This window comes from Oncorhynchus mykiss, chromosome 29, assembly GCF_057628025.1.
Source record: "Oncorhynchus mykiss isolate SJ-2025 chromosome 29, ASM5762802v1, whole genome shotgun sequence".
Taxonomy (NCBI): domain Eukaryota; kingdom Metazoa; phylum Chordata; class Actinopteri; order Salmoniformes; family Salmonidae; genus Oncorhynchus; species Oncorhynchus mykiss.
This window is the reverse complement of record NC_143050.1, coordinates 23,615,174-23,687,262: the sequence shown is the minus strand read 5'-3', so window position 1 is coordinate 23,687,262 and position 72,089 is coordinate 23,615,174. Positions and strand designations below refer to the sequence as shown.

Here is a 72,089-nt window from a genome sequence, read left to right as displayed (position 1 = left end):
TCAAAGCGACTCTGATTTGTAAAAGTGGGCCAACAATGAAAACAGTATCTTGCCTTAAGTTGTTGAAGCGTCATTTTGTTTACTTTTTCATTTGAGTTGAATTCATTACAAATTTTTGTCCAGGCATTCTTCTTCTTGTTTTCTGTTGATCAATCACGCTGTTTGTTCTCGATAATTGGGTGGTTTGACACAATTCACATCAAAAGGGCTAGCTTCAAGAAGTCACTGAAATTCTTTGAACATTTAGTTTTTACCTCCGTCCATTGTTTGGTTTAGGTGACTTGTTCCAATTCCACACAATGCTTATGTATTAGTGTCCCATCTCTGGTTTTGAATGCATCCTCAGGTCAGCACATCGTTAATCTAATCAGGCTTCACACTCTCTAGTCTAGAACCGTGTTTCCCAACCCTGGTCCTCCAGTACCCCCACCCTGGTCCTCCAGTACCCCAACCCTGGTCCTCCAGTACCCCAACCCTGGTCCTCCAGTACCCCAACCCTGGTCCTCCAGTACCCCAACCCTGGTCCTCCAGTACCCCAACCCTGGTCCTCCAGTACCCCAACCCTGGTCCTCCAGTACCCCCAACCCTGGTCCTCCAGTACCCCAACCCTGGTCCTCCAGTACCCCAACCCTGGTCCTCCAGTACCCCAACCCTGGTCCTCCAATACCCCAACCCTGGTCCTCCAGTACCCCAACCCTGGTCCTCCAGTACCCCCAACCCTGGACCTCCAGTACCCCAACCCTGGTCCTCCAGTACCCCAACCCTGGTCCCCCAGTACCCCCACCAGTACACATTTTCATTGTAGCCCTGGTCAAACACACCTCATTCAACTCATTGAGGGCTTGATGATTAGTTGACAAGTTGAATCAGGTGTGATTGTCCAGGGTTACAATACAATGTGTAATGTTGGGGGTACTGGAGGACCGGAGTTGGGAAACACTGGTCTAGAACAAATGAATCTGAAACTAAGATACGTCTCAGAAAGACAAATCTGGATAAATTTGAGTAGAATTAGCCTAGTCCTGATTTAAATTAAACTCTACCTGTGAAACCGCCCCTCAGTGTAAATTGTATGTCAAGGATTATTTAAACTTTTTTGTACACTAGAGGGCACTATATGCTGGGGTCATGGGTCACTGGTCACATGTGTATATAAGTAATACAGGTGACCAGGAAGGGGTAGTTCAGGTGACCGGGAAGGGGTAGTACAGGTAACCAGGAAGGGTTAGTACAGGTGACCAGGAAGGTTTAGCACAGGTGACCAGGAAGGGGTAGTACAGGTGACCAGGAAGGGTTAGTACAGGTGACCAGGAAGGGGTAGTACAGGTGACCAGGAAGGGTTAGCACAGGTGACCAGGAAGGGTTAGTACAGGTGACCAGGAAGGGGTAGTACAGGTGACCAGGAAGGGTTAGCACAGGTGACCAGGAAGGGGTAGTACAGGTGACCAGGAAGGGGTAGTACAGGTGACCAGGAAAGGTTAGGACAGGTGACCAGGAAGGGGTAGTACAGGTGACCAGGAAGAGGTAGTACAGGTGACCAGGAAGAGGTAGTACAGGTGACCAGGAAGGGTTAGCACAGGTGACCAGGAAGAGGTAGTACAGGTGACCAGGAAGGGGTAGTACAGGGGACCAGGAAGGGGTACTACAGGTGACCAGGAAGGGTTAGCACAGGTGACCAGGAAGAGGTAGTACAGGTGACCAGGAAGAGGTAGTACAGGTGACCAGGAAGGGTTAGCACAGGTGACCAGGAAGAGGTAGTACAGGTGACCAGGAAGAGGTAGTACAGGTGACCAGGAAGGGTTAGCACAGGTGACCAGGAAGAGGTAGTACAGGTGACCAGGAAGGGGGTAGTACAGGTGACCAGGAAGGGGGTAGTACAGGTGACCAGGAAGAGGTAGTAAAGGTGACCAGGAAGGGTTAGCACAGGTGACCAGGAAGGGTTAGCACAGGTGACCAGGAAGGGTTAGCACAGATGACCAGGAAGAGGTAGTACAGGTGACCAGGAAAGGTTAGCACAGGTGACCAGGAAGAGGTAGTACAGGTGACCAGGAAGAGGTAGTACAGGTGACCAGGAAGGGGTAGTACAGGTGACCAGGAAGGGGTAGTACAGGTGACCAGGAAAGGTTAGGACAGGTGACCAGGAAGGGGTAGTACAGGTGACCAGGAAGGGTTAGCACAGGTGACCAGGAAAGGTTAGAACAGGTGACCAGGAAGGGGTAGTACAGGTGACAATGAAGGGTTAGCACAGGTGACCAGGAAAGGTTAGGACAGGTGACCAGGAAGGGTTAGCACAGGTGACCAGGAAGGGGTAGTACAGGTGACCAGGAAGGGGTAGTACAGGTGACCAGGAAGGGTTAGCACAGGTGACCAGGAAGGGGTAGTACAGGTGACCAGGAAGGGTTAGCACAGGTGACCAGGAAGGGGTAGTACAGGTGACCAGGAAAGGTTAGGACAGGTGACCAGGAAGGGGTGGTACAGGTGACCAGGAAGGGTTAGCACAGGTGACCAGGAAGGGGTAGTACAGGTGACCAGGAAAGGTTAGGACAGGTGACCAGGAAGGGGTGGTACAGGTGACCAGGAAAGGGCATACAGTTCTTACCGTAATCTCATAGATTTGACCTCTACACCTTTTATATGCTAATATTTGTATTGGAATTAAACTAGTTATCTTTTGTATGCGCAATATATTCGAACTTCACCCGAAAATAGTTACATCTGGAAAGCAATTTCTGTGGATGTGTTATGGACGTCTCTCTCCTGTGCCAGAGGCTTTTTATAGGCAATCGCTTTTTATATAAAAATCGCCTACCTGCACTGAGCAGGTACATGTATGCCATGCGTGTTCGTATGTGTGCACACATGTACCTGTGTGCTTGTGTTGGGGGTGTAATAAGACCCCAGAAAATGCCCATTAGGATTGACCTTGGCACTTCTGGTCGGTGTTTGATGGATGGGGTACAGGGCCAAACAAGCCCCTGGGGAGACATGATCTTATCTTTTATTGTACAAACACCTCCCTCCTTCTGACCCCTTCCCCCTGTCCCCACTCACTCACACTGCATTGCTCTACACGCATCACAGGCAGAATAAATCTGTATCTGACACACCGAGCAGAGAGAGCGAGAAAGAGGAAGGTGGAAAGGTGGGAGGCCGGAGGGAATACGGTGAGATTGGAGGGAGGTGTATTGGCGAGAGATGGAGGATGGGAGGGAGAGAGAGAGAGAGAGAGAGGAAGAGGGAGGGAGCAAGAGAGAGAGAGAGGAAGAGGGGGGAGCAAGAGAGAGAGAGAGAGGAAGAGGGAGGGAGCGAGAGAGAGAGAGAGAGGAAGGAAGAGGGAGGGAGGGAGGGAGAGAGAGGAAGGCGGAAAGGAGGGAGGCCGGAGGGAATACGGTGAGATTGGAGGGAGGGGTTTTGGAGAGAGATGGAGGATGGGAGGGAGAGAGAGAGTAAGAGGCAGGGCGGGAGAGAGAGAGAGAGAAAGGAGGAGGGAGGGAGAGAGAGAGAGGAAGAGGGAGGGAGAGAGAGAGAGAGAGAAAGGAGGAGGGAGGGAGAGAGAGAGAGAGAGGAAGAGGGAGGGAGAGAGAGAGAGAGAAAAGAGGAGGGAGGGAGGGAGAGAGTAAGAGGGAGGGAGAGAGAGAGAGAGGAAGAGGGAGGGAGAGAGAGAGGAAGAGCGAGGGAGAGAGAGAGTAAGAGGGAGGGAGGGAGAGAGAGAGAGAAAGAGGGAGGGAGGGAGAGAGCAAGAGGGAGGGAGAGAGAGAGAGAGGAAGAGGGAGGGAGAGAGAGAGGAAGAGCGAGGGAGAGAGAGAGTAAGAGGGAGGGAGGGAGAGAGAGAAAGAGCGAGGGAGGGAGGGAGGGAGAGAGAGAGAGAGAGAAAGAGCGTGGGAGGGAGGTTAGAGAAGAAGACAGAAGGAGAAAAAACACACATAGGGCTATGAAAACCCAATATCTCACTGAGGTGTCATTAGCTACATAAGTCAGCTGTGGTTTTCCAGTGTAAATGTCTGCAAGGCACAATGAGTGTAAAAGGGAAACTGAGGAAATTGGCTGGGTGGGGAGGGAGGGATGGAGGGGAAGGAGGGAGAGGGGGATCTGTGCTGGAGCAGCTATGATGATGAGCCTGAGATGAAAGACATTCGCTCTTAGTGGTGTGTATGGGTTTGTTCTCTCACCTACCTGTCTCCCCCGCCTCACACACACACACACACACACACACACACACACAAACACACACACACACACACACACAGCTATGTCTTACTATACTTGTGACTTTTCGGGGACCAACAATGGGCTCCTGAGTGGTGCAGCGGTCTAAGGTACTGCATCTCAGTGCAAGAGGCGTCACTACAGTCCCTGGTTTGAATCCAGTCTGTATCACATCCAGCTGTAATTGGGAGTCCCAAAGGGCGGTGCACAATTGGCCCAGCATCGTCCGGGTTTGGCCGGTGTAGGCCGTCATTGTAAATAAACATTTGTTCTTAACTGACTTGCCTAGTTAATAAAAATAAATGAAATAAATTCCCATTCAAAATCCTATTTTCCCTAACCCCTCACCCTAAACCTAACCTTAACTGCTAACCCTCAACCTAACCACTAACCCCTAACCCTAACTTTAAACCTAAACCCTGAGCCTAAAATACACTTTTTAGAAGTGAGGATCGGCAAAATGTCCTCACTTCTCTGAATTTTAGTTGGTTTACAATTCTTATGAGGACTTTTGGTACTCATAAGCAGGGTTGGGGAGTAACGAATACTGTTACATGTAAGGGATTACCAAAAAACGGTAACTGTAATCCTTTACGTATCATTGTAATCAGATTACAGATACTTTTGAAAAACTAGATGATTACTTTGAGGATTACTTTTAAATTCAGAAAGGATGTTGGCGAAAACATCTTTGACACTTCTCTGTTTTCTCAATGACATTCCAATCAGCATTGAAAAAAGGCCCAAGTTCAAGTTTGTTCCACCTGAGGCAGTCTGACCACAAGTCAGAGAACACTATGATGATACACCAAATGTGTTTGATGAATCGTGGCAAAAGAGCAGGAACAGGCTTTCCAAAGATTATCCAACTTGAATAAACTCTTGGAGGTAAGGAGGACAGCAGTGGTGTAGTCTACGGCGATACAGATATCACTTATTATTGATATCTACATAGCGTATTGATGTGAATCACACTGCTGCTCTCTTATTTAGCTATTTGCGCCTTACGGACTGTTGTTGTTGTGAATGGCTGTTCCCAAATCATTGTTTTTTAAACTAGTGGACAGCCAGTGAAACTCTTGAAAAATGCACTCTTGCAACAGCTGCATATTGCAGATCCCAGCCTATGGAATAAAAGTAAGGCTTTTACTGCTCAATCTAATTCTGCTGATAACAACAACAAAAAATCCATAGGCCTAATGGACACATGCTCAAACTCACACACTTTTGATAAACTTAAAGGGGCAATCTGTAGTTGCTACATCCATTTTTGGATTTATAAATGATATATATATATGTATATGCATTGATTCTTGAAGAGTATAACTTAAAAATGCCTCATGAGCTTAGTTCATACTCCATGAGAACCCAAAATACAGTATAAGCTTGTTTACTTCAATGTTTGTAAACATTCTAAATGTAAACAAACACAGTAGTGCTCAAAGCATGCCATTCCATGAGCGCAGCATTTATTTTTCAACTCGAATCAATGAGCCCAATCAGTCCTCCATGACAACAAAATCATAACCAACAGAGCAGGGCTGGTTAATAAGTCCTTAGTTTTGGGGTCATGCTCAGGTAAAATACTTTAGCTAATCTATACTTCCATATTTCCAAGTCTTATTCTTGAAGATAAAGGTGTATAACATGTATTGGAGTGACTGGGATTCTGATAGACTTAGATTTTTAATGGTCAAATATAATTGAATCGTATTATTAGCACAAAGCGGTGGATTAGAAGAAGCCTACATAACCAACCCATAAAGTACAATGTAACATCCTTATATGGCCGGCTATGTACATTTTAGCATTCATTTATTCTGCAATAGAGGTCGTTCAATTGGTAACATACTTTTAAAGTCTTCTTCTAATGCCTCTTAAGTGGAAAGTAAAAGTTTGGGTAATTCAAAAGTTACGTTACCGATTACTATTTTGGACAGGTAACTAGTAACTGTAACGGATTACATTTAGAAAGTAACTTACTCAACCCTGCTCATAAGTATAGTAAAATGTGTCCACACACACACACACACACACACACACACACACACACACACGTACACTGTCTTGTATTCCACTGGTCCCAGCTGGGGGACCCACCAAACACAGAGGCATGAGGCAACCTCCACTCCAGGATGGAAAGTTTCTCCCCTGTCTGGAAGCTCTATCCACAGGGAGGACTTCACACACTTCTGACTCTTTGAGTTACACTTTCAATTTTAGAATACATTAGCTGTACGGGGTCATAGGTCTAAAGTAAGTGTTCTACTTGAGGTATTGATAGCTTCAAACAATCACTGTTGACTTTTCAGCTAAACAATTGAATATCAATGAATCTACAAACATATCATTCTTAATGTCAGTCAACAACCTGAAACCAAACCCCTAGATGGAAATAAAACTGTTCACTCTGAAACCAAACCCCTAGATGAGAAGAAAACTGTTCACTCTGAAACCAAACCCCTAGATGGAAATAAAACTGTTCACTCTGAAACCAAACCCCTAGATGGAAATAAAACTGTTCACTCTGAAACCAAACCCCTAGATGAGAAGAAAACTGTTCACTCTGAAACCAAACCCCTAGATGGAAATAAAACTGTTCACTCTGAAACCAAACCTCTAGATGGAAATAAAACTGTTCACTCTGAAACCAAACCCCTAGATGAGAAGAAAACTGTTCACTCTGAAACCAAACCCCTAGATGAGAAGAAAACTGTTCACTCTGAAACCAAACCTCTAGATGGGAATACAACTGTTCACTCTGAAACCAAATCTCTAGAGGGGAAGAAAACTGTGCACTCTGAAACCAAACCTCTAGATGGGAATACAACTGTTCACTCTGAAACCAAACCTCTAGATGGGAATACAACTGTTCACTCTGAAACCAAACCTCTAGATGGGAATACAACTGTGCACTCTGAAACCAAACCTCTAGAGGGGAAGAAAACTGTTCACTCTGAAACCAAACCTCTAGAGGGGAAGAAAACTGTTCACTCTGAAACCAAACCTCTAGAGGGGAAGAAAACTGTTCACTCTGAAACCAAATCTCTAGAGGGGAAGAAAACTGTGCACTCTGAAACCAAACCTCTAGATGGGAATACAACTGTTCACTCTGAAACCAAACCTCTAGAGGGGAAGAAAACTGTGCACTCTGAAACCAAACCTCTAGATGGGAATACAACTGTTCACTCTGAAACCAAACCTCTAGATGAGAAGAAAACTGTGCACTCTGAAACCAAACCTCTAGATGGGAATACAACTGTTCACTCTGAAACCAAACCTCTAGATGGGAATACAACTGTTCACTCTGAAACCAAACCTCTAGATGGGAATACAACTGTTCACTCTGAAACCAAACCTCTAGATGGGAATACAACTGTTCACTCTGAAACCAAACCTCTAGATGGAAATACAACTGTTCACTCTGAAACCAAACCTCTAGATGGGAATACAACTGTGCACTCTGAAACCAAACCTCTAGAGGGGAAGAAAACTGTTCACTCTGAAACCAAACCTCTAGAGGGGAAGAAAACTGTTCACTCTGAAACCAAACCTCTAGAGGGGAAGAAAACTGTTCACTCTGAAACCAAATCTCTAGAGGGGAAGAAAACTGTGCACTCTGAAACCAAACCTCTAGATGGGAATACAACTGTTCACTCTGAAACCAAACCTCTAGATGGGAATACAACTGTTCACTCTGAAACCAAACCTCTAGATGGGAATACAACTGTTCACTCTGAAACCAAACCTCTAGAGGGGAAGAAAACTGTGCACTCTGAAACCAAACCTCTAGATGGGAATACAACTGTTCACTCTGAAACCAAACCTCTAGATGAGAAGAAAACTGTTCACTCTGAAACCAAACCTCTAGATGGGAATACAACTGTTCACTCTGAAACCAAACCTCTAGATGGGAATACAACTGTTCACTCTGAAACCAAACCTCTAGATGGGAATACAACTGTTCACTCTGAAACCAAACCTCTAGATGGGAAGAAAACTGTTCACTCTGAAACCAAACCTCTAGATGGGAATACAACTGTTCACTCTGAAACCAAACCTCTAGAGGGGAAGAAAACTGTTCACTCTGAAACCAAATCTCTAGAGGGGAAGAAAACTGTTCACTCTGAAACCAAACCTCTAGATGAGAAGAAAACTGTTCACTCTGAAACCAAACCTCTAGATGGGAATACAACTGTTCACTCTGAAACCAAACCTCTAGATGGGAAGAAAACTGTTCACTCTGAAACCAAACCTCTAGATGGGAATAAAACTGTTCACTCTGAAACCAAACCTCTAGATGGGAATACAACTGTTCACTCTGAAACCAAACCTCTAGATGGGAATACAACTGTTCACTCTGAAACCAAACCTCTAGATGGGAAGAAAACTGTTCACTCTGAAACCAAACCTCTAGATGGGAATACAACTGTTCACTCTGAAACCAAACCTCTAGATGGGAAGAAAACTGTTCACTCTGAAACCAAACCTCTAGATGGGAATACAACTGTTCACTCTGAAACCAAATCTCTAGAGGGGAAGAAAACTGTTCACTCTGAAACCAAACCTCTAGATGGGAATACAACTGTTCACTCTGAAACCAAACCTCTAGAGGGGAAGAAAACTGTTCACTCTGAAACCAAACCTCTGGATGGAAATAAAACTGTTCACTCTGAAACCAAATCTCTAGATGGAAATAAAGCTGTTCACTCTGAAACCAAACCTCTAGAGGGGAAGAAAACTGTTCACTCTGAAACCAAACCTCTAGATGGGAATACAACTGTTCACTCTGAAACCAAATCTCTAGAGGGGAAGAAAACTGTTCACTCTGAAACCAAACCTCTAGATGGGAATACAACTGTTCACTCTGAAACCAAATCTCTAGAGGGGAAGAAAACTGTTCACTCTGAAACCAAACCTCTAGATGGGAATACAACTGTTCACTCTGAAACCAAATCTCTAGAGGGGAAGAAAACTGTTCACTCTGAAACCAAACCTCTAGAGGGGAAGACAACTGTGCACTCTGAAACCAAACCTCTAGATGGGAATACAACTGTTCACTCTGAAACCAAATCTCTAGAGGGGAAGAAAACTGTTCACTCTGAAACCAAACCTCTAGATGGAAATACAACTGTGCACTCTGAAACCAAATCTCTAGAGGGGAAGAAAACTGTTCACTCTGAAACCAAATCTCTAGATGGGAATACAACTGTTCACTCTGAAACCAAATCTCTAGATGGAAATACAACTGTGCACTCTGAAACCAAATCTCTAGATGGAAATACAACTGTGCACTCTGAAACCAAATCTCTAGATGGAAATACAACTGTGCACTCTGAAACCAAATCTCTAGATGGAAATACAACTGTGCACTCTGAAACCAAATCTGTCTGTCTGTCTGTCTGTCTGTGGAGGACTGGGAGGTCTTGATGTCTTACCTGCTGTAGGATCCCGCCCGGAAAGTGTTCTGACAGTTACGGCAGCATACGGTGCAAAGATGTTTCTATAATTGCACCTGGTTGCGTCATGAAAAAGTAATAATTTGCTGTCAAGGACGTCGAGGTGTTGGCGTTCAGCAGGAGCTGATAAGGTATTGTCTGCCTCTAGTGCGCACACACACACACACACAACACGCATGTACACACACTCACTCACTTACACATACTGCTTCTCAAAGTCCCAGAGACAGAGTCCCAGAGACCGAATCAGACAATGGAAGAGGATGGAGGAAGGCAGAACATTTGTGAAGAAGGCTCCATACTCCTGGATATCAATTACATTGTACCACCTCAAAAATCCAAATCATTTATTATACATGTATAGAGACTATACTAAATTATGCATATGATATCAACAAGCTAGAGCAGCATGGCATGCTCTTAGTAAGTTAAATAATATACAATTATCACCTGGCTGCCTGTTCTTTTCACTTTGACTGATGTGGCTGGTGTCATGACTATCCATTGACTGGCAGTCCCAGTCCAGATAAAATTAAGGATGTTCCTGTTCTGAGATTGACCCCTCTGCTCCTGACTGACTCTGAGGATGAACACAGGGCCCCGGGGAAGGGGCCAACCTTCCCTTGTCCCTACTGAAGGAATACTATTTCCTTTGAGAGGCATGGAGCTGTGTGTGCATGGGGAGCAATATCAAAGGTTGGAGGAAAGAGTAGCACGTATGACAAGGGCACTGGGGAGTGGGGGGAGCACTGCACTCACACATCAGTGGCGCTTGCCTTTGATCCGGAGCAGTTCCTCCAAAGCACGATGGAGTGCCCAGAGAGAAAGCCCCGAGCCTGGGCGTTATTTCCGGGAAACATTCCCCTCTCTCAGCCCTCTCTTTGCACTGTCCAACTGTGTGATTAACTGTGGGAGATTGAATGACGGGTGATGATGTGTATGGTTTTATCAAGACTAGTCAAAGCACCTATAGACTTTTTCACATCTAGCTGTAAAGGGTGGGCGTTGACTTCAAGAAAAAAAAACCCAGATCTATCTGTGGTTTTAGTACTATAAAGACAAGAGAGAATATGACAAGAGGCAAAGGATTACTCTCTCAAATGGGAGATGACGTAGGTTTAAAGCCTCCTGAAGGTAAACTAAAAGCTTTCTATACTCCCATTCAGTGGTTATCTGTTCTCATTGTTGTTTAATGAACCATCAGTAGATCAGGCTGGACCAGCATAGAGGATGGGGATTGGCTCCCAGGGTTGAGTCTCTGTGTAGGGGTCAGAGTTTGAAGAGCTCTAGGCTGGTTCCCTCCGACGGTTCCCAGAGTTCTAAAGGCAGCCATCCTAATCTGCTCTCCTGTCATGATCTCCCTGACTGATCATCTTCTCATGGGCCTTCTCTATCATCCTTTTACCAGCAGCTCCAAGCACTTTTGTTCCATTCTCTGGCCGTGTGTGCGTTAGTTATTGGCCAAGTGGCCCAGATTAGCTGGCCTGACCTCGGGAATGGTTCCACTCTTCTTTTAGATCTTGCACACTCTGCTCTCTAACACTCTTCATTAAATCTCTATTTCTCTCTCCCCCCCCACACACATACACATGCAGACAAATACTCACACAGACAATGCTTCCTATTTGTCCCCCCTTCAGTAGGCTACCCATCATCATCCAATGTGTCATAGACAGTTTGATAATCAACAGTGGCTCTTTATAAGCCAATGGATCTATCTAACACAAACCCATAGGTTTGAAGCCTACTGGCTGTGGACCAATCCAACCCACATAGGGTAACAGTAAATAAGCTTGCTGTCCTTATTTCTCTTGGTTCCCCTTGCAGATACAGTATTTCCCTCTGAATACCACCTCCCATCCCATCCCCCTTCCCTCCCTGTGCAGTCTGTCAGCTGAACTGATTGCCTCTCTCTCCCGCCCCCACAGTGGCATTTAGCTATTCTCATTTGCATGTACATGCCCTTGCTGTGCGGCCTGTGAGCCGGCGAGATTGATCAACGCCGCACTGTGTTTTATTGCATGTCAGTCTGAGGCTGCTACCAGGCGCAGTGGGCACACACATACACACCAGCACACGCAGCCGGGTACACTAGTGGGTAAACATGTTTTCCTGATCACCCACACACATACACACCAGCACACGCAGCCGGGTACACTAGTGGGTAAACATGTTTTCTTGATCACCCACACACTACACGCATCCATATGCGAACATACACACACACATAAAACATCCACACGTAATGCACAGACACTCAACATACTGTAAATACACACTTTGAAGATTGAGAATATGCACACATTGCACAGATGTACTTATGAGTCAGAAAAATGCATTGAAGCATTTGGCCTCCATATCATGTCTAGTGAGAGTGAATCACTCAGAGGAATGGTGCTTTCACTGTAAGATCTTGGCAGGGATCTATCCTCTACTCTTCTCTTATTACTTACTGAGCTGACAGATATTAATATGCAAAATAGGAGGCTGCTGAACAAAATGCTGATAATTAAGTGAAGATGTTCTGGGTAGTGTCGCGCTTAAGAGTGTGCACATAGGACCCATCACATGGTAAGCCATTATGCCACCGAGCAGTTATTGCTGTGCTTTGGGGGTGAGTCTGTTCTGCGCAGGCACTGTAAAAATAGAACCTCGGAGAGTTGAACTGTAGGTAACACTTAATTTTAAGAGGGTAACACTTAATTTTAAGAGGGTAACACTTAATTTTAAGATAGGGTAACACTTCATTTTAAGACAGGGTAACACTTCATTTTAAGACAGGGTAACATTCATTTTAAGACCGGGTAACACTTCATTTTAAGACAGGATAACATTTCATTTTAAGACAGGGTAACATTTCATTTTAAGACAGGGTAACACTTCATTTTAAGTGTCCCAAATAAACCATTAATAAGGCATTTATAAGTTGTGTGTATTTGTACCAACAGCATGCCCATATTTTTGTGAGAAATTACACTGGTCACTCAGACATTCATGAAGTATTTATAAAGTATAAATAGCACTCATTTTAGATTAGGGACTGCAAAAAGACTTGACTAATGATTAGTAAATGGTTTATTCATGTGGGAGTAATGATTAATAAATGGTGAACACACAATTTATACATGCCTTATAAATGGTTTATTACAGACCTTTAAAATAAAGTGTTACTGAACTGTATCCTTACACCACTTTATAGAGTCATCAGAAGGAAAAGACTGCATCTTTAGTATGTTGGTATAGGCTACACCAGGAAGTAAGGGGACGGATCATGACCCGAATGGCAAACAGCTGCAATCGTATGGTAGGTAATACAGTATGAGGGCATGATACCACATATTCTTTGACACAGGTCAAAGGTTGCAGGCTACAGTGTATTCTTCCTGTTCCAGGGTCCTTCCTTTCTTTAAGGCATATCGCTACTACAGATAGTGTCTTATAAGAATTTTGATAAGGTTGGTTGCCTTAACCCTCTATGCTGCCACCTCCCCTCTATTTCCTCCCCCACCCCCAGCTGATCTCCCTTCTCTCGCTCTGTCCCCGAGGAGGTGAGGGGAGTGGGAGGAATCCATGTTGCCGGGGGCGACAGGCAGGCTCTCTGTGCCATCCTCTTACACAAACGGCAGGATCAGCGCTCCACACAAGAATAATGAGAAGATAATGGGGAGTAATGTGACCCGATCTGTCCCGATTATCTCATGGCACCCACCGGCACAGCGCCATCTGGTGCCTGATCTGGGGACAGCAGCTCCTGTGCTGTATGAAAAGAAGGCAGGTTTAGAATGAATCCCTTCCCCCCAGTTTATTGACTGGTTGTTTTGGTGATTTGTGTGTGCTTGCATGCCTGTGTGCATGTGTGCACAGGTGTGTTTGTGGATGTGTGTGCTTGCATGCCTGCGTGCATGTGTGCACAGGTGTGTTTGTGGATGTGTGTGTGTGTTTGTGTGCATGTTTGTGTGTGTGTCACGATCACACATAAAAAGTGACTTTGCATTTATATGAATGTCTGACAGAGTATGTCATTGTGCTTATATAAACCAGAGAAGACAGTGGTGTCTAAAGCACAATGTGAATTCCCGACATGGACAAGTGTCCACCATGCTGCTTTCTCCCAGCTTAACTCACACCCTGTTCTCTTTTTAACCAGATAGTCTCTCCCCTAGGCAGCACTGGGCCAATTCAATAAGACGCTCCATTGTATGGGCAGTGTGGCTTGTGGTTTAGATTGTTAAGGCTCTTTGTGTCATGGGTTTACAGATGCTTTACATGCCCTTCAGAATTCAGGGCTCTCTCTCTCTCTCCTACCTTCAGACAGACTCAGCAGTCTAATCCCCATAATGCCACAGCCATTACAGATATCAGATCTCACAGAGAGACACTGGTTTACCAGAAGACATCGAAAAGATTGGCTTCTGTAAGGTCAGGGATATAGAAAATAGTTATTTGCGTCAACGTCATCTGAAGAATGGATGTTTACAGAATGCTTGGTAATACATGTTGTTATGCAGCTAGAGGTGGACAACCAATTGGCTTCATTCAACCTTACATCAAAATATACCTTGTAAAATCCACTGGCGAAGGAGATTTCCAATACAACACACATATACACAACATCAAACCACATCCTTCTGCCTCAGGAGGCTGAAGAAATTTGGCTTGTCACCTAAAACCCTCACAAACTTTTACAGATGCACAATTGAGAGCATCCTGTCGGGCTGTATCACCGTCTGGTACGGCAACTGCACCGCCCACAACCGCAAGGCTCTCCAGAGGGTGGTGCGGTCTGCACAACGCATCACCAGGGGAAAACTACCTGCCCTCCAGGACACCTACAGCACCTGATGTCACAGGAAGGGCAAAAATATCATCAAAGACAATAACCACCCGAGCCACTGCCTGTTCACCCCACTGCCATCCAGAAGGCAAATTCAGTACAGGTGCATCAAAGCTGGGACTGAGAGAATGAAAAATAGCTTCTATCTCAAGTCCATCAGACTGTTAAACAGCCATCACTAACACAGAGAGGCTGCTGCCTACATACAGACTCAAATCATTGGCCAGTCTAATAAATGGATCACTAGTCACTTTAATAATGCCACTTTAGTAATGTTTACATATGTTGCATTACTCATCTCATATGTACAGTATATACTGTATTTTATACCATCTATTTCATCATGTCTATGCCGCTCGGTCATCGCTCATCCATATATTTATATGTATATATTCTTATTCCATTCCTTACTTAGATCTGTGTGTATTAGGTAGTTATTGTGGAATTGTTAGATTACATGTGAGATATTGCTGCACTGTCGGAACTAGAAGCACAATCCATTGCAATCACCTCCACCTCCCTCGTCCCCCTCACCATCCTTTTCCTACTGTCCCACTAATTTGCTCTCCATGCACAACCTGGCTGTTTATTGAGATGCTAACTCTCTTTATGAACACCTAATCCCGGAGCAGGGGGGATAATTTATGAAGCATTTACATGAAGAAGGCCAGCTAATTGGGAGCATGTGTCGGGGTAAGCCTTGGCGACGCCTCCATACTACAGATGAGCAGGCCAGGATTCCGACTCTCTGCCTGCCATACCGTACAGTATAATGATACGTCAAATCCATCCTCCTTCAATCCATCCGTCCCCTCAACAATTCAGCCTTTAAAGCAATCTCTATAATGTTTTGATGTAATAATTGAAACATTATTATTATGTGTTTTCCGAGTGGTAGCTAGTCTGTCATGGTAGGTCTATAGCAGCACCATAGAGGGACTACGTATGGTAGCCAATCTTCTCCGGCTAACTGCTCCATTCAGCAGCCAACTAACCCGCCCAAGACATACTCAGCCGTGACTCGCAAGGCCTGACCTCCAACTTGTCGTGTCCAGAGTGTCAAAGGCCAAGGCGGACAGGTCCCTCTGAGAGGGCAGTGGCCATTTTTACGTGCGATGACACGTATCACCCACATCTTCCAACGCCACTGCTTCTCCATACCCCTTCGCTCCACTCAGAAGCCCCCCGCCCCCCCCCCCCCCTCTCCCCATCCTCACCCTCCCTCATTTACATCAGGTCGTTTGTTATTACTTTATGGTTATATATGGGGCTTTGTCTGGCTGTGTATGTACCTTCACCACTCCCAGCTGGTCCCCATTAATAACTGGGCCCTGGTGGGAAGAGGCAGGGAGATGGAGGAGCTTGTTAGCCTCATAGACAGGATCAGGGGCCCAGCATGGGAGATGGGACGAGAGTGGAGGCGTTTGTTGGACCGGAGAGGGAACAAGAGGGAGATGTACAGTACAGCACACACGTCAGACAGACACACAACTCAGCCATAGTCCTAACGTTGATGTATTGATGTGTCAGCGATCAGTCCATTGCAATCACACAACATGTATCTTTGTTGGCTACATCTCTGTGTAAACGTGTTTTGGTGTTATTATTGTCTGGATATAGATGAGTGTGTCTGTCTGTGGGCCACCAGTCAGACATGTGTTGGGGTGAAAACGTAATGAGGCTGCTGAGTGGACCAAGCAGGCCATACATGATATAGACAGACTCCATTGTGGGTCACACACGGCAGGCAGCAGAAGCCCTCAGATCTGCCTGCTTGATCAGCTCTGCGGGAGCCCGTGGGGAATAAAGCCGTGAAAAAAGGATTTATTTAGCACGCCTCATCAAAAGGGAATTAGCAGGGTTTGGGCAGGGAAGACGGGGTCTGTTTAGGGCTAGGATGAATGGCAGGATGATCTCTGTAATCCCAGACCCCCTGCCCCCCCTTTTCTCCCCCCCCCCAAAAAATCACCCCTTTCTTTATCACTTAGCTCTTATGTAGCCTCAGCCAATCAGTCAAATTAAATGACAACCAAAGTGAGATTAGATCTTTACATCTGCTCTGAAGATCATTCAAGGAGATGTAAGGCTGTTTTATCTGTTGCTGTTGTTCTGTCCTTTACAGTAATTCTTCCTCCTCCCTCACAACATGGCGGCGAGCTGTCATCCTCAATGATGGCAAAGCTGATGACAGAGAGCTGGCTGCCGAACACGCCACAAACAACGAGTGGCAGCGTGTAAACTAAAGCAAACAAAAGCCCTCTCCACTCCTTCACAGGCAGGATCCCTCCCACCTGCCACCTCGCCAACGCTGATGAAATACACTGAAACAGAGAACATCCATTAAAAGGGCAAGCAGCGAGAAACGCTGTACTGTAAAAGCCTGAACACTGCGAGGAATCTTGTTCAGGCTTCCCCGTCACACTCGCTGTGGTTCATTATTCCTGGCAGGCAGCTTCGTGTTTGTGTAGTGACTTCCTATGCTGCGGCTGAGACCGAGACACACACATACAAGCAGATGCTGCGGCTGAGACCGAGACACACACATACAAGCAGATGAGAGGTGACAGGCACAGAAAAGGTGACTTGCATTCTGACTCTCACAATGTGATGACAGAGACTCCAGTGTAGCCTATCATGCTGGAGGTTCTTCATCAATATTCACCCTATTACCATAATCAAATTCTTAGGTCATTAATAATGGATAGCCAGTCTGACTGTCTCGAGTTGGCCTAAAGATTCTAAACTAGCAACCATTTTGAGAACGTTTCAGAACAAAATAGCTTCTAAATGTAAGCCGTAGACACTTCATTAAACGCTTCTCTTATCCAGGGCTTAAATGAGGCAAAAATCCACAGATTTATACAAATGAAGTTTTAATTGTGTTTAATGTATTCAACACTATTTACCTGATCTCCCTCCTCCACCCTCCATTTCTCTCTCACCTTCCGCTCTCTAGAGTAGTGCTGTTATAATGGCTTGGCCAGAATAAGTAATGCTGTGCCTATATTCTAGGTAATTCTTGTCACCTCCCCCAGTGTATGTGTCCTGGAAGCTCCCTGTGTCCACCACAGACCCATAACAGACCAATAGCTTCTTTATGTAACACCCAGGGGACACTCACTCTGCCCCCTACACAGGTATAGCTCTGCCCTGGAGAAACCAACAGCATCAGTAACCTGTCTGGTGGTTGCATTGTGCTGTAGCCCGCACTCTCCCCTCCTCCTCTCCTCCTCCCTCTGCTCCTCTCCAATCCATCTCTACGCTCGCTCTCTAACTCTGCACCCCGCAGCCAAATCATCGGCGGCTCCCATTTGCCGTGATTTATCGCTCCCTCTGCTGGAGAGAGAGGGACCAGGGATGGGGATTGGGACAGGTAGGAGGACTGGGGGGGGGGGGGGGGGGGGGGGTGGTAATCAATTACTGTGGTGGTCATCGACATGAGGAAGCACATTGGAGGAGTGTGTGACTGCTTGACCCTGATACAAACCCACAAAATACACCCCATAAAGAGCTGTTTAATAAAGACATGTTCTCTCGCTCCTAATCTCTTGTCTTTCTCCTTCTACTTCCACCACCACCTCTTGATAAAGAGCTGTTTAATAAAGACATGTTCTCTCGCTCCTAATCTCTTGTCTTTCTCCTTCTACTTCCACCACCACCTCTTGATAAAGAGCTGTTTAATAAAGACATGTTCTCTCGCTCCTAATCTCTTGTCTTTCTCCTTCTACTTCCACCACCACCTCTTGATAAAGAGCTGTTTAATAAAGACATGTTCTCCCGCTCCTAATCTCTTGTCTTTCTCCTTCTACTTCCACCACCACCTCTTGATAAAGAGCTGTTTAATAAAGACATGTTCTCTCGCTCCTAATCTCTTGTCTTTCTCCTTCTACTTCCACCACCACCTCTTGATAAAGAGCTGTTTAATAAAGACATGTTCTCTCGCTCCTAATCTCTTGTCTTTCTCCTTCTACTTCCACCACCACCTCTTGATAAAGAGCTGTTTAATAAAGACATGTTCTCTCGCTCCTAATCTCTTGTCTTTCTCCTTCTACTTCCACCACCACCTCTTGATAAAGAGCTGTTTAATAAAGACATGTTCTCCCGCTCCTAATCTCTTGTCTTTCTCCTTCTACTTCCACCACCACCTCTTGATAAAGAGCTGTTTAATAAAGACATGTTCTCTCGCTCCTAATCTCTTGTCTTTCTCCTTCTACTTCCACCACCACCTCTTGATAAAGAGCTGTTTAATAAAGACATGTTCTCTCGCTCCTAATCTCTTGTCTTTCTCCTTCTACTTCCACCACCACCTCTTGATAAAGAGCTGTTTAATAAAGACATGTTCTCTCGCTCCTAATCTCTTGTCTTTCTCCTTCTACTTCCACCACCACCTCTTGATAAAGAGCTGTTTAATAAAGACACGTTCTCCCGCTCACGTTCTCTTGTCTTTCTCCTTCTACTTCCACCACCACCTCTTGATAAAGAGCTGTTTAATAAAGACACGTTCTCTCGCTCCTAATCTCTTGTCTTTCTCCTTCTACTTCCACCACCACCTCTTGATAAAGAGCTGTTTAATAAAGACATGTTCTCCCGCTCCTAATCTCTTGTCTTTCTCCTTCTACTTCCACCACCACCTCTTGATAAAGAGCTGTTTAATAAAGACATGTTCTCCCGCTCCTAATCTCTTGTCTTTCTCCTTCTACTTCCACCACCACCTCTTGATAAAGAGCTGTTTAATAAAGACATGTTCTCTCGCTCCTAATCTCTTGTCTTTCTCCTTCTACTTCCACCACCACCTCTTGATAAAGAGCTGTTTAATAAAGACATGTTCTCTCGCTCCTAATCTCTTGTCTTTCTCCTTCTACTTCCACCACCACCTCTTGATAAAGAGCTGTTTAATAAAGACACGTTCTCTCGCTCACGTTCTCTTGTCTTTCTCCTTCTACTTCCACCACCACCTCTTGATAAAGAGCTGTTTAATAAAGACACGTTCTCTCGCTCCTAATCTCTTGTCTTTCTCCTTCTACTTCCACCACCACCTCTTGATAAAGAGCTGTTTAATAAAGACATGTTCTCCCGCTCACGTTCTCTTGTCTTTCTCCTTCTACTTCCACCACCACCTCTTGATAAAGAGCTGTTTAATAAAGACATGTTCTCCCGCTCACGTTCTCTTGTCTTTCTCCTTCTACTTCCACCACCACCTCTTGATAAAGAGCTGTTTAATAAAGACATGTTCTCTCGCTCCTAATCTCTTGTCTTTCTCCTTCTACTTCCACCACCACCTCTTGATAAAGAGCTGTTTAATAAAGACACGTTCTCCCGCTCCTAATCTCTTGTCTTTCTCCTTCTACTTCCACCACCACCTCTTGATAAAGAGCTGTTTAATAAAGACATGTTCTCCCGCTCCTAATCTCTTGTCTTTCTCCTTCTACTTCCACCACCACCTCTTGATAAAGAGCTGTTTAATAAAGACATGTTCTCTCGCTCCTAATCTCTTGTCTTTCTCCTTCTACTTCCACCACCACCTCTTGATAAAGAGCTGTTTAATAAAGACATGTTCTCCCGCTCCTAATCTCTTGTCTTTCTCCTTCTACTTCCACCACCACCTCTTGATAAAGAGCTGTTTAATAAAGACACGTTCTCTCGCTCCTAATCTCTTGTCTTTCTCCTTCTACTTCCACCACCACCTCTTGATAAAGAGCTGTTTAATAAAGACACGTTCTCCCGCTCCTAATCTCTTGTCTTTCTCCTTCTACTTCCACCACCACCTCTTGATAAAGAGCTGTTTAATAAAGACACGTTCTCTCGCTCCTAATCTCTTGTCTTTCTCCTTCTACTTCCACCACCACCTCTTGATAGATTGGAGAAACAAAATAATGAAACAAAACCTTGCTATTGGGAGGGCAGTTGAGCAGTCATACAGGTATGACCAAACACCCGACTCACTGACTTACTGGACACCTGGCCTCTCTTCTCAAAATGGAGCTAGGAGGTAGAGCTGGGAGTCCTTTGGGTGTTTCATTGCAAACATAAAATGGATTACAGACAGACTGAGCGTTTCCAATCACTGCAGTGAGGCTTTGAATGAACAACATTCACCTTGGTCTGGAGAGGGTGACACACACACACACACACAAAGTCCTTTGAGGAACTGAAATTGAGTGGAGCGGAACATAGTGAGGGGGGCAAAGGGAAATGAGAGAACAGAGGAGAACGAAATAGAACAAAATATATTTCAGATGACATCCCCATTGTAACTAGGAGCAGGACGATGGCGCTTAGCAAAACTGCTAACAATGAGCGCAGGAGAAATCCCCTATCCTACAGGGGCCCGACAGCATGCTCTCTATTACCATACTCATTTAAATACAGTAATCTCATTTTCTGCTTCAGCCAAAGGGGCATGCTAAATTTCCTTGTCTAAGCATAGGGGGGTACAGGGGTACAGGTGCGTAGGATTAGTGTATTTTCCTATCTCTGGGGTCGGTCAGGTTCTGGGGGGCTGGTGTACGCATGTATGTGCAAGAGTGTGTGTTGGGAGGGGAGGGGAGAGGGGGTAGCTATGGGGATATCATATCAGAGATCTGACAACCAAAGGGAGCAGAGAAAAAAAAAGCTGTTTCCACCCAAGCTGTTTCCATTCTTCCACTCTTCCGGTCCAGTGGAACAGTTGATGAAGTTTAAATGAAGCAGAATTAGGAGATCAAGCAGACAGCTAGTGTTGATGGTATCTGTGAGGCCTCCTCCCGCTCCAGGCCAGGGCTTGGGGAACTGACCGGGGACGGCTGACCTGGATGAAATCGAGAGAAAGAGAACGAGGGAGGACGGTGAGAGAGGGGAGGGGTGAAGTATTCCCTAAATGTGATAATCTCCAATCACCTCTAACATCATTTCTGTCAAGGCTTCGGTTAATGAGCTCATAGCCGATCAAGCGTGATGCTCCCCTCTCTCTCCTCCCTCCCCTCTGATTCTCTCTTTCTCTCCCTCGCTCTCTCTCATCATCACTGTTGTTCTTTTGATTTAATCCCTCACACTTCAGTTGATTTGAGCAAGAGGGAAAGAGAAATGGAGGGATGGAGGGAAGGGGAAAGCCTATTACCCAAGCCTCTCGGCTCTCGTCTATCTAAATGCTAACGATGCAAGGGAGCGAGGGAGAGAGAAAGAGAGGAGAGAGAGAGGAGAGGGGATATGTTGGTGAGGGAGGACATGATGCGGCAGAGGGAGGCTAATCTGCAGTTGCCTTGGGTCCCAGAGAGCGGTTTGGTTATTTTGAAAGCAGGTTAGCTGAGGAGAAACACAGCATCCTGTGTGCTGACCCTTCATCCCCAGGGTCAAAGCACCTGATCTGTCCTCTTACTTCCACTGGAGCTGCTCTGACACACCGCAGCTGCTCAGAGCCCTGTGCTCCGCTCAGCCCCGTTCTCCACCAGGGCTCAGTGTGCTAATTTTTTACCTACTTTTACGCCACTATTGATTAAAACATGGGGGAGTACGTATTTTATTACTACATGAAATTAGATGCTGCAGATTGATTTGCGTTGGCTGGTGTAGTTGGTCGGAAAAGACTGGGGTAAAAGCTGTGGGTCACCTTGAACTGAGAGTAATGTCTGTTTCAATCTGCTCCGAGCACTGCATCTTGGGACCGGAGGCATCTTCTATTGTTTGCTATGAGATTTCCTTCTCCCTCTATCTCTGGAATATTTCTTTCCTGGATAGTTTTTCCTTCTGCAGTGCCCCAAAACCAATAAAACTATAGATGAACACAAGATAAAAATTTGAACTTAAATATCTGTAGTAATTGCATCCTGCAGCACCAATTTCAGCTGCTGTGCTTTAGTGGCTATTTCAATTGAGAGTAGACCTGAATATAGATGACACAACAATCGATGCCTAAATAAACATATCTTTACAAATACCATTTGTCATTACATTTGAAGTATTTTGAATGCTATTTGATGTAGAGGCCTCTCACAACATAATTACCATAAGTACAAATAGTTATAGTTATGGTGGTTATTATATGTAAAAGCCACTGTCTTCTGTTCCGCTTAATGCACTGTTACAGTCATTTTCATCTTGATTTGTTGTCCCTGGACCCAGCATTCAATTCATCTTCAATACACAATAAGAACAATGGTGTGAATTTCCGGGAAACACACACAGGCCTCTAAGCCGGTCTTTACCCTTGGCAGAGCTGCAGCCATTTGCTCTGTGCATAACAATTTTACCCGTCTAATTCTCCTTTCAAGAATCCCATTTGTTTTCATATTGGCCAATGAAACATTGGTGGGTGAGAGGCAAGCGAGCAATCAATCCTTGTAATGTGATATGCGGATGGAGTACTGTGAGTAAATGTTTGAGCAGGCAGCCATCCAAGATCTGCAGTCAAACGAATTGAGGAGAAAGAGAATCTATCCAGGGCAAGCTTCTCTCTTTATTATTGCCTCTCTCCACACAGCATCAGGGTATCAAGCGCATTATATTCCAGCTCTCTGTGCATTTTTCATATAGGCCCGGCTTTTATGTTTTATGTACGCCAGCTCAGGGGAGAACAGCTGTGTGGGCGCTGCATCCTCTGGAAGTTGAGAGAGAGAACTCATTTCACTGGGAGAAGTGGAGCAGAATGCCAAACACAGCCAGGCAGGCGCCTCGCAAGGCAGCAGCACACTACCTGGATACCCAGTTGCACCCTGGATACAAACAGGAACAATGGAAAGCAGTGGTTGCCTGAGCAGTTATTACATTATCATAATGTTATTACATTATCATAGAGCTCAGGCACCGCACCACACATACTGGTATTTCCGGAATTTTCAAACGCTAAATATTCAAAAGGTTCTTAGGTTATCAGGCACTGACCGCATGATAAGGCCCACTGAGTGAGCTCTGAACGTGGTACGTACAAGTGATTATGTTAACCCAGTGAGCATGGTTTTATCATACAGCCCATGTTTATATGTAATAAGACAATACAGAATGTATCACTGTAATAGGAGGAAAATGCTCTCGTTAATATACCGAATTTGTATTTAATACATGGAAACCAGTGTGATCTTCAGACTACAGTGACTATAAATGAGAACAGTTTGAAAACCTATTCTATTGCTTTACTCAGTCTTCTTCACTCATAAGTGTCTGTTTCAAACCCTAAATCAAATCAAAGTTGTTTGTCACGTGCGCTGAATACAACAGGTAGACCTTACAGTGAAATGCTTACTTACAGGCTCTAACCAATAGTGCAAAAAACGTATTAGGTGAACAATAGGTAAGTAAAGAAATAAAAACAACAGTAAAAAGACTGTAGCGAGGCTTTAAAAGTAGCGAGGCTTTAAAAGTAGCGAGGCTTTAAAAGTAGCGAGGCTACATACAGACACCGGTTAGTCAGGTTGATTGAGGTAGTATGTACATGTAGATATGGTTAAAGTGACTATGCATATGTGATGGACAGAGAGTAGCAGTAGCGTAAAAGAGGGGTTGGTGGGTGGCGGGTGGTGGGCCTCAATGCAGATAATCCGGTTGGCAAATGTGCGGGAGCACTGGTTGGTCGGGCCAATTGAGGTAGTATGTACACGAATGCTAAATGATGTAGAAACAATGTGCCGCAGTAAATGTTTAATGTTTCAGTTATGCATACCTTCCTTACAATTGGCTAATTGATCGATAGAGCTGTTAAAGCTAGAATCCTTAGTTGCTTTTAAATGAATTATGTATTCCCACTGATTCTGGAAGAATATAACTTGTAAATTAATCATGAGCTTAGTTCAACAGTCGTACCCCCATCAGAACCCAAAATATGAGCTTGTTCTACTCCAATGTCTGTAAACAATGTAAATGTAAACAAACACTGTATAGCCTCAAAACAGTTATTTCTCTAGGCCCATCCTGCAGCTTTTACCAAAACTGAAGCTGGGTGCTCAATTTGTTATCGTTTTAATGGAGGATTCTATCTTTGAATGTGTTCCAGCTCGCTGTTTGTCTGTTACCTATGCATTGTTACTTCGCCCCCACCTACATGTACAGATTACCTCAATTAGCCTGTACCCCTGCACACTGACTCGGTACCCCCTGTATATAGCCTCATTATTGTTATTCTTATTGTGTTACTTTTTATTATTACTTTTTATTATTGTCTACTTGGTAAATATTTTCTTCTTCTTGAACTGCATTGTTGGTTAAGGGCTTGTAAGTAAGCATTTCACGGTAAGTTCTACACTTGTTGTATTCTGCGCGTGTGGCAAATAAAGTTTGATTTGATTTGATCTTGTTTGGAGAGCAACACTGCCCTCTAGTGTTCAGAACCCCAAATCCAGTGTTTTTAATTACCATTAATGTTCTAGTAGATCTACAAGCCCGTTCATAGGTTGCAATAGTGCCCTGATGATATTTACAGCACCATAAATGCCTTTTTTTGTGTAGACGTGATTGGTTCAAGCATCCTTTTGTTCTCAACTCAATCCTTACTCTCATGAGGGGTTTCTCACCTCCATTAGTACTGCGCAGTGAAAATAAAGAGGGTCAGGAAAGGGGAGAGAAAGGGAGGAGGGGGAATAGAGAGAGGGGGGAAATTGGGAAATAGGAGAGAGAAAATACATAGTGAGAGGGTGACAGGGGAATAGAAAGGGGGAAGGATAATAAGGAGAGGGAAGAAGCACAGATAGACCAAGAGGGAGAAAGGAGGAGAGAGATATTGGAAAATGTGTGAATTACATTCTGTAATCATATTCCACCAGAGACCAAAGAACCTAAAATCCCAGTTAGCCGCTGGGAGAGGGAAGAGCATTTTTTCACGCCCGAGAGGCCGTTGGCGGGCCCTAACTGGCCACTGCCAGCCAGTCCAGTGCACTGGTCCCAGCTTGGTGCTTTGTCAATGTGCTGTGACTAATCCAGCAGGGGTCCCAGATCCTCTCTCCTTACCCTAATTAAAAGAGGATTAGCCGGCATGGCGTTTTCCCGGGCCGCTCCAACACGCGCAAGCAGCCTCCATCCCCTCGCTTTCCCAGGATAATCACACCTCCAGGAATTGCAGGGCTTTCTATGGAGCTGGAGCCTGGAAAAGGCAGTCCAGTAGAGGAATGGTAGGCAGTGGGCCTGGGTCACTTTGAACACACAGCTGTGATCTGCTATAGACTGAGCTGTAGCCAGTTGGCTATTCATTTGTCATTAGGGATGTCCTTGATCAGGCTAATTGAAGCTACTATAGCATACTACTTTGTCTGTAAATTATTGTTGTGATAAACCTTTGTAGGTAGGCCTACTACTTTCTGCCCATAGGCCTACCTGTGTGAAATAAGAGAGTAATTCACAAAATGCACTTCCAATATATAAAACCCACATCATTTCTCTGTGTAAAACAAAAATGAGGGCCGAAGCACTTAAAAAAAAAAAAAGATTTGATCAACTCTGCCCTACAAAGACAAAACACTAATAACTTCAGTTTTCTCCCTAGTTCATGTACCTTGGTTCGAGAACAGGGTAGCAGCAGTGTTCATCTTTGAGACCGTCATGCTGGCTGAACCTTTAGCCTACAATGTAGAAAACGGCTCATCTCTAGCCTAAACCGTTCAAAGGTTAGGGGGCTGATAACTAGGCCTACTCCAGGAAATGTGCTTCAAATGAAGGATTTTCCTGGTGCTCCCGTTGGTGCTCCTCACTGTTTAAAGTTAGCAGTTATTAATAAACCCCCAGATTTGGCCCCTAGGGGAGCGTGACAGCCATCCTGCAAAATGGCTACTGTCGGTAATACAATGTTACAGATCTGAAAGCTTTTTTTAATATAAACGTAACAAATTTAGTACAGAGAAAAATGTACATACTGTACCTTGAAAATATTTTGTTATGGAGCCACCACATATCTGTCCCCTGGGGGTAGTGGCAGCCAATTGAGATTGTCAGTCTGAGTGCCAGCTTGCAGAGCCTGCTGGTTTAGTTGGTGACCATGAGGCTTTTCATTTGTTTTTGAGTCTTTAGTATGGACATGCATTTGGGGTTTTTCCTTCTTGTACCTATTTACATTTCTTCACTATCTGAACAAATAATAATCCACTACTGTATTCTACTGTGTGTAACAGTTAAAGGTCCAATTCAGTCGTTTTTATCACAATATCAAATCGTATTAGTCACATGCGCCGAATACAACAACAGTGAAATGCTTACTTACGATCCCCTAACCAACAATGCAGTTTTAAAAAATATGCATAAGAATAAGAAATAAAAGTAATAAGTAATTAAAGAGCAGCAGTAAAATAACAATAGCGAGACTACAGTTGAAGTCGGAAGTTTACATACACCTTAGCCAAATACATTTACAGTGCCTTGCGAAAGTATTCGGCCCCCTTGAACTTTGCGACCTTTTGCCACATTTCAGGCTTCAAACATAAAGATATAAAACTGCATTTTTTTGTGAAGAATCAACAACAAGTGGGACACAATCATGAAGTGGAACGACATTTATTGGATATTTCAAACTTTTTTAACATATCAAAAACTGAAAAATTGGGCGATAGCTACGCTATCGTAAATACTGTATCTTATGCATTCTAAATTACCTCCCATTTGAAAAAGGAAAATGCAATAAATATTTACTCTGAGCTGCGATTCGATCGGTTGGTCGTAGATGTGAGGCCGGGTTGTCCTTTGAAGAATGTCTGATGGTAGAATGGATACTTGGTAGTACCGTCGTCTTGTGGTAGAACAGTTACTCTGTCTGTCTCCTCCTAGCCCACGTCAACAGCTGCTGCGCTAACGCGACGGCTAGGAGGTATCACTTCTTTAGTGAATAAGAATTCAAAGTTCATACCAAGTTGCCATACTTTTAAGCTCATGCTATACTCTGGCTGGTATAGTCGAAATTCATCCTTTCCGCGTGTAGGTCGTCACCACATTGAAATTTGATGTCTATTGCGTTAGGTTCTTGCTGATGTTGGATTAGTTCTGTAGGTGGTCTTTGTCCTTTCAACGTGGGGACTGCCAGTCCGCACGTCCTTGGAACAGGAAGTTACATTTTCGTCAAGGGGCTTATATAGGATTACAAGCAAATATTAAAACTGTAAGCACCAGTGACTAGATCAATAAAAAAAAGTGGTCAGATGAAGCAGATGCTAAGCTACAGGACTGTTTTGCTAGTACAGACTGGAATATGTTCCAGGGTTCCTCCGATGGCATTTAGGAGTACACCACATCAGTCATTGGCTTCATCAATAAGTGCATCGATGATGTCATCCCCACAGTGACTGTACGTACATACCCCAACCAGAAGCTATGGACTACAGGCAAAATCTGCAGTGAGCTAAAGGCTAGAGCTGACAGCTGTTCTGGAAGACTGTGTGATCACGCTCTCCGCAGACGATGTGAGTAAGACCTTTAAACAGGTCAACATTCACAAGGCCGCAGGGCCAGACAGATTACCAGGACATGTACTGCGTGCATGCGCTGACCAACTGGCAAGTGTCTTCACTGACATTTTCAACCTCTCCCTGTCTGAGTCTGTAATACCAACATGTTTTAAGCAGACCACCATAGTGCCTGTGCACTAAAGAAACCTGCCTAAACTGCCGAAAATATCATACCCCTTTCCTGCAGTCAAATTACCAAATTGCCTCCATGGGGGGAATGTTATTAATATTTTTCATAATTTCATAATTAATCAACATTATTTTTTTTAACTGCCGAAAAAAACATGTTTCTATGTCAAATAGTTTTGTTATATTTCAGTCTTCTGTGATGTATGTAAAGTGTAATATTGGGATGGTTAAAGTGGGTGTTCCTCTCCCTGTTTTGGGGGTTTTATGTAGAACAACTGAGAAACTCAGTTCTATTCCAAAAATAATTCAAATTAAATTATGCTGACACCATCTAAAATATAATTTCCACCTCCAGAAATGAGCTAAATAACATATTGGTCAAATTAGTTAAAGTGATCTACAGCTGAAGTCGGAAGTTTACATACACTTAGGTTGGAGTCATTAAAACTCATTTTTCAACCACTCCACAAATTTCTTGTTAACAAACTATAGTTTTGGCAAGTTGGTTAGGACATCTACTTTATGCATGACACAAGTCATTTTTCCAACAATTGTTTACAGACAGATTATTTCACTTATAACTCACTGTATCACAATTCCAGTGGGTCTGAAGTTTACATACACGAAGTTGACTGTGCCTTTAACAGCTTGGAAAATTCCAGAAAACGATGTCATGGCTTTAGAAGTTTCTGATAGGCTAATTGACATCATTTGAGTCAATTGGAGGTGTACCTGTGGATGTATTTCAAGGCCTAACTTCAAACTCACTGCCTCTTTGCTTGACATCATGGGAAAATCAAAAGAAATCAGCCAAGACCTCAGAAAAAGAATGTAGGACTCCACATGTCTGGTTCATCCTTGGGAACAATTTACAAACACCTGAAGGTACCACATTCATCTGTACAAACAATAGTGCACAAGTATAAACACCATGGGACCACGCAGCCGTCATACCGCTCAGGAAGGAGAAGCATTCTGTCTCCTAGAGATTAACGTACTTTGGTGAGAAAAGTGCAAATCAATCCCAGAACAACAGCAAAGGACCTTGTGGAGATGCTGGAGGAAACAGGAGTATCTATATCCACAGTAAAATGAGTCCTATATCAACATAACCTGAAAGGCCGCTCAGCAAGGAGGAAACCACTGCTCCAAAACCGCCTTAAAAAAGCCAGACTACTGTTTGCAACTGCACATGGGGACAAAGATTGTACTTTTTGGAGAAATGTCCTCTGGTCTGATGAAACAAAAATAGAACTGTTTGGCCATAATGACCATCGTTATGTTTGGAGGAAAAAGGGGGAGGCTTGCAAGCCGAAGAACACCACCCCAACCGTGAAGCACCGGGGTGGCAGCATCATGTTGTGAGGGTGCTTTGGTGCAGGAGGGTCTGGTGCACTTCACAAAATAGATGGCATCAAGAAGATGGAAAATTATGTGGATATATTGAAGCAACATCTCAAGACATCAGTCAGGAAGTTAAAGCTTGGTCGCAAATGGGTCTTCCAAATGGACAATGACCCCAAGCATACTTCCAAAGTTGTGGCAAAATGGCTTAAGGACAACACAGTCAAGGTATTGGAGTGGCTATGACAAAGCCCTGACCTCAATTCTATAGAAAAATTGTGGGCAGAACTGAAAAAGTGTGTGTGAGCAAGGAGGCCTACAAACCTGACTCAGTTACACAAGCTCTGTCAGGAGGTGGGAAGCTTGTGGAAGGCTTGTGGAAGGCTACCCGCAATGTTTGACCCAAGTTAAACAATTTAAAGGCAATGCTACCAAATACTAATTGAGTGTATGCAAACTTCTGACCCAATGGGAATGTGATGAAAGAAATACAAACTGAAATAAATAATTCTCTCCTATTATTCTGACATTTCACAGTCTTAAAATAAAGTGATGATCCTAACTGACCTAAGACAGGGAATTTTTACTGGGCTTAAATGGCAGGAATGTAAAAAAAAACTGAGTTTATATGTATTTAAACACTTTTTAAACACTGAGGAGCATGTTGTGTTGTGTTTTTTTGCTATTTCCATTCTGTGCTCAGCGAGGCAGACACAGCAGCCATGCACGCACTGAGAGTGTGTGGAGCTGGGAACTCTCCCTTCTGTGTGGGGCAAAAACGTTCTAATTTGTCCAAGCGCAGAGCGTGGCCAAGTTCTCTGCACGTGAGAATACAACACGTTGCCAAGGTTTTCCCTGGAAAGCCGAGCTCACGTGAAAGGCCTAACCTGAGAAATATACTGAACAACAAAGTAAATGCAACATGCAACAATTTCAAATATTATACTGAGTTACAGTTCATGTAAGGAAATCAGTCAACTGAAATAAATACAAGAGTCCCTGATCTATGGATTTCACATGACTGGGCAAGAGTGCAGCCATGGGAGGGCCTGGGAGGGCATAGGCCCACCCACTTGGCAGCCAGACCCACGCACTGGGGAGCCAGGCCCAGCCAATCAGAATGAGTTTTTCCTCACAAAAGGTATTTATTACAGACAGAAATACTCCTCAGCTACCCCCACCACCCCTCAGACGATCATGCAGTTGAAGATGCCGACGTGGAGGTCTTGGGCTGCCGTGGTTATATGTGGTCTGCGGTTGTGAGGCCATTTGGACGTACTGCCAAATTCTCTAAAATGACGTTGGAGGCAGCTTATGGTAGAGAAATGAACATTAAATTCTCTGGCAACAGCTCTGGAGGACATTCCTGCAAGTCAGCATGCCAATTGCGCGCTCCCTAAAAAACCTGAGACATCTGGGGCATTGTGTTGCTTGACAAAACGGCACATTTTAAAGTGGACTTTTATTGTCCCCAGCACAAGGTGCACCTGTGTAATGATCATGCTGTTAAATCAGCTTCTTCATATGCCACACTTGTCAGGTGGATGGATTATGTTTGCAATGGAGAAATGCTCACTAACATGAATGTAAACTAATTTGTTCACAATATTTTAGAGAAATAAGCTTTTTGTGCTTATGGAAAATGTCTGGGATGTTTTTACTTTAGCTCATGAAACATGGGACCAACACGTTACATGTTGCGTTTACCTTTTTTTTACCCGTTTAGAAGAACAACAATGCGGTGGATACACAGCCTGCACAAATGCAAGCATGTAGGCCTATTTGTTTTTGATAATTCTGTTAATTATCAGTTAATCATTGCATTAATTCAGGCTTTCGTTCATTAGACCATACGCATTACGTATAAACTGTAAAACAGTGCGGCTGGTAGAAGTTTGAGTAGCTTACTAAACAAATGTGGCCTATATTTTTTTTGCCTATATTCAATTCAAGTAACTTGAATGCGCCTTGAGCAATATTTCTCTTGCATAGAACACACAACAACAAGCCAACTAGGTAAATATATAAACTATCCTACTATGTCTAGTTTTTCTGACATTACTCATGTTTAAGCCCATAACCATATGTGTGAGGTCTATACTTTTGTTTCAAAGTAGATTGGTTTAAGACTACCAAGAAACACCCTGATTTAGCCCACATCAGTAAAAGGCTAGTACCTTACTGTGATTGTTTTCAATTCAAATGGTCAAAAAGAAACAAAAATAGCTTCTAGTGGGGAGGGGAAAACTGAAAACTAGCTGCAATTGGCAGAGAGTTTTCAAATTATTTTTATTATTGCTCTATTAACTCATTTACCACCTGGTGATGTCACCAGGCAGGCAAAAACAATTCCCACCACTACAGGATGAAATTTCAGCCGGTCTTTTCAAACAGCTCTAACACTAAATTACTTTAGGAATTTCAAAGAATTATTCTAACCTCATAGTGGAAATATATACTCAGTGTCCAGTCTATTAGGTACACCCATCTAGTTCCGGGTCGGACCACACTGTGCCTCCAGAACCGCCTGAATTCTTCGGAGCAAGGAAATTGGTATCAAGGGACCTAATGTGTGCCAGGAAAACATTTCCAACACCATTACACCACTGCCACCAGCCTGTACTAATTACACCAGACAGGAGGGGGCCATGGACTCATGCTGCTTATGCCAAATCCTGAATCTGCCATCAGGATAATGGAACAGGAACCGGAACTCGTCAGACCAGGCAATTTATGCCAAATCCTGACTCTGCCATCAGGATAATGGAACAGGAACCGGAATTCGTCAGACCAGGCAATGTTTTTCCACTCCTCAATTGTCCAGTGTTTGTGATCACACTGGAGCCACATCTTGTTTTTAGTTGATAGGAGTGGAATCCGGTGTGGTCGTCTGCTGCAATAACCCATGTGTGATAAGGACAGACAAGCTGTGCGTTCCGAGATGCCGTTCTGCACACCACTGTTGTACTGTGCCATTATTTGCCTGTTTGTGGCACGCCTGTTAGCTTACACGATTCTTGCCATTCTCCTCGGCTTCTCATCAACGAGCTGTTTTCACACACAGGACTGCCGCTGACTGGATGTTTTTGGCTTGTCGCACCATTCTCGGTACACCCTAAATACTGTCATGTCTGAAAAGGCCAGGAGGCCGACCGTTTCTAAAGTACTGAAACCGGCGCGCCTGGCACAGACGATCATACCATACTCAAAGTCGCTTAGGTCACTCGTTTTGCCTGTTCTAATATTCAATCGAACAGCAACTGAATGCCTCATGCCTGTCTGCAAGCCACGGCCACGTGACTCACTGTCTGTGAGGTAGTGTACCTAATAAACTGGCCACTGATTGTATCTAAAACACAGAAACATCATGGTTTTGACTGCACTGGGCCTTTAAACCTTTTGGTTTTCAGGAGATCCAGGGCAAGAAGTAGAGGCCACGTTTTGTAGATTAAAGGTTTGTAAAATAGTGGTATAGTCTGCGGCCATTTAGTAAAATGACTGCCCCACGACTCCCAGGGGGGCAAATCTGTGGTGGCTCCATATCTAATTGTTTTCTTGCTACATAAATCTAGCTTTGTGACAAATTTGGTGTGTTTGTCTCAACAACAAAAAAAATCAGAACTGTTAATTAGTGCTACCGTTAGCAGCCATTTCAAATGATAGCTGCTACGGACGGCCCCAAGGGGCCAAATCTGTGGTGGCTCCATATCAAATTTTTCTTGCTATATAAATCTAGCTTTGTGACAAATTTGGTGTGTTTGTCTCAACAACAAAAAAATCCATCTGAACTGTTAAATAGTGCTACCGTTAGCAGCCATTTCAAATGATAGCCGCTACGGCCCCCAGGGGCCAAATCTGTGGTGGCTCCATATTTAAATATATTTTCAGGGTCCATAAATCAAGCTCTATGACAAATTTGGTCCCTTGACCTCAAAGCAGTCCTTCTGATTTGTAAAATATAATTACAGTCAGGGGCCATTTTTCCCCAAAATGGGGGATAGGCCAAATCTGGGGTGGCTCCATATCTAAATATTTTCAGGGCACATAAATCTACATCATTGCTAAATGTGGTGCTTTTATCAAAACGTTAATTTATCAGATACACCACCCCACTATTGGGATAAAGGCACATCCATAGAGATAGTTAGAGGATGCAACATCTTATCTGTCCCACCATGGCGTCTATGAGAGCATGGTTAGTGTCATTTTGGCCATCTCCATTTTGAAGTGGTCAATTTTCTTATTTTACTGAGTTGGCAAGCAAACTGAAAAGGTGCATACTGCCACCTGGACTGTGTTTTTTGAACAGGTAGAAAGCCAAGGTTGGCGATTTATGCCACCTGTAATTATGGAATGTTTGCTTACAAGTATAATTAATTGTCTGGTCCATCCTTGTGATCTGGGTGGAATTATGTGATACTTCCTTAACCTATAGGAAGTCCACCCAGTTGACTACTACAAAATGGTGAAAGTCCTCAATGCTGCTGCCCATGCTAAAACGTAAAACGAGCTTTCTGGCACTGGAGTCCTCCATATATCTCTATTTCATTGTAGTGGTTGACCTATTATACCCAGTAGGGGGTGACAAAGTGCATGAAAATTAAGAAAAAATATATTTAAGCGTCATCGGGAAATGTAGCCTACTATATTGTGACTCAAACACAAGCTGGTTTTCAGCAACAAACATACTAACCTGAAGCCACAGCTCTGAGATTAGTGACTGAACTGTATTTTACAATGGAAGAATACGGCAAAGAAACCCAGTCGAGAGAGAGTAAAAGACGGGAACGTCAAGCAGGTAATCCGGTTTATTTACTAAATCCGGCGGATATGTTTATATTTATAGACAAAATGGCCACATTTGCGTCTCTTTAGACAACACATGACCAAAGAAAGTAGTGGGACAGGGACACGCCCTACAAAACACGGCTGTGTCATGCAAGTCCAGCAACCCACGCATTTATGCCACAATGTAGCAGACTTGCTGATATAACGGTTACAGTTTGAGATTACAATTACATTGTTGCATTGAACACATTTTGCCTACAGTGTTGTGCAGAAGCTACGAGCTTCCAGTAGCTGTGCGTGGATAAAATCACCAGGGAAAAGTCAGAAAAAATAGCCATATTACAACCCGTGTTGTGATAATTTAGTTGTTTGCTCTAGAACCTGTTATTTCATATGCATTGCGACCGTGATTATATAGGCCTAAAGGCCGAGACAATAAGAAAACACAGTAGCAGAATAAATTCAACCACCCCTTTGTTGTATCACAAAACCGGAGTGCAACCTCTATCCGGTGAAGTCCACAAAGCAATTTGCATGTAAACAAACAATTAATTGACCAAGCAAGTTAATGTTTCCCGACATTTTCGGACCACTAAACAACTAGCCAATTGATTTAGAATCACGAGAGTTATGCAAGTCACAAAGAAAACAGGAGCTGCCTCCACTATTCCAGCACCATCATATCACATGTGCTTAGTCTAATTAATACATTGACAACTAAAAGATACCAAAAACAACTTAGTCCAATCAACGTAAGCTACATACAGTGGCGATTTTAGCATGTAAATCTTGGTAGGGCAAATTATTTACTTGCACTATAAATGGTGACAAACGGTGAACACAAACTGTTAGGGCCTACATAAAGTTGTCCCAACAGCAGTCCCAACACTTTACCACTGCCTCACCTGGCTAACAGCGGAGCCTTGTCTGGCAGCGATACAGTTCATTGAGCCTCAATTACTGCCTTTTTAAAAAACATAGCTGACTTGCTTGAACAAATGCGCTTTCTACTGACAATAAGCAGCATAAGGGGGAAGACAATACATTAGAGGCAATACGTAAAATGATCAAGACATTAATGAGCGAGCTAGGACGGTTTTAGTCGTGTAGTAAGCTGTTAGTAGCCCATGTGCCTCATCCTAATAATTTGGTATATTTTCCCCTCATAATTTCACCCACTGCTCTGACATGGTGGTGCACAGGCCTATAACCGGTTTTAGAGAAATGTAGGCCCCAGGAGTAGGGTTGATTTGAACAATGTAAACTTACAACGGCAGTCAAGCACCCAATCTAACTGTCCAACTTGCTAGCTACTTACAGACACAAATGAGAGACACCACACTCTGACCATTTTACTCGCTCTAGCAGAGCTGGTTAGGCAGTTTTCATGTTATCCAGAGCGTTGCTGCTGGCAACAATTTAATTACGTTTTTTTGCCGACGTTTACTGAAGCCGGCCATATTCAACGGGTGTTGAGCGTTCTTAAATGTATAAGTTATTCTGTGCTCTGGTAGAGTGCTCTGAAATCGGAGTAGATAGCCAGAGCAAATTTTTACGAAGGCACCCGAATGTCCATTGAGAACGAACAACAACTATACCACTTAGTTAAGAATGACAGGAATAATCAGGTCAATAAACGTTGGGTAGTTAGGTTATAGTTAATATACTGGCAAGTTTGATGTATTAGTAGCCAATTAACGTTAGGTAGCTAGCTAACATACTGCTGTAATGACATGCTATGTGGTTCATAAGGATAGCGTAGCAAAAAAATTGTCAGCCAACATAACGTGTAAGGTAACTTATTTGAAAAGTCATTACTTTATTATATTGATCAACATTTTAATATTTGTCATAATTAGTTTAAGCAATGAATTTCAATCCGCTCTCGTTGGACTTCGGCTGCATATTTTCTGCCATTTTCTTCAAACCCGAAAACGATGTGAATCCACCCCCATTTTCCAAAGAATTGCATTATGGGCCCTAAAAGCACTGAAGGTGTCCGCTGTTTGTATACTTCGTATTTTGGCAAATGTAGTTCATTTTTTTATTTTTTGCTCGGCCCCACCTGCTGTGAATGACGGGTCGCCACTGGTTAAATATGATGTGGCTGTCCATGGTTCTGATCTATTTGTGTGTTTCTGGAAGTAGAAAAACATGTTGACTCGCCCTACTTGTAGAGAAATGCCAATGCCACCCTTCTCTCTTTCATGTTGACAAAATGGTCTGTCACTCTGTCATGAAGTACACAATTTATTTGTTGTTGTCCTACGCTACCTGGTTAAAATTCTTGCTCACTAGCCTAACTTCCTTGCATGGGCAACGTTAGTTAGTTAACATTAGCCTTCTACATCTAGCTACATATTGAACTTCCATCCCCTCAGGCCAGGGGAACAGTGTATGAACGAATGGTTGGATCAGTTGCCATTATAATCATTGACCAGTACGGAGAACTAGTTAAAACCAGAAGTACAAATCCCTATCTCCATCCATGGCTAGTTTATGAAAGGGCAATTTTAGCTAGCTAGCCTCCAGGAGGACAAAAACACAGCGAGATGTAACAATTCAAGTTGTTTCTGTCATTTACGTATGCTCTCAATGCGATTTGATAGGAGTGACGCCAAATTCAAACTGGCTTCCCTTGACACTTTTTGTTAGTGCGCCAGGACCATTCACAGTTGAGCTCACTCATTTTAGCTCGAAAGCCATATTATATATATATTTTTAATCAAGGAAGGCCAAATGCTCGCTGGCTTTCCTTGCATTCAATGTTACGGGCGGCAAAGACGTCATACTCTTTAGGACTAGACATTAGCAGACAGAGACAGAGGGGCGCTGTTTCACTCACTTGGTAGCTTTCTCCAGTGATAATACTGTACATTCAGCCTCGTGCAAATTGAAGAAAAAGTATGAAACACAGAGATACGAAAGATACATTATTTTCTGTATTCTTTTTTTCTTGGTCATTTTTTTTGGGGGGAAGCCTGGCATCCATGAATACACGCCACTGCCAGCCTCAGACCGTAATTAGGATCTTAACGGGCTCTATCTAATGCCACGTTAAACAACTGTGAACTCGTAACTCTCCGACTTCAGTGCGTTCAAAACAACTGGTAAATCTGAGAAAAACTATCTCTGACTGGGAAAAAACGATTTGAACAGTCATCCAACTCGGAATTCCAACTCGGGAACTCGGGCCTCTTTCTAGAGCTCCGACGTTCCGACCTGAAGATCACTGACGTCATGATTTCACCTCGTATTTTTCCAAGTACTCAGTTGTTTTGAACGGGGCATTATTGCAAATTCTGAATTAGTAAACATTTCTAAAAACATCATTCCACTTTGACATTATGGGGTATTGTGTGTAGGCCAGTGACAAAAGAAATCTACATTTAATAAAACAATTATTCAGGCTGTAACACAGCAACATTTAGAAAAAGTCAAGGGGTGTGAATGATTTCTAAAGGCAATGCGGATTGTTACATTTGCAGACTAATGTCAGTTACATGCTGACCAAACTGGACGCGCGCATGCGCATGTTGATTTTGTACCCCCACACCAGACACGATCAGGGCACGCAGGTTGAAATATCAGACACGATCAGGGCACGCAGGTTGAAATATCAAAACAAACTCTGAACCAATTATATTAATTTGGGGTTAGGTCGAAAAGCATTAAACATTTCTGGCAATTTAGCTAGCTAGCTTGCTGTTGCTAGCTAATTTGTCCTTGGATATAAACATAGGGTTGTTATTTGACCTGAAATGCACAAGGTTCCTTTACTGCAACAATTATTAATCCACAGATAAAACGGTAAACCGAATTCCTTTCTCGTCATCTCTCCTCCTTCCTCAGCCTTCTTTTTTACTTCTTTGGACTTTATATGGTGGTTGGCAACCAACTTTACGGTGCATTACTACAACCGACTGGAGTGTGGATGTCAGTTCATCTTTCAATCCCCCATGTGGGTATATGCTCCTAAACACCAATGAGGAGATGGCACGTGGGTATATGCTCTTAAAAACCAATGAGGAGATGGGATAGGCCAGACTTGCAGTGTGTTGAGGGTCACAAATAGAACCTATTTCTATTTTAGCGCCTGGCCACGCAGACGTTCGCTGAGGCGCAGTGATTGAATAACATGTACCGCACGCGATGCGAGCATGTTAGGCTACTATTCCTAATGTGAATAGATTGCATAGTCATCATTTTGGCTAATAATATATCTCAATCACTGTTAGCAAAATAGACAGTTCTGAACAATGCATGCCTGAGCACGTTTCTTCTCATTTCGTTGCATAGGAATAATGTAGCCTTTTTTATAAACACATTTCATGCAATTCTACTAAACTTTATATGACTGGAGACATAAGCATAAGCCTATTTTAGTAGCCTACTCTCCTACTCACAAATTAGTAGCCTACTCTGCTGACACTGACCAACAGATCAACCATCTAATCTAGGTCTACGAAAAGGGGAGAAGCAAATTGTACAGTATGACATCCATCTAGCCTGGAGGAGGAAATGATTGTCCCCAAAAACACGTTCCAGTGGTAGTGATCCAATGATTAAGAAAGTGAATATGGGCACACTCACTGGAGATATGGCCAATGCTCTCCACTGGTGCCAATAAGATAGATAGGCTACTGTTCACTCAATTGGGAGTTGAGGCAGTTTAGTCTATTTCTTCTCTTTTCAGAAAAAGCCATTTGCTTTCTAAACTGTTTTTCCTACGATTGTATTTTTAAATATTTAACTGCTTTTCACTGACCGCTGCAACTCAACAAACAATGTGGCTGACCGGCAAAGTAAACTGTCTGGTACTCTCTTGAGAGAATGGCGGGCAGGCTGGCAGCTTCTCTCAGAGAGATGCTCCACATGGTCCTAAAGCCAGCCAATCAATTGATGCTAAATTGCCATTGCATTTTAATTGGGTTTGGAATGATTTTAGTCTACTTTTTTGTAGCCTACTTTTGCATTTTTGGTCTTGAGCTTAGGTAGGGCGACATCCCTGCTAGGTAGTAGTATAGTAAGGTTATTTGCCAGATAAAATCCATAACTTAGTTTAGTGTCAGTTAGTATTAGTAACTATTAGCCCTAGAATGCACCAGAATAGTTTTGCTAACTGGGCTATTATATGAGTGTATCCCCCTCATTAAAGGCTTGCAATGTTACTGTTGTGAATGCTTTGTATGACATTTCTCTGTAGGCTCAAGAAGTTTGCTTACTGATTGTGATTCCTTGAAGGGATAGATGCTTGTTAGATATGTAGCCTGTAGGTTTAATTCAATTAGTAAAACTTTAGGGGTTTGCATTTGCCAAATTTTATTTGGGTGGTTCAGGTTGTTAATCTAGGGAAAGGTTAGTGTTACCTGGATGGGATGCTTCCGCTGGTTGCTGACATGAGACACATGCACACTGTTTCTGGGTATTACCGGTAGTTATAAAACAAATTTCAGCCTAATTGTTTGTAGCCTATGTATCTGATTCACAATTTAGGTTATTAAGGTTGCGTTTACACAGGCAGCCCAATTCTGATATTTTTTACATAATTGGTCTTTTGACCAATCACATCATGTCTTACCATATCAGATCTTTTTCAGAGCTGATCTGGTTGGACAAAGACCAATTAGTGGGAAAAATATCAGAATTGCCTGTCACAAAAAGAAGATTGGGTTAAATGTGGAAGACACATTTCAGTTGAAGGCATTCAGTTGTACAACTGACTAGGTATCCCCCTTTCCCTTTCACTTGGCAATTCACAGAAGAATCCAAATGAAAAATAAAGAGTAAAGAAGTTACCAGAAATGCATGATGTTGTAATGGCTGGGATGTGAAAAGGTTTATTTTCTGTCTTCGGTTGTATTTTACTTTGTTTGTATGTTTTTGTATTGTCTTTCAGCCTTGGAGAGCTCAGATACTGACAATGGCCTATGTGGTTGGATCATAGTCGGCTTATCCATCCTTCTGATGCTTGCAACTCTGCCTCTCTCCATATGGATGTGTATTAAGGTACAGTTATTACCTATACATCCACACAAGATAGATGATGCGTGAACTGAGAACTAGTTAGTGGTGTCATTCTATTTATTCTATGAGTTGATCACTTACCAGTATGCCTTTATTCCCAGTGAAATTGGCTTTCTCTCCTCTTAATGCTACACCAGCTGCCAGAGTTGTATTGTTAGATATATATACTCACTTTAAAGTTTAAAAAAGGGGGTGGGTGGGGGGGGGGGGGATTGTTGATACCCAATCAGTGATATTTCAATATTGACTGATCAGTGAAGGTAGAGTGAGAAATGTCAAATGAGGGCCAGGGGACAACTAATTAAGCCACTGTTTCTTTCTCTCCCAGATTGTGAAGGAGTATGAGAGGGCCATCATCTTTCGCCTGGGGCGGATCGTACGAGGAGGAGCCAAAGGGCCAGGTAATAGATACACTTCCCATCACCACCATCACATGCACTGCCCCTGGAGAAAGTTTCACTGTACATATTTGCTATGATTCTCTCAAGGTCCCATACTTACTTTACCAAAACCCTTGATTAAACATATTATGATCACAGACCGTATGAGATGGATTTAAATTGCAATAAAAAGTATGTGGGCCTGTCTTAAAACCACCTTAACTGTGAAAATATGTTAGGAGAGAGTCAAGCCTCTTTTCAGTGTTAATGTGGTTAGGGGTACATCTGCTTTGACCTATTTGTTTTACATTGTAGTGGGCTGCTGCACTACTACTTCCATTGGACCATTGTGCAGGGGTGCACTGCAACGGGTCAGTTCTGCACATCCTGTGTCCTAGTTTAACCTCTCCTGTCCTGTAGTAACTTATGTGTTAACATAATTCCCGAATGTACACAGAATTCCAGGGTTCACACATGCTTTCAGCAAGCACACTTTCTTTGTTTGTGTGGTAAGATGTTTGCCTTGGTTAAACTGTAAAAGATGTCAGGTGTATCTGGTATGATAAACTGAATATGCAAATATGTTCCCTGCAAATCTTCATAGAATACTTTAGCAGAACTTTTAAAGAGGTCATTATTCAACAAATACGGTCACTACAGAATCTGGCAATAATTGCAATCAATTAACTAATGCTCTTAAGAGGCTTAAACTAAAGATCTTGTCTGAATTAAAGTGATCTGAGAGCTTTACTGCTATCCTGTCTACAGATTGACATCTTGATGAGCAGCAGTGGGCCTAGTCATGGTGCTGGATTGGTAGTGAAGAATAAACACCCACATCCCTCTTCAGTCCTCTGCTCTCTCTCATCTTTCTTTTGTATTTTTTGTTTGTGTGTTGTCCTTCGCCCTGATGATATTACCCTTTGATTGATGCTAACCCTATCCCTATTTGACATGCGTTGCCATGATGTTGTAATGGGTATTTGCAATGGGTTCTCTTTCCTAATTTCTGTAACTGATGTGCTGAGCAGAGGGCATGCCTCTCCTCTCTCTTTGTAGTTGGAGTGGAAGAGTGATGCTGAGGGTTTTGTTGACAGTTTTCCCTCAGTATATAGTGTCGTTCTTAAGATGGCTGATTAATTAGCTGTATTTACACTAGTGTGAGATTTTGTGGTGGTCCGGGAGTATGTTGGAAAATTGCTGCAGGGACTTGCTTCCATTCAGCCACAAGAGCATTAGTGAGATTGGGCACTGATGTTGGGCGATTAGGCCTGGCTTGCAGTCGGCGTTCCAATTCATTCCAAAGGTGTTCAAAGGGGGTTGAGGTCAGGGCTCTGTGCAGGCCAGTCAAGTTCTTCCACACCGATCTCGACAAATAATTTCTGTACGGACCTCGCTTTGTGCATGGGGCCACAAAGGAAATTTCAATGGAACATTGTCATGCTGAAACAGGAAAGGGCCTTCCCCAAACTGTTGACACAGAGTTGGAAGCACAGAATCATCTAGAATGTCCTTGTATGCTGTAGCGTTAAGATTTCTCTTCACTGGAACTAAGGGGCCTAGCTCGAACCATGAAAAACAGTCCCAGAACATTATTCCTCCTCCACCAAACTTTACAATTGGCATGTTGTTCTTAGGCTTGTGTACGGCTGCTCGGCCATAGAAATCCATTTCATGGAGCAGTTTGGAACTCGGTAGTGAGTGTAGCAACAGAGGACAGATGCTTTTTACGCGGTTCGGCACTCAGTGGTCCCGTTCTGTGAGCTTGTGTGGCCTACCACTTCGCGGCTGAGACGTTGTTGCTCCAAGACGTTTCCACATCGCAATAACAGCACTTACAGTTGACTGGGGCAGCTACTGCCAATGTTTGTCTATGGAGATTGCATGGCAGTGTGCTCAATTTTATACACCTGTCAGTAACGGGTGTGGCTGAAATAGCCAAATTCATTCATTTGAAGGGGTGTCCACATACTTGTGGCTATTTAGTGTACTTGAGTCAAGGGGCATTTCAATATAACCTTTTCTAATTTTGTATGACTTTCTATCAACTCTGTCCAGGACAAAGCATACATGAAAATGCCTACAAATATGCAGGCCTCATTTATTTTCAAAGACACAACTGGAATATCAGACTTCAAATAAGTAGTTGCACCGTCAAAACTGGGTCAAGTTTGTCGGCAAGAATGCTGACCGGATTTAAATGATTGCCTGAACAAATTATTAGAGGGCCTACACATTTCAGTAAAGACATTGAACACTGAAAACATTTGCGGGGACCAGAATGAGGTTCTCTCTCCTCACTAAATGTATTTATTTATTTGTTTTACCTTTATTTAACTAAGGCAAGTCAGTTAAGAACAAATTATTATTTTCAATGTCGGCCTAGGAACAGTGGGTTAACTGCCTTGTTCAGGGGCAGAACGACAGATTTTTACCTTGTCAGGTCGAGGATTCGATCTTGCAACCTTTAGGTTGTTTTAAATGGTTCCTTCTGTGAGGAATTGCCATCTTCAGAGAATGTTTTTAACTTATTTGTAGATAATTGTTGTCTATAACAAAAAAAAGTAATAGTAACAGTATGCAGAGCCAAATTAACCAAATATTCTTCACTTTTACTGACTGGGTAAGTAGAAAAGGGCTTAACTGCCAAAATCGCGCACTATCCCTTTAACAATGTGGAAGATATGCTATTACTACACAAACCTCCAACCTCCAGTGATTTCAGGTGACATGGCATTACTTGTGCAGGGGTGGTACTAATGTAACTGTAAAGTGGCCACAGTAGTGTATCTAATCTACCATAGCCATGCTATGGACCTCAAACTCTCAAGTCTGTTTTATGTTTGTGGGAAGCCTTCTGTTATGCTCTCCATGGATGAAACATGATCTCACGGGATTCCGGAACAGCCACATGATAGCAGCCTGGGGTAATAATAGACCCTCTCCATCTATCACGGAGGGACCTTCACGTTCCTCATCTGCCCTAAGAGCCCAGGCATAAACACCAACGTTTAGTTTAGTATTTGGTTTCCCCAAGTAAACTCTACTCATCTCCACGCTCTCTCCCTCGCCCTCCGCAGCAAGCCTTGTCCAACTGACGGATAAGATATTTTAACAGGATCAGCTGTTATAGGTCAGACTATAGGCTAGTCAGTAGTCATTACTTTTTATGCCAGATCTTTCCCTGATGCTTTATGCATTGGTCTTGCTCTGCATTAGCCTTAACCAAGTTGTTGCCATTTTTAGGGTGGGAATCTTCCATCATATCCCATGATGCTTTTCATAGCAAATTTAGAGCATACTCCTACATTGCAGTATTACCAGGGCCAGCTGGCACTGGGCTAAAGTCCCAGCTAGGAAAAATGATTATAGAAGGAAGGAGAAGGAAATGTATACACAAGTGAAGTTTTAAATGCCTCTGTTAAGACTCTTTCTTACACACCATCATGCCCAGCACTCTGTGTTTGTACTGTGCTATATTGTACCATGCTGAACCTGAGTGTGTGCAAACAAATAGCAAATGTATATAGTCATGACCAACAGCAGTCGTGTGACTAATGGAACTCAGGCTTGAATGTAGTCTTATGCCAGACATTTACTCAATTCTACTGTACTGTATGTTAAATGATTTATGTTACCCTTACTGACAATGACATTTTCTCAGCTTTTGTGATATTGAGTAGCTTTAAACTTTGCTGTTAAATTTGTGTGTGTGTGTCACACCCCACAGGCCTGTTCTTCATCCTGCCCTGCACAGATAGCTTCATCAATGTGGACATGCGCACCATCACCTTCGACATCCCCCCACAAGAGGTGAGGCCCCCCCGTACTACCATGATTAGCCTATCATGTAATACATAGTTGTCAGTGTAACTGAATGTTCCCCCCTCATCAGGTTCTGACAAAGGACTCAGTGACGGTCAGTGTCGATGGTGTGGTATACTACCGTGTTCAGAATGCCACCCTGGCTGTGGCCAACATCACCAACGCTGACGCTGCCACCCGCCTCCTGGCACAAACCACCCTGAGAAACGTCCTGGGAACCAAGAACCTGGCTGAGATCCTATCTGACCGTAATGAGATCGCCCACAGCATGCAGGTACTGAACCACATCGACCACTAATGACTCTGTACTGACCATATACTGACATGCACAACTCCACATCATGCATGTACTAGAGGACTGTGTAGATTATAGTTATTCATTTAGTGTTGAACAGCAAGCCATAATTGCCATAATACAGGAGAAGATATTGCGAGAGTTCACTGAATGGCTCTGTTTTTAGAATGTACACTGTAATGGGTAAGGTTAGGATTGGAGAAAACTCATTCATTGATCTTCCGGTTATGGCCTTTCTCATTGTTTTTAACCTGGTCTCTCAAGACATTTCATCCTCCAGACTTACTGCTGCAGTAACATTTGGATCTCTATCAGTTTAATATAAAGATGTATTGTTTTCACAGATACTGGATAGGTGCAGTGAAATGTGTTGTTTTACAGGGACAGCCGTAGAAGTACGGAGCCGCTGGTTCAAATTAGAGTTAAGTGCCTTGCTCAAGGGCACATCGACAGATTTTTCACATTGTTGGCTCGGGTATCCGAACTAGCGACCTTTCGGTTACTGACCCAATGCTCTAACCCCTACAGTACCTGTATGTCAGATTCACATGTCATCTAGTCTTCAAAGAGATGCTAAGTAAGGGGTGTTCTGGGCCTATTATGACCTGAGTTTACCTATTGGATGTGGAGCTGAATGTTTTACCACCTGTGTTGTTCCCAGTCCACCCTGGATGATGCTACAGATGACTGGGGTATCAAGGTGGAGCGGGTGGAGATAAAGGACGTCAAACTGCCTCAGCAGCTCCAGAGGGCCATGGCAGCAGAGGCCGAGGCTAGCCGCGAGGCCAGGGCTAAGGTACAGCACTGACACATACAGACCAGGGTAACACACACGCTGGAACATACATGCATTTAGTCTATTTTTGAGGTTAATCCTTTTCCTCTGAGTGAAAATTCCAGTTGTCTTCTTAGTTGTGTTATTTCTTGGCTTGATTTACTCTCAAAATATATCATTCAGATGAAAATGTTTTTGTGTAGGGTCAAGATGTCATCTGCCTTGTTCCTTTGCAACCAGTGGTCTTGCCGTAAAAACTCTTCCATTAAGCTAGAATAGATAGTGAGAGCAAAGCAGGCCACAAGCAGGGGAACCTCTAACCGAGTCTCCTCCCATCGGTCATTACACTGATTGGATACCATCTTCACATGTTGAATCTGCTGGTTAAAGATGAGGTCTCTGGGATTGATTTATTTTATTTATTTAATCATCCACTCTCTCTATGGTTTCTCTCTATATACTCACATTCACTTGTTCTGTGCATACTGTGGAATTCTATCTCTCTCTCGCTATCATCTCTCTTCATGAATTAATGGTCCCTATTTTCCCTCCATCTCTCCCTTTCTCTCTGTATCTGTCCTCCTCCTCCCTGCCTGCTGTCCCCTGGGCCCTTGTGTGTAGGTGATCGCAGCGGAGGGGGAGGTGAACGCATCACGGGCTCTGAAGGAGGCCTCCCTGGTAATCGCTGAGTCTCCGTCTGGCCTACAGCTGCGCTACCTGCAGACGCTCAACACCATTGCTGCCGAGAAGAACTCCACCATCATCTTCCCTCTGCCAATGGACATGATGCAGGCCTTCATGAAGAGAGACTGAGGAGAGCCTGATGGGTGCTTTGTAATTGCTGTTACACACACATTCAAGAAACAAACGTTCACACATATATCATAGTGTGTTGCTTTGCGAATCTGCTGTAGAAATGTAGTGGCTGTGATTGAGTGAACCATTTCCCTTGTGCCAAATGTTCTTAGGTCAATGCCAGCTGGTGCAGATGAGGATAGTTAGAGAGCTTGCCTAAGCTTATGCGTCAAAGAACTTAATGTCACCATTTTATGTGTGTGTTAACGCAATTAAAGTGAACAGAGAAACAGGGTTTGAACAAAACCAAAGGAAACTGAGTCACCAGCTCTACTGAGGTGTGGTGTTTCCTGCACTGCTACGAGGCTGAGACCAGGATGTACTAGGGACCCTGTTTGTCTGTCTCTATGGGCAGAAACCTCTTTACTATGGCCATGTTAAACCTCTCAAGCCTTAAGTCATTGCTATGGGGTCAGTGTACTCATTTCATGTCGTTTCTATGCATATCTGGATGGAAATTGGAAATGGATTTTAATATTTTCAAATAGCAGTATTTTATAACCACACTCATGAGTGTGAAAGAAGCTACATGTAATTTGTATGGGATTTGGAAATTGGTCCTGCATTTTCTGATAGCATACTCATGTATTGCTATATTTCAAAAATATCATCTTTGGAGAGTCCTGATCAGTGTTTGTATTGGCACAGAGTTTAGTGATCGGTTCCATCCAGATCAAAGATGTCTTTGAATCAGAAAAGCACTGTGATCAGATGCTGTTACAGATCCTATACAGTATAAATTACTTTACTGTATAAAACCTGGTATGTGTTTTATGTTTACTCTGATGTTTGTGTAAAGGACATTGTTCCCTTATTATGTATGTTACTAAACTGCTCTGTTGTAGCCTATTTTCATCATATTGAAATGATTTCTTATCAAGTTAGGGCTGGCCGATATATTTGAGTTTGTGTTTTAGCACGATGTGGAAAATGCCTGTATCGCAATAATCGAGGTTCTGTTTAAACGTAACGTTTTACAAATGCAGCATCTCACTGTCTCTTCTGTCAGCCCAATGTCGATTCATCTCACTGTCTCTTCTGTCAGCCCAATGTCAAATCATCTCACTGTCTCTTCTGTCAGCCCAATGTCGAATCATCTCACTGTCTCTTCTGTCAGCCCAATGTCGAATCATCTCACTGTCTCTTCTGTCAGCCCAATGTCGAATCATCTCACTGTCTCTTCTGTCAACCCAATGTCGAATCATCTCACTGTCTCTTCTGTCAACCCAATGTCGATTCATCTCACTGTCTCTTCTGTCAGCCCAATGTCGAATCATCTCACTGTCTCTTCTGTCAGCCCAATGTCGAATCATCTCACTGTCTCTTCTGTCAGCCCAATGTCAAATCATCTCACTGTCTCTTCTGTCAGCCCAATGTCGAATCATCTCACTGTCTCTTCTGTCAGCCCAATGTCGAATCATCTCACTGTCTCTTCTGTCAACCCAATGTCGAATCATCTCACTGTCTCTTCTGTCAGCCCAATGTCGAATCATCTCACTGTCTCTTCTGTCAACCCAATGTCGAATCATCTCACTGTCTCTTCTGTCAGCCCAATGTCGAATCATCTCACTGTCTCTTCTGTCAGCCCAATGTCGAATCATCTCACTGTCTCTTCTGTCAACCCAATGTCGAATCATCTCACTGTCTCTTCTGTCAGCCCAATGTCGAATCATGTTCCAATTGCGTGCCAACACGTGCACAGAGGTTATCCACCACAGCCCTAGACAGCCTTTCACAAGTTGTAACCACGCCGGAGAGGTGTATTAGCGGTAAGATTCCACCAACATGGAAAGTGAGGAAGCCAGCTCAGCCTCTCGTGAGGATGAAATCATCCCCAAAAAGGGCAGCAATAGTTTTTTCTGTAATATGGAAGGGGTTCGGGTTTAAGAGGTCTGATGTTAAGCAAACGAATGTCCTGTGCAAAATGTGTCGAAAGAGAATTGCTACGAAAAGCAGCAGCACAACAAACCCCTTCCATCACCTGCAACTGAAACACGGTGGAATGCGTGAGACTACGCAATGATGATTCCAGTCGCCTGAGTCCCAAAACGTCTTAATAATTAAAAGAGAAGCTACCATAGCCGAAACCTTTTCAGACGCAATCCCTTATGACAAGAAATGTTTGAGGTGGAATGAGAATGGATGCATTGACCTATTACATGGCGAAATATATGGTTTCAGTCTTTACAGTAGAAAAGTCAGGCTTTAAAAAGCTGATAAGTACTGTTGACCACAAATATTAGCTTCCAAGCCGTAGGTATTTGACGGAAGAAGCGATTATACACTGCTACCGGCGAAAGAGTCGCAGAGAAGCTGGCTAGTGTTTCTTATTTTTCCACCACAGTCGATCTATGGTCGAGCAGAACGTCAGAGCCGTCCCGAAGTTTGACAGTCCACTACATCAATGAACACTGGAAATTGCGAAATGTCTGCCTCCAGACGTCTAACTTCCCCGATGATCATACGGGTGAAGTAATGGCCCAGGATCTCAACGACTCTGGCGTCGTGGAAGATGAGCGAAGACCAACAGGTGTACATGACAACTGACAGCAGGAGCAAAAAAACAACAACATTGCGCTTGAACAACTGGACCGGACTGCAGTGCTTTGGGCACAGGCTTCACCTCGCCATCGGTAAGTGTGACATTGGATAGTTAAAGTGCATTCAAAAAAGTTATGTTCAGGCCAGCTGTAGGCTAATGTGTTAGTAGTTGTCATTCTGCCAATCCAATAGCAAATAACCATAGGCTGTTTTTAATTATAACAAATGAACTAAATTAATTATATAAATTAAATATTCCAACAGCTAGTGGTCAACCATTCCTAAACAATAGAATAGACGTGTGGGTTTGTTAATTTGTTTTGCACAAATAGGCCATGAGGCCTTGTATATTTTTTTCTTTAAATGAAGAAAATTCCGTTAAGAATTATGTCTTGGCCTTTTTTAATTTGTTTAGCGAAAAACAAGATATCAAGATATATATTGTGAATTGTCCAAACCTCTGAAAAAAATGAGTAGATGTAGATATTACTTTTAGGCCATATCGCCCATCCCTATATCAAGTTAATATTTTCACATCCACATCATTAACCTGTACTACAAAACATGAACTTGAATGTTAGTGTGACCTTCAAAGCTGTAGCGTGTTCTTTCCACTATGATTCAACCTTTAAATAAAAAGTATATACACACTTGAAATGGTATACGATGGAGACAACCCTCAACACATCTAGTGTCGGTGACATTGGGTTTTTTATTGAAACAATTGGGGAAAACAATTGACAGGTGTGATGTGGTGGCTAATGAGAGTTATAGCAGCAAAGCTTTGGATTCCCGATGAAGAACCACATTGTAAGGCTGCAGACAGAGCCAGGCCAACATGCACTGACCAGTGAGGAGAGGAGTGAGACACCTAGAATAGAAGCACTAAGGCCTGAGAAAACCATTGACAGTTGTGGGTAGGCCGTCATTGTAAATAATAATTTGTTCTCAACTGACTTGCCTAGTTAAAGGTTAAATAAATAAACAATTTAAAGAAATGAAGGGTGCTCCTGTTGTGACACACCAAATAAAAACAAAACTGGCCTGGTTCAGTCCCTCTCCCCTGCATTCCTTTCCATTATGGCAGAGAACTGCTGCATTCCTTTCCATTATGGCAGAGAATCGCTGCATTCCTTTCCATTATGGCAGAGAACCGCTGCATTCCTTTCCATTATGGCAGAGAACCGCTGCATTCCTTTCCATTATGGCAGAGAACCGCTGCATTCCTTTCCATTATGGCAGAGAATCGCTGCATTCCTTTCCATTATGGCAGAGAACCGCTGCATTCCTTTCCATTATGGCAGAGAACCGCTGCATTCCTTTCCATTATGGCAGAGAACCGCTGCATTCCTTTCCATTATGGCAGAGAACCGCTGCATTCCTTTCCATTATGGCAGAGAACCGCTGCATTCCTTTCCATTATGGCAGAGAACCGCTGCATTCCTTTCCATTATGGCAGAGAACCGCTGCATTCCTTTCCATTATGGCAGAGAATCGCTGCATTCCTTTCCATTATGGCAGAGAACCGCTGCATTCCTTTCCATTATGGCAGAGAACCGCTGCATTCCTTTCCATTATGGCAGAGAACCGCTGCATTCCTTTCCATTATGGCAGAGAACCGCTGCATTCCTTTCCATTATGGCAGAGAACCGCTGCATTCCTTTCCATTATGGCAGAGAACCGCTGCATTCCTTTCCATTATGGCAGAGAACCGCTGCATTCCTTTCCATTATGGCAGAGAACCGCTGCATTGACGAGTAACTTCATACTGAACATGAAGTATTATAGATTAAGGCTATAATGGTTGTATTACTTGGGTGGGGTTATGTCTGGCAGTGTTTTACTGCATTACCCCCTGCCTCTGGTTCAGAAGATTGTACACTGAACAAAAATATAAACGCAACATGCAACAATTTCAAAGATTTTACTGAGTTACAGTTCATATAAGGAATGTCAATTGAAATAAATTCATTAGGCCCTAATCTATGGATTTATGGGCAGGGGTGCAGCCATGGGTGGGCATAGCCCCACCCACTTGGGAGCCAGGCCCAGCCAATCAGAATGAGTTTTTCCCCACAAAAGGGCTTTATTACAGACTGAAATACTCCTCAGCTTTTTGTGCGAATGCAACATTTCTGGTATCTTTTATTTCATTCTCATGAAACATGGAACCAACACTTTACATGTTGCGTTTATATTTTTGTTCAGTGTAATATGCTAAGTTCTTCATGTTGAAATTGTGAGATTCTGAATAGCGAGAAACAGTCTGACATTGTAGAAATACATTTATAGCATATCTCACACATAAAATATATTTAAATATCCATGCAGATTCCCTTATCTAAGCCTGCGGTTCTATTTAAGCCCTTATTATTGGTCACTTCCATGCTTATTTGCATATGTATAAAAGCTAATAAAGTATTATCAGGAGAGATTAATATAGTGTACCAGTGCTCTGTGTCAGCTCAACAGGTGTATGAAAGCCTGTTCTACTCTCTCAATATATATTTTTTTATTTATTCCAAAAAGCCTCCTTCTCCCACTGGCAGTCAGAGGTAAGGACGTTGGCAGGGCATAAAGGGTTCAACCATTGAAAGTCTCATGACTGGAGCTGCTCAGTGTGTGTTGTAGAGCCAGGCAGCAGGGTTAAAGGCGAGGGTTCAGAGCTCCAGCTCAGCCATGGCACGCTCCAGGGGGTCGCTGGTCCAGTACTCATGGTCCCAGCCCAGGAACCAGCCGGTGAACGTGGGTGGCTCGAACCCTTGCTTGATCTTCACGATGGGCGTCCTGCGGTCACGGTTGGCAGGGTCTGACTCAATGTAACGCACAGCTAGGGGAGGAGGGGTTTAAATGAGGGTTCTATAGAGAGCAGTTTTCCCAGTGGTAAACTTTTCAATCAAATGATTTTGGTCATGACATGAGTAATGCACTCAAAAGGCAGCATGCCATGTACATTCTCTATGGAAAACAGTCTAGATGATAATGAATGAATAATTAAATTCAGCAGTTTTCCATATTCACTTACCGGAGGCCATAGCCTCAGTCTTCTCCTCTTCATGGGCTTCATTCCCGATCCAGACAAACACCTAGAAGAGGATATTCAACCTACATTAGACTACGTACAGCAATTCAAATCAATTTAATTGGTTGTGTACATATATTTTGCAGATGTTGTCACGGATGTAGTGAAATGCTTATGTTCCTAGCTCCAACAGTAACACCTAACAATACTGTGGCGTACCGTGGACAAGCCACCAGGGGGAGACTCATCGAGGCCTGGTGACAGAGAGTCTACATCACACAGCGGTGGCTCCCTCTGCTGGATGTGCCAGATCTCGACGGGTCCTCCGGCCAAGACTAATTGAGGCTGGTGAGTAACCAAGGGGCTGATTGCTCACCAGCCATACGGGGCCCATCAAGCTACACGGGAGGGTTGGAGGTAGTAAGAGGTTGCTACTGGATAGACATGCTCACGGTCTTCTAGAACCAAGGGGCTCGGTGTTCTACACCAGAGTAGACAGCATTCCCCAGAGCCCAGAAGGTGGTAACCCGGAAGAGGTCTCCTGGAGGAGACTGGCTTCTTTTCTTTTCCTTTATTGTTTAAAATACATCAGTTTCAAGGGTGTTTATCACATTTATGTCAGTGTCTGATCTGTGTAAAAGTCTTGATCAAACCCCTTGGTCTGCCACAAGTGTTAGAGAATGCCGGAAAATCTGACAAAGTGGTCAGACCAGGGTTGACATTTACGCAGTATCAGCATGGACGAGTTGATAGCTCAGTTAGTTCGGGCCCAACAAGTGCAACAGTACAGTCAGGAACGAACGCTGGAAGAACCGTGTCTACAGAAGCCCGCTTGAGGAAGTCAGGAAGCTGCGAGGAGAAACGCAGACCGAATTGAATCCCAATCAGTCAGTGTTTAATCAAGCTAATGGAAGATGACCACTTCGAGACCTACCTCTGCACGTTTGAATGGACAGCACTTCGGGAAGGATGGCCCAAGGCAAAGTGTGTGAGTCTGCTGGCACCGCTCCTGTCCGGAGACGCCCATAAGACATATTATGACCTCAACATCGAACAGGAGGCTAACTACGGTTAGCGAGGGAGGTACTCAGCCGCTACGGGTACAACCTCCCCGTTATCAACAAAGTGGTCATGGATCACTTCTTACGGGCGTTATCTCATGACATGAAGAGGGCACCAAGCCTATGCGCGCCCCAGACCTTGGAGGACCTCTTGGGAGCCGTGGAGACGCACCAGAATACTGAGGCCCTGCTGAACAAGACGCAGGCTGACCCCACCACCGTACTCCCCAATCTGACAGTCAGCCGGGCTAAAGGACTGCAGACCCGCGGAGAGACAGACGGGGGAGAGTCGACCTGCCGCCGCCGACTCCAGGTGGATGAAGACCAAAGGAGGTGTTTTGAGTGTGGCTCCCGGGGACACCTCGCATGGAATTGCCCGGGTCAAGAAGAGTCGATGTTATCAGAGGGCCCTCGAGACGGAAGTTTACATACACCGTAGCCAAATACATTTAAACCTGGTAAAAATGATCTTTCTTGGGTCATTTAGGATCACCAGTCAGGTTACTAGGCTTCCTTGATCTCACACGGTTTTTCAGTTCTGCCCACAAATTTTCTATGGGATTGAGGTCAGGGCTTTTTGATGGCCACTCCAATACCTTGACTTTGTTGTCCTTGAACCCTCAGTCCAGCCTCTCTCAGTCTATTGCGGACAGTCTGAGCACTGAGGGAGGGATTGTGCGTTCCTGGTGTAACTCGGGCAGTTGTTGCCATCCTGTACCTGTCCTGCAGGTGTGATGTTCAGATGTACCGATCCTGTGAAGGTGTTGTTACACGTGGTCTGCCACTGCAAGGAAGATCAGCTGTCCATCCTGTCTCCCTGTAGCGCTGTCTTAGGCGTCTCAAAGTATGGACATCGCAATTTATTGCCCTGGCAACATCTGCAGTTCTCATGCCTCCTTGCAACATGCCTATGGCACGTTCATAGGGACCCTGGGCATATAAGGCTGTAACGTAACAAAATGTGGAAAAAGAGAAGGGGTCTGAATACTTTCCGAATGCACTTGATCCAAGATAGTGTAGTAGTGCAGATGTGTTTGTCATTGTCCCGTGTACATTTTTTCAGTCTTTTTAAAATATATTTAAATCTCTTTTTCCATTTTTAAATGGCAACCCAATGTGATACGGATCTGCTATTTTTAGACCTTATAGCTAGAACCTCCATCAGAAGCTAGCCATCAGATGCTAACCAGCTAATTAGCTACTAGCTATTTAGTTATTGTTAGCCACTGCTAGCGGCCTTTACCTTTAGCTCAGACACCAGCCACTTTTAGCCTGGATAATACCCGCCAGTCTGCATAGCGCGATATCAACCCTGAGCATACCAGACTGCTTTTTTATACTACATCACCAGATTCCTGCCGTAAGCTCTGGACCATTACTCCAGATCATCGCAGCTATCTAGCTGCTACTGAGTGGCCCAGCCCCAAAGCTAGCCTTGAGCCAGGCCCATCTCCCAGCCTGCTCAGTGGACCCTATGATCACTCAGCTACACAGCTGATGCCTCCCGGACTCTTCACTAACACGACTAGAAGCCACTACATCACCGATTCCTGTCATAAGTTCTGGACCTTTGCATCGGCTCATCGCAGCTAGCTAGCTGCTACCGGGTGGCTATAGTGGCTAACACCCTTGTCACGAAGCTAGCACCAGTTAGCCTCGAGCCAGGCACATCGCCCGGCTAGCAAACTAAATTACTCCAGCTACAATACCTCTTTTGCAAATTGGCCTTTGTCGACAAGAAGCCCCGCCGATCCATCACGACTGGTCTGCCAACGTAATTCCGTCCGTTGTGCCCTCAACCGGCCTTTGCGGGACGTAGGTGAAGATGCTTCTGCTAGCCCCGGCCTGCTATCTTTTTGAATGCTGTGTCTCCTGCTTGCTAGCATAGTAACGACTACCTAACGGCTTCCCTGTTTCATCTATTGCTGTTCACTGGACCCTATGATCACCTGGCTACATAGCTGATGCCTGCTGGACTGTTCATTAATCACAGTCCTCCATTTTGTTTATCTGTCGGCCCCAGCCTCCAACTCAGGCCCTGTGTGTAGTTTAACTGACCCTCTCTGCCCATTCATCGCCATTTTACCTGTTGTTGTTGTCTTAGCTGATTAGCTGCTGCTGTCTTACCCGTTGTTTTCTTAGCTAGCTCTCCCAATCAACACCTGTGATTGCTTTATGGCTCGCTTTATGTCTCTCTCTAATGTCAATATGCCTTGTATACTGTTGTTTAGAGTAGTTATCATTGTTTTATTTTACTGTGGAGCCCCTAGCCCCACTCAACATGCCTCAGATACCTATTTTGTCCCACATCCCACGCATGCGTTGACCTCATAACTAGTGCCTCCAGAGATGCAACCTCTCTCATCGTCACCTAGGTTTAGAGAGATTTCCATCCCCAAATACAACATTTTCCATCAAGATAGAACTGCCAAAGGGGGAGGAGTTAGCCTGCAGAGCTGTGTCATACTTTCCAGGTCTATGCCCAAACAGTTCTAGCTTCTAATTTTAAAAATAAATCTTTACAGAAATAAGTCTCTCATTGTTGTCACCTGTTATAGACCCCCCTCAGCTCCCAGCTGTGCCCTGGACACCATATGTGAATTGATTGCCCCCCATCTATCTTCAGAGTTTGTTCTGCTAAGTGACTTAAACTGGGATATGCTTAACACCCCAGCCGTTCTACAATCTAAACTAGATGCCCTCAATCTCACACAAATTATCAAGGAACCCACCAGGTACAACCCTAAATCTGTAAAAATGGGCACCCTCAGATATTATTCTGACCAACCTGCCCTCCAAATACACCTCTGCTGTTTTCAATCAGGATCTCAGCGATCACTGCCTCATTCCCTGCATCCGTTATGGGTTCACGGTCAAACGACCAGCGAACAGGCCTTTCTAATCGACCTGGCCCGGGTATCCTGGAAGGATATTGACCTCACCCCGTCAGTAGAGGATGCCTGGTTGTTCTTTAAAAGTAATTTCCTCACCATCTTAAATAAACATGCCCCTTTCAAAAAAAAAAATAGAACTAAGAACAGATATAGCCCTTGGTTCACTCCAGACCAGCACAAAAACATCCTGTGGTGTACTGCATTAGCATTGAATAGTCCCCGCGATATGCAACTTTTCAGGGAAGTCAGGAACCAATACACACAGTCAGTTAGGAAAGCAACGGCTATCTTTTTCAAACAGAAATATTTATCCTGCAGCTCTAACTCAAAAAAGTTCTGGGACACTGTAAAGTCCATGGAGAATAAGAGCACCTCCTCCCAGCTGCCCACTGCACTGAGGCTAGGAAACACTGTTATCACCAATAAATCCACGATAATCGAGAATTTCAATAAGCATTTCTCTACGGCTGGTCATACTTTCCTCCTGGCTACCCCAACCCCGGCCAACAGCTCCGCACCACCCGCAGCTACTTACCCAAGCCTCCCCAGCTTCTCCTTCACCCAAATCCCGATAGCAGATGTTCTGAAAGAGCTGCAAAACCTGGAACTGTACAAATCAGCTGGGCTAGACAATCTGGACCCTTCTAAAATTATCCTCCGCCATTGTTGCAACCCCTATTACTAGTCTGTTCAACCTCTCTTTCGCATCGTCCGAGATTCCTAAAGATTGGAAAGCTGCCGCAGTCATCCCCCTCTTCAAAAGGGGAGACACTCTAGACCCAAACTGTTACAGACCTATATCCATCCGGCCCTGCCTTTCCAAAGTCTCCGAAAGCCAAGGTAGCAAACAGATCACTGACCATTTCGAATCCCACCGTACCTTCTCCGTTGTGCAATCTGGTTTCCGAGCTCACGCTCAAGGTACTAAACGATATCATAACTGCCATCGATAAAAGATAGTACTGTGCAGCCGTCTTCATCGACCTGGCCAAGGCTTTCAACTCTGTCAATCACCGTATTCTTATCAGCAGACTCAATAGCCTTGGTTTCTCAAATGACTGCCTCGCCTGGTTCACCAACTACTTCTTAGATAGAGTTCAGTGTGTCAAATCGGAGGGCCTGTTGTCCGGACCTCTGGCAGTCTCTATGGGGTACCACAGGGTTCAATTCTCAGGCCGACTCTTTTCTCTGTATATATGTATATATAACAATGATATAACAATGATGTTGCTCTTGCTGCGGGTGATTCCTTGATCCACCTCTACGCAGACGATACCATTCGGTATACATCTGGCCCTTCTTTGGACACTAACAAACCTCCAAACGAGCTTCAATGGCATACAACACTCCTTCCGTGGCCTCCAACTGCTCTTAAACGCTAGTAAAACTAAATGCATGCTCTTCAACTGATCGCTACCCGCCCGAATAGCATCACCACTCTGGACGGTTCCGACTTAGAATATGTGGACAACTACAAATACCTAGGTGTCTGGTTAGACTAGGCTCTCCTTCCAGACTCATATTAAGCATCTCCAATCCAAAATTAAATCTACAATTGGCTTCCTATTTCGCAACAAAGCCTCCTTCACTCATGCTGCCAAAATACCCTCGTAAAACTGACTATCCTACCGATCCTCAACTTCGGTGATGTCATTTACAAAATAGCCTCCAACACTCTACTCAGCAAACTGGATTCAGTCTATCACAGTGCTATCCGTTTTGTCACCAATGCCCCATATACCACCCACCACTGCGACCTGTATGCTCTCATCGGCTGGCCCTCGCTACATATTCGTCGCCAGACCCAATGGCTCCAGGTCATCTATAATGATTTGCTAGGTAAAGCTCCGCCTTATCTCAGCTCTCTGGTCACCATAACAACGCCCACCCGTAGCATGCGCTCCAGGTATATCTCACTGGTCATCCCCAAAGCCAACGACTCCTTTGGCTGCTTTTCCTTCCAGTTCTCTGCTGCCAATGACTGGAACGAATTTCAAAAATCGCTTAAGTTGGAGACTTATATCTCCCTCACTAACTTTAAGGATCAGCTATCTGAGCAGCTTACCGATCGCTGCAGCTGTACACAACCCATCTGTAAATAGCCCATCCAACTACCTACCTCATCTCAATATTGTTTTTATTAACTTTTTTTCCTCTTTTGCACACTACTTGCACATCATCATCTGCTCATCTATCACTCCAATGTTAATTTGCTAAATTGTAATTACTTCGCTACTATGGCCTATTTATTGCCTTACCTCCGTACTCCATTTGTACACACTGTAAATAGATTTTTCTATTGTTATTGATTGTACGTTTGTTTATTCCATGTGTAACTCTGTGTTGTTGTTTTTTGTCGCACTGCTTTGCTTTATCTTGGCTAGGTCGCAGTTGTAAATGAGAATTTGTTCTCAACTGGCCTACCTGGTTAAATAAAGGTGAAATAAAATAAAAACACCTGTATGTATATGTATAGAAATTATGGACACTATATGAATAGAAAAGGTGTGTAGAGCAGTAGTTATATAGGATGAACCTTGACTAGAATACAGTATATACACATGAAGTGGGTAAAACAGTATGAGAACATTATTAAAGTGACATTAAAATGAATCTGTTATCCACTGTGTTACTGTTAATACATCTCCACACTTAATCATATTCACATCTTAGAAAATACCACATGCTAATGTATCTACCTGATCCCACGTGTCCATGATCATGACATCATCGGTAGCCAGATCCTCTTGGGTCATCTCCCCAGGTACCTCCTCAATCTGAGTGGAGGAAACCAGGAGCATTAGAAAGACCAGGTTAATTAACCACGAATGGCTGAAAGTAATAATATGGGACTCACAATGAAGTTTCCGGTCTTGTTGGAGCAGGCAAAGAGCCTGGGTGGATGGGCGTCCATCTTGTCCTTGCTTCTCAGTCTGGAGGAGGTGCGGTATGCTGCCTTCCCTCCCAGAGCCTCCCAGTAGTCATCTGCACAGAGACACACAGCAGGCAGTTGGTTAGGGCATGCTACAGCCAGCCACAGAGCAAAGAAAAGCCTATGTTCATTGCCACAATGTACAGTACATACCAGTCTCTCCACCCTCAGACAGTTCTGAGGAGGACACCCCCAGAATGTCACAGAGCTGCTGGGTGCCATTTTTCTCAGTGTCACTGGCCCCCTGGCCCACCCACATGAACGAGGCTGCTGGGGTCACCAGGAGGAAGGTGTCGTTGGAGTTCAGGTTGGAGGACACAGCATCAACCTAGAGGTGGATGGATGAAACATGGTGTGTGGAAAATGACCACGAGTGTCATGTATTTAAATATAGTGCAGTTGAGTAGCTAATTTCAGAAAAACAGGGCACTATCGCCATGTTACTCACCTCCACAGCTCTTGTGCACCCTGCAGAGTTGGAGCGCACCTGGAAGAGTCGTGTTTCTGCAGGAGCGGACTGACCCCCGTCTCTGGACGTACCTCCCTTGTACACCACCATGGGCTGTCCCCTGAACAGGCTCATGAGGTGAGCTGGCTCCTTGCCCTGGACTACTCTCACCTGGACCACAGAGCAAATTACTTAACAAACATCTATACTGTTGTGATGTACAGCAGTTGGACACATTGTTAATCATGGTGATTCATGCTGGATAATTTCACACAAATAATTGTCTGTGCAATAAGAAATTCTGAGACCAAATGTAGAGAAAATCAGGAAGCAGTGGATCTTTGGAAGAATATAATTGTAGCCTTGCATACGTCTACAGTAATACCCCACAGGGTGGCATCAGTGAGCTCTGAACAACAACAGGGTAGGAAAACTCTGACAGAGTTAAGTGTTCCATGGCGCTCCCTACCCTAATCTCCCAGCATACTGTGCGCCTGTCTGTATGTCTAGCTGTCTGACAGCAGGGCGTCCTGTTTGCTGGATGCAGCCAGCTTGCCTCGTCATCCCCCAGCACAATGGGGGCCTTCTCTCCCCTCCCAGGCCGATGGACTGTGTGGCTATCTCACTGTTCAGTCACTCAAGAGTGTGTTTATTCTCCTCTCAACACCATTCCTGAAAGTTTGGGACCTGCGTGGGCCTGCACAAAGCCTAGTTTCAGATTTTTTTTCTCCCAAAATTGGAGACTGCTGGACGGAGGGTTGGAGCGCATAGGTGCATATTGAGTGAAATAAGGAGCCTCTGTACTGAAAACTTGTGAGGCAAGGTTCCATGTTTATTGTGCTAACTTATTTCCATGCATTAAGTTAGTCTAAATGCTGTTTATTTTGCATGACTATGAATTATGCTGTTACAAATGTATGGGAGATGACCTGTGTCATCAGCGTTTCGACTTCAGGGACAGTTGCTTGGAACATTAACAGATTTGTGCTGGAAGTTTTCACCCTGGTGGGCTTCTACACAAACTTAGGATCACTGTTAGTCATGCATTAAAACACATCAATAACATAACTACGCAGTGCACGGCAAACATTTTCACACTGTATATAGACAGGAGGGTGAGACACTGACAGGCATAGACAGACTCACACAGACAGACACACAGCAAGAGATGGTCACAGACATTCCCAGAGCATCAAACCTTATACAGAGCCAAGGCATGATCTAGTTAAATCATAAAGAACTGCAGCATACAAGACAACCTAGAATCACTGTTGGCCTCTAGAGAACCTATGCAATGGTCCTTGCTTGAGTAGAACTAAGTTCTTAAGGACAAGCAAGAGAGCTCTTTCCCCCCACTGCAGGCCAGAAAATAGGCTGGTCTGGGAACAGTAGTATGTGTCAGAGTGGTCGTGAGTGGCGCAGCGGTCTAAGGCACTGCTTCGCAGTGCTAGAGGCATCACTTCAGTCCTGGGTTTGATGGTGATTCTACAAACTCCCTCATAAACATGGCTTTGGAATGTCCTGTTTGATTTCTCTGTAAACACATTGAGCCATGTCAGTTAAATACACAGATTCTAAGTCCCCCATGCCTGGGCTATGTACTGAGTCATGCAGCCCTGGCAGAGGAGTACCTGGGTGGTAATAGGAGCCCCAGCAACCTGGAAAAAACAAAGAGTCAGGAAATGACAGGAAGCAATGAGAGGAGGAAAAGGGAGAATGATCGGACACACTGGTAAGGAAGGAGGTTACTGGGCTGAATACAGATGAGGCCAAGAGGAAAGTATAGAAAAAAGGAATATGCGATGGGAAAAGAAAGCCACTTCTTCCATACACAAACCCACTCACAAACACCCACTCATTACCTGCACAGGCCCACCACCAAGCTCATCGTCCAACTGGGCACCCAAGATGGCTGAAGCACCAATTTCGTCCTGGGAAGAATCACTTCCCTGCCTGAGAAAGACTCCAGTTAGCATGCAAAATATCTCTTATGATAGTTTCTACTGTTTATTTTCCATCATTTTAATTCTACTTTAATGTCTATCTTACCACATGTAGATAATGTGCCCTTGGCGTCCTCCATGGTGATAGTTGTAGAGGATGATGTAACTGTCTCCCCCATAGAATTGTCCGTGTGTGGAGGGGTCCACTTCCACCTTGTCTGATCCCTCAATACGCCAGATCTGTACATGAACATACACACGATGTGACCCCTAGTTGTGGCAGGCTACTGAAACAAAGCTGTATATGTAAATACAGTGTGTATCATGCATAATCATGTCCCTCTCATTTGATTGCTATCTGTTTTACTATTTAATATCCTTCCTGTTTTGACTGCATCTGGCTGAAACCCACACATGACTGCCTCACAGAATGCAATTACTGTATAATAGACCTACTATGTAAAGTTGATAGTTGCTAATAGCAATACATAGTTACTCTAAGAAAGATTAATGGGAAGGCTTGCTGTCTACACATGCTCCAGCCCCTCCTCTCGTCCGCTCACCTGCTTCTCTCCGTTGCCCCCGTCCACCATGCCGTGCTGGGCAGCCATGGCAGGGGAGTCGTGGAGCGTGGCGGCATCGAAGGACACCTTCGCTATCTTGGCGATGCTGTTGGAGACATAGGCCACACCCAGACCCTCCGTCTGGTCCTTGTCACGCCAGTTCTTGAAGAACTGCTTGAAGAGCGGCGTCTCTCCCATCTCCGGCAGGATCTGCACCTGGGTGTGTTTGGGGTAGCCCATCTTCTTGATGAACTCATCTGCTGCTTTCATGGCTGCCTTACGCTCCTCCAGGTTGGCTTCTTTGCCTGGGTGAGAGTGTGCGGGAGGGAAGAGAAATACAAAAAAATAGGTTTCATTAATTAAACCACTTAGAAACTCTAATGACTGAAAATCAACATCTACGTATAACTGTCAGCATGGTTGATAACAGAGGACCATTATCTTTTAAAAGAAGAACCCCCTTCTAGTTGCATCATATCATCTCGGAGGGAGTTCATGTGACACTGTTCAATGTCTCATTCTTTAAATGTGGTCTGTAATGCTACACTTTAAGTGTTACCAAATGGACATGAAAGCAACCATACCATGCCAAAACAAGTCTAGCTATTGTGCTTTAATTGACTTGCTGAATCAGCTGATGATAATATTTGATATTGGGTGACCCCAACAGACCTTTCCAGACGAAGATCTTGCCATCAGAGCCATGATCCAGGATGAAGCAGTCGCTGGACTCCAGTGCACTCTGGGAGAATGGGTTCTCTGCTGCCACCATGGACATGGCCATGTCTCCACTGCCATTGGACACCTGGGGGAAAGGAGGAGAGACAGAAGAAGAGTTGTGTTTTTCTCTTGATAGCCACAGGTGAATGTGAAAAGTCCTCATAATGCAACTAGACCAGTTGGATGTTCGTTTCAGTGGTTTGTTCACTGTTCTCCAACCTTGTACAGTTTGGCCATTTTCCTGTTTGAGGCATCTGCTTTGATGTCATCAGAGGATCCTTCAGGCAGGTCTGATTTATCTCCCAGAACCTGAAGACGCACAGAGAAAATCCCTTTTAGATATACTTCAGAAAAGAAAACAATAATTTTACCACAGCTGGAGTTCATTCAAACATCCATTATACATCACTAAACATCATAATGGACGTCAACAAATCACAGACATAGAGAGAGTTCTGTTCTTTAGTAGTTTATGATCTCACCTCTATCATCTTGTCTCTCTCTGCCCCCTCGTCACACACGTACACGCGGGCTCGCCCACTGCGCTCGTTGTCACGGATACCCTTGGCAACCTGGGTGGCCTTCAGCTTCTCAAAGCGGTTGCTCTGGGAGCCACACCACTGGTAGATCTCCTGTGGGAGGAGACAGGGATACACAACACAAAGAGGAATAAGCTAAGGAGCTTTTATTCATTTTATTTGATTATTCTTGTTTTGTTTTATACTCTTTGATGTACGGTGTTCTTGTTTTTTTGAAAGGCGCATAAAATTCCATGTATTATGATTTATTATGATTATTATGTGGTCAGCATCGACCAGGAATTAGTTTGCAAGAATTTCAAGTACAATCTCTCTATTAAATGTTTATATTTTATTGTAAGCAAGATATAAAACTTACATTGTACATGCTTCTCTGTTTTATCATTTAAATGTGACACCAACGTTTGATGACGCTGTGTCCTATATGAAACTTAAAAGTCCCCCTGTCTCCCTCAGGCTGATGGTAACTCACGCTTCCCAGGTCCAGGATGAAGCAGTCTCCCTGGTTGAAGCTGTCCCAGCTGACAGGCACCTCCGTTGCCCTGACAACACGGCGACCTTTGACCTGCAGCACCCGCTGCATAACCACCTCGTTGGTGACCACATGTTTGAACCCAGATGCCACACCTCCTTTCTAAAACAGTGACAAATGATATGGTACAGTTATTATGCAGGTAGCCTAGTGGTTAGAGTGTTGGGCCAGAAACCGAAAGGTTGCTGGATCGAATCCCTGAAAAGATAAAAATCTTTCGATCTGCACCTGAACAAGGCACTGTTCCCCGGTAGGCCGTCATTGTAAGTAAGAATGTGTTCTTAACTGACTTGCCTAGGTAAATAAAGGTTCAATTAATTTTAAAAAACATTTAATGGAATCATTCACATTTCTAGGACACATTTCGCCATACCATTCCAATTTCTATGAATTGTATGGAGGAATACTTTATTCCCATTAAAAGGTTGATTAGGTTGGTTACTCCATAACCATTCAGGTATAGACTACTGCATAGTGCATAACAATAACCCTGCCTGAGGTATGAATGCAATATCATGTATCATGGACAGGATTGTAGCAATAATGGCAAAAGAAAATGATCTCAAATAATATCTCACCAAGTACTTCAGTCCAGCCTTGAAGTAACCCAGGAATACTTTGGACTCATGTCCCTGGACCTCACGGTACTGGATGGGTTTACCCCCCAGATAGTCATCCATCTGGACTGTGAAGATGGCTGCTGCTCCACTCTCATCCTGGGTGCAGAAATCGCCTGGAGCAGAGAAACCACAGATGTTACACACTGAATTACAACATTTTGCTCTCAGGTCTATCAATGGAGGCCCAACCCCCAATGGCTGCTTAGTCTGCTAGATTTCACAGATGTCACCGATTACTATTTCCCTAAAGCAAAACCCAATTGATACATACCGGTACAATGAATGAACCTAGTTTGGGCATCACTCACTTAGCAGAATGTTATGGGAAATGTTCCCGTTCTAGTAATTATATTTCTATGACCTCAATCATATCCACCAGGCTTTGTAATGCAACCCATCCTGCTCCTGGTTTTGTCCTCACCCAGCCAGAAGTGCAGGTCATACTGCAGGTTCCCGGAGCGCTGCTTGATGGTGTTGAGGACCAGGTAGGCATCTCCCGTGTAGAAGCTTCCATACAGGTTCTCTGGCACGGCCACCAGGTCAAACTTCTCAATCCTCCACACCTGCAGGCCCGCCTGTTGGCCAGCCTTCTCAAACTCAGGATGGTACACCATGCTGCCTGCATGGAGAAATCACACACACTGGGTTAGAAGGTATGGATGATGTATAGAAGATCGTTGTTAACCAATTATAGTTAGGATTTGACAGTTACTGCTAAGAGAAATGGGTTATTCTGTGAGGACTCTTTCAAAATTGATCTAGTGAAAAACAATAAACGTCAATCTTTAGTATTTGTGGGTATAGTTTGCAGAGGGGAGCCACTCCCTTTACTCAGAGATGTTGCCATGGATATAACGTTTCAAGTAGTGAGTTATTAATGTCCAGTTGGTGTAATGACTCATTGGTGCCCTGTGCTCTGGGTGTTTCCTTCTCTCTCTGAACAGGAAGTGCTGTGACTCAGTTTGGAACAGACAGCCCCAGCACTGGTGCCACCACAGGACGATATAGGACGCTGGTGGCACCTTAATTGGGGAGGACGGGCTTGTGGTAATGGCTGGAGTGGAATAAGTGCATTGGTATCAAATACATGGTTTGATGCCATTCCATTTGCGTTGTTCCAGACATTATTATGAGCCATCCTCCCCTCAGCAGCCTTCACTGCAGGATGAGTGTGTGTAGAGAAGAGAGGGGAGACTCCCCAGGAGAGACCGAAGATGAACTACAGCACAGTGCACACACACAGCCCAATGAGACTGGTCCACAAATTTCACACTTCATTCATATCAGAAACAAAAAAGTCAAGAGGAGCTCTATTAAAAGCTTCAAGTGGGTGCCTACGCTCAGTGAGATTACCACCTACTGTACTTGAGGTAATTTTGGCATGTGGCCATTTTTTTGATTTTGAAGACATTAGCAGTATATCCTGTTGATGTCTAACTGGCAGACAACTCCTTCCTCCTATCCTCTTTGCAGGTCACTATAATGACCATAGAAAAGCATTTCCAAAATGTCTGCCAGTTGTCTAGCTGCCAGGCAATCATGCCTCAGTTGGTTCCTGTACAATAGCCCTGCCACACATTGTTTCCATAGCACCCAGACCCGTAAGTTGTTGCCCACTGAGAGGAAAGTGTCAGACATCCTATATTTTTTAATCTTTCGTAAGCAGTGACCAATCAAGATAAGTGGTGACTTCATCCATTTTCTAAAACACAACAGTTAAAGAAGAACACTTAAAATGACTATTACTGTAGGCCCACATCCACACAGCATAACACACCCTGAATCAATTAGATCCACACTTAACGTTCCAGACAGCTTACACAGGCTGTTCTGTGCACCTAAATAAGGCTGTGTTCTGGAGAGAACACAGCTTCTAAAAACACAGCGTTTTCTGCACCGCGGTCAATCTGCGTGCCTGTCGACTCTAGACTCCAACTCATTTATTTAGAAAAAGACTGTGGTTTGAGCAGGCTCCTTCTCAGTTTGTATGACTAACCGTCAGCATCAGAGCAGGCCTTGCCATTCTTCTTGACAGCCCACTGGCCACAACCATGGAAAGAATCCGCTCGTGACCTTGTTTGGGAGAGAGAAGTCGTTGGTTCAAAATTCATGCAACCCTGACCCGAAGAATCTGGGGTTCCTTTTTCTTCGGTCTCTTCTCCTCTTTTAAACCTTTGACTTATTTCACAAACAGCCACACATTATTTTTATTCTCTCTTTTCTGACATGAAGAGCTGGTAATAGAGAGAACAACAGCTGCAGCTCACTGTGTTTCCATGCCTCCGTATATTTGCATTGCGGGAAATTCCTCATGGCAAAATGTGTAGAATAGCAGGAAATTAGCTCAGGGATTCTTGAAAGTTGGGACAATCCTTGTTCAGCAGGGAAACTTGTTTTTATAATATATATTTTTTTATTTTGTTGCATTATTTGAGCTTATCATTTACACTAAGGGCAATCTTATGAGAAAAATATTTGTTTTGGGAATTTTCTAAATACTTTCAATATGATTAATTTCCGTGTAGGCACTATGGCTGGAAATGCCTTTGTCCGGACCAAAGGATGCCAATTTCAAACTCTCCAAAACATTCTAAAAACCGGAAATAATGGATATTAACTTAAACATGATTTGATGTAGTTTCTTGCAATAGCCCTCTGTGCCTTTAAACAACATTTCTCAAAAAACTGGGATTGCTAAAAGAATCCGTCAGATTTGTCAAAAATCCTAAATGAATCAGGGATGAGCAGGGTCATGTATAGCATAAGGACCCATTATTCATGTCCTCATTACATGTAGTGCAACAAGACCACTCATGGTCTATAAAGTTCTCTACTTTTGATAGATTTAAACAAACAATATTGGAATCACCATGGTCACAACCATAAACTGTCAATTCCATCAAATGTATTTCTAACGTCAACTCTGTTAGAGAGCTGAAAGATCTGATAGAATGGTTGTTTTTATTGGAGATTTTTAAATTAATAATTTTCCATACTGTTTATATTGAACTTTTATTTTTAGAAGCAGAAATACACTATATTCACAAAGGCACCCCTGCAAATTAGTGGATTTGGCTATTTCAGCCATACCAGGTGAATCAAATCGAGCACAAAAGGGCCTCCCGAGTGGCGCAGTGGTCTAAGGCACTGCATCGTAGTGCTAGAGGCATGACTACAAACCCAGGTTCGATCTCCGTGATCCGGAGTCGCATAGGGTGGTGCACAATTGGCCCAGCATCATCTGGTTTAGGGGAGGGTTTGGCCAGGGGAGATTTACTTGGCTCATCGCCCTCTAGCGACTCCTTGTGGAGGGCTGGGTGCCTGCAGGCTGACCTCGGTTCATCAGTTGAACGGTGTTTACTCGGACACATTGGTGCGGCTGGCTTTCGGGTTAAGTGGGCGGGTGTTAAGAACCGGGGTTTGGCGGGTCATGTTTCGGAGGACGCATGACTCGACCTTCGCAGCGATGAGATAAGATCAAGGGTTAAATACAAAAACAACAATAATCGAGCACACAGCCATGCAATCTCCATATTGGCAGTAGCCTTACTGCAGAGCTCAGTGACTTTCAATGTGGCACCATCATAGGATGCCACCATCAAGTCAGTTCATCAAATTTCTGCCCTGCTAGAGCTGCCCAGGTTAACTGTATGTGCTGTTATTGCGATGTGGAAACGTCACCAAAGTGACGCACAAGCTCACAGAAGGGGACCTGCCTCTGGAAGCACAAGAACTGTTGTCTATGCCGAGCAGTCGTACACAAGCCTAAGATCACCATGGGCAATACCAAGCGTCGGCTGGAGCGGTGTAAATCTCGCCCCCATTGGATTCTGGAGCTGTGGAAACGTGTTCTCTGGAGTGATGAATCATGCTTCACCATCTGGCAGTCTGATGGACAAATCTGGGTTTGGCGTATGCCAGGAGAACGCTATCTGCCCCAATGCGTAGTGCCAACTGTAAAGTTTGGTGGAGGAGGAATAATGGTCTGGGGCTGTTTTGAGTATGTTCTCAACTTAGTCACTGATGGCTAACCCCCTTAAGATTGTCAATATTCTGAAAAAAATATTTGAATTACTATTGTGCAAAATACAGTATGATTAAAGAATTGAATTATCTATGCCACTGCTAGCTAGGCTACACTAGCAGAGGTTACTATGTGCATGTTATGTTTCAACACAAGCTACACTCACTCACTTCTCTAATGATAATCTGCTCTGTGTTCTGGCCAGAGACCCAGAGGGGGTAGTTTAGTAGACTCCACACCCCACAGGAGGGAGTATAAATAGAACAGGTCATGTGACTGCTGGTCCCAGCCTCATTGGCACATGGGAAAAAGAGACTGTGTTACTCCGTGCAAAATCTCAGGACCTCAGCAAGTCATAACCCCTCCCTCTTCTCCACAACCACGTAAAAGTGAGTCAGTCATTCCAGGATTCTCACCCCCAGAGACTTGCTGCTGGCCTGCATATGGTGCACTCCTCCCCCGTGAACCAGCCCTTTCCTCAGTATCAGATGAACTGAAGAAAAGCTTCTGGGTTGGCTGGTGCAAAGCCTTCAAACTGGGAAGGGGGATGCTGGATTTGATCCACTGCATTGAACTGATAGCTGTTTCTATAAACCAATCGTGTGATTACATTGAACAAATGAGGAGAGAGGATGTTTTAGAATTTTTCTGTTTGGATGTTCCCTAATTTTTGCTCATCGATCAGATCTTAGAGTTCAAGGGTTACGTTATCAAATCAATGCATAATGCATTGATAATCTAAAATTCTGTTTGCAAGATACATTTCTCAGCACTTAGTGGAGGATTCAGGGGTGACTCATTTTCTCCACTCAGGCTCCTCCCTCAGGCCTCTCCTTCAGATATCCACTCATCCACACACACAAACATTCATGCTACACATATTACATACTGGTCTCTCTCTCTCTCGGATAAAATAATCAACACACACAGATAAACACACACACTAATGATTGGTTATTGTTCCAGCTAACAGTGGAATAAAGTTTGATAAAGTGAGTCACATGGGGATTAGGTTTGCTGAAATCTGTGGTGTCAGACAGCTGGCCTTGGTCTGGGCCCTCTCATAGCTGTGTGTGTAAGATTTAGACACAACAATTCCCCTGCTGACTGAGTGCCAGAGTGCTCTGTCTCACACACACAAAAACAGTTTTTAGAGTTGTGAGTGTTACTATGGTGTCTACAAAGTCCATTTAAAGATAGGAGAATGCCCAGCTGTTGATGGGATATGCCCAGTAGGCCTAAACAAATGGGCAATGTGTGGCATTTGATTGACACGCCCTTTCTCAGCCTTTTCAACAATATACATTAACAAGAGGAATATTTTGATATTCCAAAATGAAAAGTGACCAGAAATAATGTAAGAAGAAAATCTTTCTAGAATTTGTACATATAAAATGTCTATACAAATGTAAATAATGTTGTAAAAAAATATTTTCTTTTTCTTAAAATATAGTTTACTTTACACTACAGGGGCAGCATGAAAGTATAGCATACTTAATATAATAATGGTGTTATCAAATATATTGTGTTTGATGAGCTTTTCTTTTTGCTCTCTTTTTTTGGCAAATGTCATTGCTTTTCCTATGTTTTAATCCACGTTTTCTCGTCTCTGTCCATATATGGCATCCTTAGATATCATGATATGGCAATGCTCAATTTAAATAATTGTGTCTATGTTAACATTTGGTCATTCATAACGATGGCTGTTTTACTCCAATTACGCACATTTGCGAACAACAAAGCAACATTGACGAAATAGAGGTCCCATAAACAGAAGGGGGGAAAAAAATACTCGACCCCCCCCCACGTAAAGTTGCTGCAAATAGTGTCCAACCAACGAAACATCCCAGGTAGTATAGAACTGACTGCAAATTTGGTTTTCAGAATATATCTCGTAGCCTATAATGATAATCGAAAGAATATAAAGGTCCGGTTCTGGTTAAAACAAAGCTTTTAAAAGGCTTCTACATTTCTGCATTGATTTGAAGCGTCATTGTAACAAAGGCACCGGAGGGGCGGTCCACAATGTCTACGTAGCCAATAATGATAATAGAAAGAATATAACGGTCCGGTTCTGGTTAAATCATAGCTTTAAATGGCTTATACATTGCTGCAATGACTTGACGTGTCATTGTAACAAAGGCACCGGAGTGGCGCTCCACAATGTCTAACATTAAAAATGGCATTTCTTACCTTATGCTGTCTGATTTAGACGTTTTCTAGGCCGCGGCGGGTATTTTGTTGATGAGGGACAGGAGAGGGTTTAATTCGACAGGACTATGTTGCTTGGCAGGGTGTATTGGTGCGTCTGGTCTAGCCCGGGCAACTCCCCTCTATGTCATTAACAGGGCCTCCCCCACCTACAAATGGAGTAACCTGGCATTTAACCCCACCTTGTCTGGATGACAACGAAAGATGACAACGCAGCATGATGGTTGACTATTACAGCTGCGTCTTGCAGATTCTCTGTTTTTAATGGATTGTTTGAAAGCACATAATTAAAATGACCCCTCTTTTTCTCAGTGTTATACATCCAAACGTGGCCATAAAACACTGAAAAACGATTAGCTTATGTTGCAGTTTATTTTGACGACACTTTGATAAAAAATATCAAATATCCCCTTTTGATTTACCTAGGCCGTCATTGTAAATAAGAATTAATAATTTGTTCTTAACTGACTTGCCTTCGTAAATAAAGGCACAATAAAAATAAAATAAAAATACCTCTTCACTGTTGGAGAGTCATTATGAAGGCCAGTGAAGTCTGCCTGTTGGAGAGTCATTATGAAGGCCAGTGAACTCTGCCTGTTGGAGAGACCATGGCACCATCTGCTGGTAAGGCTAAAGTAGACTCAGAAAACTAAAGTACAGTCGTGGCCAGAAGTTTTGAGAATAACACAAATATTAATTTTCTCAAAGTCTGTTGCCTCAGTTTGCATGATGGTAATTTGCATATACTCCAGAATGTTATGAAGAGTGATCAGATGAATTGCAAAGTCCATCTTTGCCATGCAAATGAACTGAATACCCCAAAAACATTTCCACTGCATTTCAGCCCTGCCACAAAAGGACCAACTGACATCATGTCAGTGATTCTCTCGTTAACACAGGTGTGTGTTGACGAGGACAAGGCTGGAGATCACTCTGTCATGCTGATTGAGTTCGAATAATAGACCGGAAGCTGGAAAAGGAGGGTGGTGCTTGGAATCATTGTTCTTCCTCTGTCAACCATGGTTACCTTCAAGGAAACATGTGCCGTCATCATTGCTTTGCACAAAAAGGGCTTCACAGGCAAGGATAATGCTGCCAGTAAGACTGCACCTAAATCAACCATTTATCGGATCATCAAGAACTTCAAGGAAAGCGGTTCTATTGTTGTGAAGAAGGCTTCAGGGCGCCCAAGCAGGTCCAGCAAACGCCAGGACCATCTCCTAAAGGCACCACCAGTACAGAGCTTGCTCATGAATGGCAGCCGGCAGGTGTGAGTGCATCTGCACGCACAGTGAGGCGAAGACTTTTGGAGGATGGCCTGGTGTCAAGAAGATGCCACTTCTCTCCAGGAAAAACATCAGGGACCGACTGATATTCTGCAAAAGGTACAGGGATTGGACTGCTGAGGACTGGGGTAAAGTCATTTTCTCTGATGAATCCCCTTTCCGATTGCTTGGTTAATCCAGAAAATAGCTTGTCCGGAGAAGACAAGGTGGGCGCTACCATCAGTCCTGTGTCATGCCAACAGTAAAGCATCCCTAGGCCATTCATGTGTGGGGTTGCTTCTCAGCCAAGGGAGTGGGCTCACTCACAATTTTGCCTAAGAACACAGCCATGAATAAAGAATGGTACCAACACATCCACCGAGAGCAACTTCTCCCAACCGTCCAGGAACAGTTTGTGACGAACAATGTATTTTCCAGCATGATGGAGCACCTTGCCATAAGGCAAAAG

The 72,089-nt window shown here is 43.8% G+C and overlaps 2 protein-coding genes across 3 annotated transcripts; one reads left to right on the top strand and one right to left on the bottom strand.

The window, feature by feature from the left end:
* The first annotated feature begins 33,794 nt into the window (after positions 1–33,794).
* On the top strand, positions 33,795–47,286 carry LOC110509861 (stomatin). The gene is made up of 7 exons (XM_021591026.3): positions 33,795–34,158; positions 40,048–40,157; positions 40,504–40,576; positions 44,286–44,368; positions 44,451–44,654; positions 45,337–45,471; positions 46,072–47,286. Exons 1-7 carry the CDS (start codon positions 34,098–34,100, stop codon positions 46,261–46,263), a joined length of 858 nt encoding a protein of 285 aa, XP_021446701.1. The 5' UTR covers positions 33,795–34,097; the 3' UTR covers positions 46,264–47,286.
* A 2,252-nt stretch (positions 47,287–49,538) lies between these two features.
* LOC110509860 (gelsolin) lies at positions 49,539–70,601 on the bottom strand. Of its 2 annotated transcripts, XM_021591022.3 has the most exons (17): positions 70,338–70,551; positions 64,542–64,739; positions 64,079–64,233; positions 63,441–63,602; positions 62,912–63,061; positions 62,649–62,738; positions 62,382–62,514; positions 61,710–62,014; positions 61,253–61,386; positions 61,066–61,156; positions 60,835–60,861; positions 59,204–59,374; positions 58,909–59,083; positions 58,681–58,808; positions 58,523–58,600; positions 51,872–51,932; positions 49,539–51,676 (listed from the first exon to the last, which is right to left on the bottom strand). In XM_021591022.3, exons 2-17 carry the CDS (start codon positions 64,732–64,734, stop codon positions 51,507–51,509), a joined length of 2,223 nt encoding a protein of 740 aa, XP_021446697.1. In that variant the 5' UTR covers positions 64,735–64,739; positions 70,338–70,551; the 3' UTR covers positions 49,539–51,506. The 2 variants fall into 2 exon arrangements, with proteins under 2 accessions (XP_021446697.1, XP_021446698.1); XM_021591023.3 differs by lacking the exon at positions 60,835–60,861 and having other exon boundaries at positions 70,338–70,601.
* Positions 70,602–72,089: the final 1,488 nt, after the last annotated feature.

Bases quoted from the DNA above. Each gene is read 5' to 3' on its own strand.
- LOC110509861 (XM_021591026.3), top strand. From the start codon at position 34,098: ATGGAAGAATACGGCAAAGAAACCCAGTCGAGAGAGAGTAAAAGACGG. The intron at 40,158-40,503 runs GTACAGTTATTA...TTTCTCTCCCAG, and splicing joins CCATATGGATGTGTATTAAG to ATTGTGAAGGAGTATGAGAG. The intron at 44,655-45,336 runs GTACTGAACCAC...TGTTGTTCCCAG, and splicing joins AGATCGCCCACAGCATGCAG to TCCACCCTGGATGATGCTAC.
- LOC110509860 (XM_021591022.3), bottom strand. From the start codon at position 64,734: ATGGTGTACCATCCTGAGTTTGAGAAGGCTGGCCAACAGGCGGGCCTG. The intron at 63,062-63,440 runs GTGAGTTACCAT...CTCCTCCCACAG, and splicing joins TCATCCTGGACCTGGGAAGC to GAGATCTACCAGTGGTGTGG. The intron at 51,933-58,522 runs GTAGATACATTA...ATCCTCTTCTAG, and splicing joins TCATGGACACGTGGGATCAG to GTGTTTGTCTGGATCGGGAA.